The sequence below is a fragment of the Talpa occidentalis genome, unplaced genomic scaffold (assembly GCF_014898055.3).
Source record: "Talpa occidentalis isolate TD23 unplaced genomic scaffold, MPIMG_talOcc4v2.1 talOcc4.13, whole genome shotgun sequence".
Taxonomy (NCBI): domain Eukaryota; kingdom Metazoa; phylum Chordata; class Mammalia; order Eulipotyphla; family Talpidae; genus Talpa; species Talpa occidentalis.
Genome location: NW_023601322.1, coordinates 7,395,116 through 7,467,204, shown reverse-complemented (window position 1 = coordinate 7,467,204; position 72,089 = coordinate 7,395,116). Strand labels below are relative to the sequence as shown.

General features: G+C 36.7%; 1 long non-coding RNA gene across 1 annotated transcript; it reads right to left on the bottom strand.

Moving 5' to 3' along the window:
• Positions 1–16,007: 16,007 nt before the first annotated feature.
• On the bottom strand, positions 16,008–62,355 carry LOC129145579 (uncharacterized). Its single transcript, XR_008551335.1, has 3 exons — positions 62,220–62,355; positions 20,529–20,680; positions 16,008–16,357 (listed from the first exon to the last, which is right to left on the bottom strand). It is a non-coding gene; the product is annotated as an uncharacterized LOC129145579 (long non-coding RNA).
• Positions 62,356–72,089: the final 9,734 nt, after the last annotated feature.

Here is a 72,089-nt window from a genome sequence, read left to right as displayed (position 1 = left end):
TGCAGGCAGAGGACTTCTGTCCTTTGGGTACTCACCTTCTTATCTTCCAGCCGACGTGCGTCTAACCCTCATACTCTATCAGAAATGAGGAAGAATAAGGAGAAAAACGTACTACAGAAGAGTGCCAATTAAAATATTGATTGCTGTATAATTTATGTGTGAACACAGAGTCATCGTTTTTATTTTATTACCAGTCCACAGACTCAAATTGACTCTATTCTTCGCTTACACTTCATGCTGTATTTCTCTTAAATGCAAGAATTAAGTGCTCGGTGCACCCCATCAACCTCCTGGAAGGACACTCCTGAGAATAAACACACAGTTGCTTTACTTTGTTTATTAATTCTCCCCTTCTTAAGGGAACTGAACCACATGCTATCCATATTGCATAAGCACTACTTTATTTGCAAACCTTTATGAGATTTTCACTTAATAAACCTTGACACATTTAGCAGGCAGTGATATTAATAGCCACCCGGGAGCCGCTTCAAGGGCCACGTTTGATAGATCAGTGACTCCCAGTTCAGGGTTTGGTGACACCTCTGAGCATCCGTGATTATCACATGGGCTCTTGTGAACATCCAAAATGACTCTCACAAGAAAATTGATTTTAATTAGCCTTAGTTTTGAAAAATGCATCCTGTACAACATTTCTAGAGCAAAACGTCCACCATCAAACATAGAATGTCATGTCGCTCAAAACCACATCTCTGAATGAAATTCACTTCCCTGAACACGTCTGAGTACCTACTCGGTGCAAGGTCCAGAGTCAGAACCAGTGACACTCCTAGGTACCTCAGAAACAGTTCCTGGCTCTGAGAACTTATGCACCTTTGGGGAACATATGCATATAAATAACTAAGTAAACCACGAGAAAATTAATTTGCTAAATACAAGTTTCTCCATGGGGGTACTAAGCAAGGAACAATTAATTCCTATGGAACGTATCAAATAAGGCCTTGAGGAGGAAGTTAAACAGCACCAAGGCTTTGAAGAATAAACAGGATGCTGGTGGTTGAGATTGGGGATGTACTTTGGGAAGAATGCCTTGATTTTGCATCATTTAAAAAATGATTTCTGCTTTTAAAATTAATATGAACCAGGCATATAATTATTCACAATGAAATATAGTCCTCCAACTCCATATTATTAACTAATATTCAATTTCAGTAGATATGTTTCAAAATATTAATGAGTTCTTATGGATCATGTTAGTGAGTATTCTATATATGCTATAAAGTTGGTGATCATTCAAATACATTCATTAATTAATCATTACAAAATGTGCCATCATTTGCCATGCATATGGCATCATCTGGAGCTGTTCATTTAAAATAAATATCTAACTCCATGTGGCAACCTTTGATACTCACCCTCCCTTTCTCATCTCTGCGTTCACATGCACTCCTAAAGCCCACCTTGTCAATAAATCAAGCATGCCTGCACTTTCTTTTATTTTAATCAAGTGCATAGTTGGTCAAGGAAGAGGCCAAGAGGTAGGGCAGAGGGGAGGGCTGTTAATAATATATACTAATGTTTATAAGGATGTACCAACTTGGATCACCTGTGCGTATAAGTTAACTATCACAAAGTAGACGGAGCACACTCCTGCCCACAGGAGTCTAAACTCTGCAGGGCTGTGCAGGGACTTTATGCCTATGCTGTAGCACCTTGAAAGTCACAGGCATTGCAACTTCCTTTAAACATTTGAAGGACTATTATGTGGAAAGTATTGATCAGGTAGCACACAAATGGAGACAAGTTTGGCTCAAGAGATAAAATCAATTACCGATAATTAGAGCTATTAATCCGTGGGGAGTGGAATCTTATGAAATAATGTATCTGTTGCTGTTATATTCTCAACATAGGAGAGAGCACAGGGGACTATGGTGATGGACTGGGGGTGCTTTGGTTGTGGGAGAACTGAAGTGACCAAACTTGAGAAGAGAAATATTGCTCAAAATTTAACAATGATGTCAGAAAAAAACTACATTTTTTTTAAATAATTAAAAATCCCTTCTAATTCATTTGTTCAAAAAATAAAATAGTCACCAGCAGAGGTGTTGGAACTACAATTTGTTTTTTCATTGGGCAATTTAATATCTTAATATAAAAATCAATTCAATGGTCTCATAATTTCATGTGCTGTATAGTCACTGTAAGCAATCTCACATTTTTATCTATGACTTGTCCGTATCATTGGACTGACCACCCCATGTGGCTGGTTTTTGCATAGATATTTCTCTCTTAGTTGATTTGTGGAGTTACTACTATAAAACCCAATTTTGAACCTAACCCCTGAATGGGATCTGCCCCAAAACTCTTCACACATTGACGATCTTGCAAGTCCAGACTCGGGCACATCAAGCCATCTTCCTGCTTCAACCATGGCTGGAGCACTGCACCCCCAGGGCCAAATCTACCTCCGCCTGTTTTAAACCATGGTTTATTGTATTAATAACAGCCATTTCCGTTCGTTTCTGTGTTACCTATGAAAGACTTGACCAAAGATAATGAGTTGTTCTTCCTCCTGTGACGGTGTATTGATGCAATAACTTCAATTGAAATTGGTCACTGGAACTCAGCAACCATGTTAATTGGAACTACTGAGGTCTGGGTCCTCAAGTTCCTACGACACAGCCTATAGAAGGTTGGTCATGGAATCCAAGTTTAACGGGTGTCAAAGAATAAAAGCAGAACTAATACATGTCTGAGTCAAAAGTCCTGAGGCTTGAAAGGGTGATTTTAGGATGCCATGTAGGAGTGGCATTAAGGAAAGAATGACATCATACCTAAAGGTTAAAAAACAAGAAGAGATAAGTATAAAAGGGAAGAATTTGTCGAGTAGACTGAATAGAGATATACAAGAATGTGAAAAACAAACACGAATATATATACACACACACACATATATATATATATATGATTTCATTAAAAAAGTAAGCATTAAGAAAACATCTGATTCTACCACGAAGTACTACTATTAACATGATTTTAATATTTTAGTAAAAAAAAAGTCATCTCCGATTTATAACATGAGGCTGGGAAGATAAAGTAGGAGAGCGCTCTTGCTTTCATTAGCTGATTAAAGTTGTTGAGAAAATTGCTATTATCAGAAAATGTTATCAAATTTCATCAAAGTCCCCCATAAAGTTCTTATTTCCATGCACAAGACAGAATGATTATTAATGAAAACTAGTAACATGTTGTGAATTGCTGGGGATATAAAAACTATGTGTATTATTGGAAGCTTCTCAGAATGAAAGAAGGGGAAGAGAAAAATGGAGGGCAAGTCGCTTCCTTTTAAACAAAAGACTCAGGAGATGAGCATCTCACTTTGTCACATCCTTCGGTGTCATTGAGCCACACGGCCACTTGAGTGCAAGGTGCCCTTGACCATGCATTTGTCAGCTGATCAGCCATGTGACCAATTAAATCTAGAAAAGGGAGAAGGGATTTGGGAAGCAGTTTACCACTCTGCCATAATTAGCAACTAAGAATACAGAACATCTAAGACTTTATTGACATTTGTTTGAAAAGTCCTAGCTAGTATTTTGTACTTACTTTTATCAACAGAATCAATCCATTTTTCTACATCATAAGTAACATTTAAAAGGAAAGGATATGTGGGCCTCCCCAGTGGCACAGCGGTTGAGCGCTGGGTTGCGAAGCTGCCCGCGGCCTCTGCAGTGCCGGTTCGATCTCCGGCCACCGGGCGAGGGTCCTACATGGCACGCAGACCTCTCCTGCCACCCGCTGCTCCCCTCAGCAGTGTACTTCGGTCCTGCCTGTTCTGCTCTCCGCTCTGGCTCTGGTGAATTCTCTCATCCTCCCGTGCTTCTGATTGTACCCAGTACATGTATAAATAATAAATAAATCTTTAAACAAAAAAAAAAAAAAAAAGAAAAGGATATGTGTATCAGGCTCTAAAATCCTGCCCTAAGATGTGGTGGGAAAAACTACAGATACATCCTTCTGAAAAGTCTAGTGCTGTATTTCTATACTAACCCAGCCTTTGTCTTCTTTCTTGAAGAAACTACTCATCTTCCACCCCTTACCAAGATGACCCACTGAACCTAATGGGATGCCATGGCGCTGCGTGAACAAGTGAAATGAAAATCCAGAAACGATGCTTTAAGGTAATTCTGTCCTCTTTGTGCACAACATAAACTTAATTGATACTTCGAGCTCTTTCTGGAGTTTTATGCTGACCTTGGATCACTACATGCAATTGGGTCAGTGTATTGAAAATAGCCATCTGTCTTTGGGGCTTTAAAAACAGGCCAGCACTTTGGTGCCAATGCTTCTATTTTTTGTTGCAGTGTGATGAAGTATAATGATCTTGAAGAATCCAATAACCCTTTCCCATGAAACCCAGGTCTCTCCTGTACACGTTCACTGTTCTACTAAAGGGGAGGCCTCTTTGGCATAAGTGAACATGTGGAAGAATTCACAACCTCCAGAGCCAGTCTGCCTGGGCTCTAGGGAGGTTTCACTTTATGCAATCTGCTGCATCTCTCTGTGCCTCAGTTTCCAGTCTGTACCTGGGATGCTAGGACATGCTCCCTATGCTTGTTACAGAGTGAAAATAAACCCACGTAAGTGCTCATTTCTGCACTAAGCAATCAGTTGGAATCATTATCATTATTCTTATCCTTCTCCTGGCACTTAAGGGTTGGGTGTCTTTGGGTCCCCTTAGTTTTGATTGTTTCATTTCTATAATAGGAAAAATACATACACTTTTACTCAATTTTTGAATAATGAAATCTATGTGGTATAAGAACAAAGTACTAGATAGGACTTTTCAGAAAATTTCCTAGTTGGACGATGGAACAAGTAGTCATGTGTAAATAAATAACACCATTATGTTTTGGTTTATCATATTAGAAAGTGGTGGGTGAGACTTAGATACTCCTGGGGAAGGAGCAACAGCCCCCATTGTTTTGATTCCATTATAAGAACCAGAACTTCTTTCAGTGTATAAACAGTTTTTTCTTTTGTGTTTACAATAATTTCAACACTGGCTCAACAACCCAAGACTCAAGCAGGTTTTGTTTTAGTATTTTTCCGTGTGGCTGAGCTGGGAGATGAAGATGTGTCCATCCTGTGCCACTTCAAAATGGGAACTATGTTAATTTGAAATTAATTAACCATTGACTTGAAAATTAAACTGCCACTGGTGTTCCAAAATGAATACAAAGATTTCCATGAAAATGTGCAATTTTTTTAAAAGAATTATTTATTTATTTATACAAGCACTGGGTACAGTCAGAAGCATGGGAGGGTGAGAGAATTCACCAGAGCCAGAGTGGGGAACAGAACAGGCAGACTGATGAAATACACTGCTGAGGGGAGCAGCTGGCACGGCAGGAGAGGTCTGTGCAACATATGGGACCCTCGCCCAGTAGCTGGGCATCGAACCGGTGCTGCAGAGGCTGTGGGCAGCATCGCAGCCCAGCACTCAACTGCTGTGCCACTGGGGAGACCTGCATAATTATTTTTTTTCTAAATAAGTTTGTGTATTTTTATCATTATTGGGAGAAAATGATGGTCCCTTCTCTGGCACTCTATCTCTGGGGTTCGCTCTCATTACAGATGCAACAATTATTTATGAGGTTTTTGCAGAAGTGGTATATTTGAAATGAGAATCTTTAAACTAGATAAATTTCATGATTTCTGCACACATTGTATTTATACAAAATGTATATTTATGCACACTCACATTTTTTCTACCAAGTTTCTTTTTACCCGTCATAATTTATTTTTCTGGCAGCGGGGGGAAAGCAAGGGATGTTCGAGAAAAGCATATCAGCTTTATTTTGCAAAAAGAGATAATAATTACTACAGTGTTATTATCTCACTCCGTTCATTCTTCCTCTTCTAAGCATATTGGTCTTTCCTTGGTTAATGGGTCTCACCAGCCTCCTTCATGCCTCAGAGCTTTTTTGTAAATATTTTCTCTCATCAGCCCACACTTACCAAATCCCATCTGTCTTTCCGCCTATAAGACTTATTCATCCTCCATTAGAGAAGATTTCATGATGCCATTTTAGAAGCGTTTCCCCTGTGACCTAAAACACTGGACACATTTATTCTTAGATCTTTTCACACAAATACTTTCATATTATCGGTGTGACTTTTTTCAATGCAGGGAATGCATATTTGTTAATTAGATATGTTATTCATTAAGGAAATCTTTCTTAATCATCTTGGCTCAGAACCAACAACATCACTTCTATTCGCATTCCATGAGCAGGAGTTATTAATATTACCCATCCAGATGCAAGGGAGTTAAGACTACAAGCTCTAGGTCCCAGTTAAGCAGCCACTTCTCATCCACTGTCCTCTTATGGAAACAATGATTTATTGAAGGATAGGACTATTGGAAAACAGTTTGCTAATGAGTGAGATTAATAAAACCTAAAAGCACATGCATGTGATAGTTACTGCTAAGTAATATAAGATAAGAGAATAATAACAGGGCCTCCCCGGTGGCGCAGCGGTTGAGCGCTGGGTTGCGAAGCTGCCCGCCGCCTCTGCAGCGCCGGTTCGATCCCCGGCTGCTCCCGACCACTGGAGGAGAGTCCCACATGGCACGCAGACCTCTCCTGCCGCCCGCTGCTCCCCTCAGCAGTGTATTTCGGTCCTTCTGCCTGTTCTGCTCCCCGCTCTGGCTCTGGTGAATTCTCTCACCCTCCCGCGCTTCTGACTGTACCCAGTGCATGTATAAACAAAAACAAACAAAACAAACAAACAAATAAATAAATAAATAAACATGCCTCTAAAAAAAAAAAAAAAAAAAAGAGAATAATAACAACTAAGATTAGATCCCAAATTTGTTTTTGGCTTTTGCTTTTCAAGTAGAGTTTGCATTCATCACCACATTTCATCTTTAAAACAAGGAAGATGGTTTCCAGAAAGATTAACAACTAATCCAAAATCATTCGACTTCTTAGGTAGCAATGATTTGCTTGAACTATAAGATTCCAGACGCAATTGTTACTACTTTTAAGCTGCCTCTTTCTAAGGAATTCAGCAAGACTTTTTTTCTAAAAGTATTTATCTTGCATCTACATATTAAGCATTGCAGAGCAGGAGCTCTTCTGAATAATACAAGAACAGAATTACACAAGAAAGATGAGTATTTTACATTTTACTCCACTGAGGTTAATATTAAGGCAAATCCTACCTGCAAAGTAGGAAATATAGATCAGCATATCTATTTTTTGAAACATAAAATTTTAGTAGTCATTTTGTGCGTAGGGAAACTGAGGGTCAGAAAGATGCAGAAATTCTAGTTCAAGATTACACAGTTAAATAAAGAAATTAAAATTCAAACCCAGGATTTTCTGATTATGAATTCTACACACTTCCATTATGCCAAAAAGTCGAGGATGTATTTTCTGTATCCATAAGACAGATGTTCTTTTTTAAATGTTTATAACTTTTCATTTCACTTAAGATGGCAATTGAACATGGAAATCCCTTAGATTACCTATTCAGCTCAGATTGAAAGATCTGGAAAGGCAAAAACAACTAGACTCAGTAGAATTTTACGTTTCTTCATCACTCTGTTCTTGATAAGTATTGCAAAAATGGAATTGCTGCAGTTCCCTGAAATATTTTAGAGGAGTAGGGAAACATAGAGCTTCTCATTTTTTTAAGGGTCGCAATGGTTAGCTATTTATGCTAGCTGTTCATAGGCCAGTATGCAGAGTCGAGTAGTTTAATAAAACTAGGGATCAATAAAATTAAATTAGCCACAAATCAAATAAAGATATTTGGAATGTATAACCAGTCAGTATGAGCCGTGATGCTATCAATATCATGAAAGTAATCTTGCCACCTCTTTTAAGCACTATCAACAAAGGTTAATTATGTGGACATTGGGTTTGCAGATTTCCAAAACAAAGATATCTACAGAAGTTTCCAAAGTGAATTTGTACCAACTCCTTAACCAGGACCTCTGGGCTTCTGTCAGTGACTGTCCTACTGTTTTGTTTTGAAAAATCCTCAGTGATTGAAGAGATCTTGACTCTGGAACATTTATTCATAGATGACACACACTCATCAAAGTTAGAAAGACTTTACTTCCTTTATTTCATAGCAGAGGACAGAAATATATCAATATGCACTGAGAATGACTGGACTACAGCTAGATCAAAGAGTTCCTAGGACTCAGTAAGATCCAGGGAAGAAGAGGACGTTTTACACATTTTATTTGTAGTTCATTAAAATTTCTTCTTAAATCGTGTTAACCTTTGCCTAGAAATCAGAAGAGAGTTCCAACCTCCTTAGTCTCAGTTTCCTCATCTTTAATGAAAATGTTCACCCTGAGTTAACTCAGTAACTGAAAATGATGGAAATTAGGCAGAAGACACAAAATCTAAGTAGACAATCTAAGAGAACTGGATTCCACTCACCGCAGCCACTGACACCCAGGGCCATAGGAGTGGGCTGGGCAGTACATCTCATATCCCACACTTTAAAGTGAAATTTTCTTTTTTAAAAAAGACATTTTTTAGGGGAGTTTTAGGTTAACAGCAAGGTTGAGAACAAGATACAGGAATTCCCAGGTAGTCCATCCCAGAATTCGTAGTCTCGTCAGCCTATCGTGTAATCTTGGGGGCTTTCCTCATTCTCTCTGTTCTTTTTCTTCTAAGCAAAGGCAGTAATGTAATATATAAAATGTATTAATGTCCTTATTCTGTTCTCAAATGTTGGCACATTTTTAAAAACTAGGATGTGAGTACATTTTATGATATTCTCAGCATCAACCAAAGCTTTAAATATGCTGCTGATGGTAGTTATTCTCTGCTCCCAAAACATGGACAACCCCCCCCCAAAAAAAATACAATGTCAAAATAAAAATAATCTCAGAGCTGAATAATTCCCATTAAGCCTGAGATAGTCCCCTTATTTCATATTCAAGAAAACATCTTTCTTAAAAAACCCCTTGTCATGAAAGAGACAAAAAAATACTTGTCATTTTTTTATTCCTTTTCATTTTCACCATTACTGCTCTTCGTTCTTACAAACAATTCCAATGGGTGACAAGGTAAAATCATCTGTAACTGGAAAGCTCACAATAGTAGGGACACAAAGAAGCATCGGTTATGAAAGGCAAAACAAAATTGCAGAGAATTCATATCATACAGCAATGCCATCATGTGTATTTCTCACAACCAGCTCTCTGTGCTCCGGGTAAATATGTTTTGGAACAAGGCGGTTGGCTTAATAAGAGCTCTGGCACTAAATAAAAGATTTTCAACCTTCAGGGTTTAGCATCTGAACATACTCTTCGGATGCCAGATTGGGTTGCCCTGGAGTTGATGGGGATTTGATGAACTTGGATGTATATACAGCAGGGGCCAGGAGGAAGCAGGCCCTAGCTAGCAGGCAAAGTTGGGGTGGGAGAGCAGGGGTGTGAACTGATGGGAAATAACATCAGAATGTGCTGTAATATGACAGCAATTAGTGGACTTGGGAGCCAGCCCATCAAGGACTCAGGTTTGGACTGTTAAGCTGGGACATCTGGACATTTTACTTGGGCCTCTGATGGTGAAATAAAGACAGGTCATCCTGGATTCAGCAAAATTGAGGAAGACTTTTCAATGCTCCCTGCCATTTTTATTTCGAGACTCTATCAGAGTACATCTATATTTGATGTCTAATTTTCATTTTAATTGATTTTAGTAGTAAGGGTAAATACTATTTTGGAAGAAAATGTAAGTTTATTTTTAGATAATCCCCTGTATGAAAAAAACTATTTATTTTTAAGTATCCTTATTGATGGTTTCACATTATAGGATTTCTTCCCTCAGGTGTGGTCACCAAGTTAAATATTTTAATACACTTCTTCCTAAACAGACAGGTCATCTCTCAAAGAGAAAACAGTATTCCTCTCCCTGAAGTAACATTTGGAAGTGTGGCTAAGATGACCTTGTCTAAGCCACAACTTCAGCCTTACCAGAAGAATAGTGTCTAGTAAAACAACTGGAACTTCTTCCACCTATAGACTGTTTTCATTCAAATAGACAATGCATGGATGAGTCCTGTGCTTGTGCTCTCGTGAATAATCCAACTCTGGTTAGTGTGTGTCCCCAAGGACCGACTGGCGCCCAGCAGAGATGGTATTGACAATTGGTGACGAGAATCCTGACATGTTACCTTCTGACTGAGGATACATGGATGGTAGACAAGACATAGCTCGTGTTTAAGATTTCTTACAAGTGCAAATTCCTTGACCTAGTTTGGGAGGGGCAAGATACAAATAATTTGGAATGTTTGCATTTTGTGTATACTATTTTTGGCATATGAATAGAGACAACTTCTCTTTTTTTTTTTTTTTTTTGGCATGTTTATTTATTTATTTGTTTGTTTGTTTATACATGCACTGGGTACAGTCAGAAGCGTGGGAGGGTGAGAGAATTCACCAGAGCCAGAGCAGGGAGCAGAGCAGACAGAAGGACTGAAGTACACTGCTGAGGGGAGCAGTGGGCAGCAGGAGAGTTCTGCGCGCCATGCGGGACCCTCCTCCGGTGGCTGGGGAGCAACCGGGGATCGAAACGGCGCTGCAGAGGCTGTGGGCAGCTTCGCAACCCAGCGCTCAACCACTGCGCCACCGGGGAGGCCCGAGACAACTTCTCAATGGTCAAGGAGTAAAGCAACAAGCTCTTCATTCCTAAATTGGGTTAAATTTTGGATTTGTAATCAACATAAATCACCTGAGGAATAATGGTAAAGCACACTGCTTCTGTAAGTAGCTCCATAAAAAGAAATAAGCAAAGGAAATAACATCTTTAGTATTGGATGTAAAACAGCTTTGGAGGTGAATGAGCTCATTTGAAGGAAGCCTCATTCTGATGGAAAGAGTTGGGGGCAGACATTCTGCAAAGGCAGTCCTGCTGGGGGCTCCTGCCTTGTGTGGTGTGTTCTCCACTTTGTCTACTAGAACTGAAATCTTTCTGTGTCCTCCATCTCATTCGATAGCAAATGGATTCCTTGGTTGAAGGGGAAAAAAATAATACCTTTTTCAAGTTATCAGCAATTTTGCCAAGAGATTTTTGCATTTATTATTGAATCCTAAAAACCATATTACGGTGCAAATATCACTGCTCTCAGTTTTAGACAAAGAGGCTTAGAATAGGTCAGAATTTGCTTTGAGTCATTGGCTCCTCTGAGTGTCAGTTGAAGAAGTCTGCTCAGTCATCATCTGGACTCCCAAGGAGTTCCAATTTCCCAGTTTGTGACAGGCTCTCCAGCTGTAAGTCTTTACAGATTCTAATAATACTGATATAATTTATGGGATGATGACCTCAGTTCAGACACCTGCACATAGGTATCTCTGGATATGAGAATACAAATAATACTTACCACCTTATTAATATTACTTTTTCATATTAGATGATTTCAATAATTTTGTCTCCCTTTGATTTTTGTATTAGCCAGAACATGGTTGTGAATAATTAAATTCCAATCCAAAACAGCATAAGTAAAATAATTTAAAAATACCAATAATAAAAATAAATGGAAATCTATTTATCTGACCAATCTAAGGTCTAGTTGGAGAAAGCTAAGACTAGTCATTTTTACAGTGGTAGGGCTTAGTTTCAAGAGCTACATTGGAAATTGTATTGTTTATTTTTCAGTGTGTTGTGTGCAAGGCTGATCTTAGCATATTCAGCTGTACATCCTTGAGTTAGTCTCACAACTTGTTTGTCTTTCCTCTCCTGACACTTGAGGATCTTCTTGTCATTACATATTTTCTGGAAAATTATATATTCTTTTGTATATAAATAGACAACCTTTTTCTGATTGTGTATAAAATGAGTTTGAGTTATAGGCCAGTAGAGCAGATACTGAATAAAAGTGCTATGGGGGGGAGGGGATGATGAGAACCCAGAGCAAAGGAGACAGAGCCCAAGGTATTCCACCCCTGTGTGCAGAAAATAACCTGTTTAATTTTCAAACCAATCTTCATCTTTCTCTTCTACAATCTTAATGTTTCAAGTGCCTCCTGCTATGCTTATGTATTAAAAAATTGAGCTAATAATGCCATCATTAGAGTGGAAGGAGAATATGAATTTCTTAAGGTTTTTCATAATGTTAAACATTATTATGCAAATTGTGCATCCAATGTAGTAGAATGCCAAAGAAAAGAATGTAAAATGTCTTTAAATATCACAAAATTTTTCTTGACATCGTTGAAAATTTTCAAAGCATGATACTATTTATCCTTTCTCATAGAATCAATTTCTGCCAGTAAGAATTCACTAAAATTGCAAAATAGCATCAAATTTAAAAGGCTTTAAGAGTCACATGAGTTAGTAAAATAAATGCCAAGTTTAACTGGAACTCTACCTGAGCCAGCTCTGCAATGAACAAAGGGACAGAAAGGAGTTTGAGAGGGAGGCTGCAGCTTATAGAAGCTCTTGACATCACAGCAAAATCTTCTCCCTCCTCCCTGACTCCTCTTCTCTGTCTTCTACTAGAAAGAGAATCCATTTCCATCTTCCAATGTAACATCTCACCAACAAAATATCTAAATATCTTAATAATTAGATAATCAAAGGAGGAGGCTTCTAAAACTCCTACTCCACACAAAACGATCCCTCCTATTTTTCATTGCCAGTCAAGTGCTACAAGTAGAGCTGATACAGAACATCAATTTTGGTGTCAAATCTTCAAGTATCAAGAAAAAGTTCTCTGCTAGGCCTGCTGCTTTTTCCTTGAGAAAGACCGAGGCAGGACATCTTAGAGCTAAAGAGTTATTCAATCTCTATCAGCAGATATAACTCACAAAGACGCTTAGCCAAGTCAGTTCCTATCACTGGTTTTCAGCTTATCAATAAATGACAGCTTAAATTCAGTGATGTCTAAAGCCCCTTCAACTACTTTTTCTCTTCTTGTTATGTTACAAATTTTTCCTTTTTTTTATGTTTATCTCTAAATGTGTGTTTAGTAAAATTTCCATATACTACCATGGTGGCACTGAAATGCAATATAGTAAAAGTGTATCATTTTATACCAACAAAATAACAGTCACCAGGTATTTACTAAGAATTATGTGAGTACAGACTGTCATGCACAATTTCATGGCCATTGAGCACTGTGCTGTGGTAGATGAGGAGAAAAGTAGGAGTAGATAATACATTACGGTAGGTAGTAGAATTCCAGATTTGTGGTTCCTCTTTCTCTTTGTTCCTCCAGAAAAAAAATAAATAACTGGTTTTTATATCATTTGTAAATCATGCCTCACCTCTCAGTGACATCTGAAACCCAAGGAAGTTTGTTTCTATTCAACAGTAGCATGGGAATAATTTCAAATCAACTTTGGCACAGGAATAGAAAAATGTTTTCAAGCCATTGAGCATGGAGAATCATGTCTTACGCCATCTGTGGACGGAATGGAACTCTGCAACTTGGAAAGCTACTGAACAAGCCTGAGGAGTGTATCCGTGCTGGAAACCAATTTAGTGAGGAGAAAAACAACAGCCACAACACAGCATCAACAAAAAGCCATGGGGTGTCCTCATAAAAAAGCAAACAAAAGAAAGATCAAGAAGTGCAAACCCAGAGCTGAGATGCCTCTTTATTTGCACACATCTGCTTACTGAACACATTCCAATTTAATTATATAGCCAAATTACCATCCCTTACAGAACTATTGTCATAGCTTTCAGATTCTTCCAAGTGTCAATTTCAGTGTAACTCCCTGTATATTTCAAAACAATGACTGGAAATTTTCCTCTCTCTACAATTATGTAACCCTAGGAGGATCTGAGCATTTTTATTTTTTTCTATCTAATCAAAATTTCGTGTTAACTCCCTAAAACCTGCATGCTTTTGTAAACATACCCACCTGAGTCATTTGTCTCCAATGTTACTTAGACATTTTTAAGAAATAAGCGCTTAATTTCCACAGGGATATTTGAAATACAGAATATGTATTTTCTTTATTCACATTTGGAGCTCAAATTTCAGTTTATATAACAAATGGCAAATGAAACAAATTCACTAAATGATTGTCATCAATGTTTAGAAGTATTATGAAAAGATTTTTTTTTTACAATAGTAACAGCATTTTTTTCCATACTAAATATCAGTGTTCACTAAGACCCTGTGCAGCAGAAAAGGAATTCATTTACCTGAAAGGTTATCTCAACTAGAGCTTTTCAGTGAAAGGTGCTTGTTATCTAGTGTGAATGGACTTATATATAACAATTATTGAATTCTTAAATAAATCCATATAAATGTTACTGACTTCAAGAAAGGTAAAAGTTTTATTTCTAACAAAGGTCATTTTATATTCTTTGATAGACTGGTGAGACAGAAGATACAAAAACTGAGAAGTAGTCAAATCCTATATAGTCTACTGATAAAATTAATTTAGTAAATTAGTAACATTCACCAAACATTAATCAAATATATAGTTCATGCCAAGGAATGTGTAAGAAAATTTTTACATCCATTGTTATAAATTTTTTAATTAATCTTTTAAGGCAAAACTTTCTTCCCCATGTTGATAATTTATCCAATATCCCAATTTTTGTAAATTCTTAAATATTTGGTTTTATTATAAGTGTATTATCCTAACTTATAGTTTAGAGCCTCTCAAGTAGAATGTAAAAGCAAAATCAAAACACCAAGTTTCTGTAGTAATTGATTATAAATCTTTTACATTCTGCTGAGATGGTAAGAATTCGAATTTGTATTGTTGGAGCTAGATAAAGATAGCGTGTGTCCTGACATTGACAGAATTTTGTATATTTCTAGGCTCTGTCAAGGTCAGATAAATCCATTCCTTTGCATTACTCTTTTACTTACTTGCAAACATGCTATTTCCAAATATTACAAACTGGAAGAATAACATGATTTTTAGGTCTTGTAAAAAGTAAAATGAGTCTGATCCAGATCTGAACAAGCATTATGTTATTGCAAAGACCGCATAGTACCCTGAGGTGTTGGGGAAAACAGCCAATGAATCCAGGCAGAAACCCATCCATTTGGCAAATAATGGGTTTCTCCAGTGAAGACAGCTGGTCTCCTGCCCTTTTGGCTGAAATGTACTGGAAAAAATGTCCTTTCAGATGAAAAGGAGGACAAGAATATTGGTGATCCAGGGGAAATGCAGCAAAATAAGGAGGTAAAGCCAAGAGTTAAGCAGTCTATAAAAACCTGTTTAGGTAATTAGGCCCAATTCTGTCTAGGGAAATGCCAGTTGTCTTACCTTTCTTCAAATATATTTTCTGCTCTTTCAAAGCTAGCTTTCTAAAAGTATTTAACCGTGAGCTATCTTTCAATAATGCAAGGTATCGATCCAATGCTTTCATGTATTGATTCAATCGTGGATAATTGTTCAGAAAGTAGAAAGTCTTTGGAAAAGTAAGAGCACCCCTCATTGATCAGCATGGCAGTTCACTTTGTCAGCATTTACATAAAAGTCACCATCCATAAAAATTTCACTAGAGTTTGTTCTAGAACCAACCAATTAGTAACTTGACTGAATGTGTGAATGAATGCCTAAACTCCATATTTTTCATGTTATGGACTTGTGTTTATAACAAGGTGATTCTGAAAATGAAAGAATATATATATATATATATATATATATATATATATATATATATATATTTAGACCTAAGATATTGTGCAAGAAAAATAAAATTAAGAGTCTGATTTAAAAAAAAAATGGTTCCAGATATTTTATGGAATGGAGGTCTTCTTTTCTAAGGATGTTAGAATAATGTTCCTTGACATGGGCTTTCTGGATAAAAAACAAAAACATAAACAATAAAAAAATATGTTTTTTTAGTTTGAATCTCAGGATTCAGTTTAGTTTAACCAAGGATTCAGATACATCTAAAAGTGTCTGGATGGCATATGTTGCAAATAGACCAAAGATCTATTGGTGTGCAAGGTCTAGGAAATTTCTATGAACAATTTTCCTAAGAGAAGAGATAATTGTAATAAAGATGCTAGTAATTAGCAATCACCCAATTTGCTATTTGGTCACAGGAAAGGATAACAAATATGTGACTTGCTTTACCAGTGAAATGTAGGGAATTAATATCACTACCAATTCCTGATAGCAGTTTTAAAAGCCAGCATGCTCTGGCTACATTCCCCATTCTAGCTCCACCATAGTGGAAACGTTGAGAGCAAGGCTCTCTCACTCCCTGGGTGACCATGTGAGTAAATCCTCACTGATGAATAGTGGATGAGTCTTCTGAGTGAACGTAACCTTGGGATGTACTTGGTCAGGAAGAGGCATCGGTAAATCCAAATGGGAAGAGTTCTTTGCTGACCACTCCAGTGGTGTCCAAAACTACAGAATCATCATCAGTGCTGGTCACTGGGGAGAGCAGGAATAGAACAGGAATCTCAGTGAATGAATGAACAAGGGAGATATCCCTATTGGGTTTCTAAAAATATTAGGATGGACTCTCAAGAAGCTAGACATGCCTTAATTTCAGCAAGAAAGAGTTTCAGAGAAACATAGTTTACTAATAATGGAACCCTATTTTTACTTTCTCTCTCCAGAGGACTGTGTTGCTAGGGAAAGACTAGTTAATAGGCCTTAGTTTCAATTACTGCCTCAAATATTTCTCTTCTAAAGTGCATGCGTAGCCCTTCTTTTGGAAGCTGTGATCATGCCAGAAACCACATTATATACATATTTTTCTGCTAAAGATGGGATGTATTTGATATATTTTGATCATTTTGATGTTAATATAATAATATAAATTTAAATGCCTAATTATGCACATGAAATAATAGTTAAAATTAAAACTAGCACCCCCCCAAATAATGATTGTGCTATATCAACCAGAATTTCAGAAGTTGCCCTCTGCCTTTGAAAACCTCAATATGCAACATATTTCAGATGAAATGAGAGTGAAAATGAAATAATCATGAATTAATGCAATTTAACAGAGCCTTCCAGAAACCATTAGAAATATGCAATCAAAACATTTTAGATCATCTTATAATTCTGCTTAAGAAAATCTATTTGATCCACCTTTGTAGTAGTGCTAAAGGGATCTTGTTGAAAGAAAACATCTATTGTCTCTGCCTAAATGAGTTGTTTTCTTATTAGTTATTTTTCCCCCTAAATGATTTATTTATCTATATTAACGCAAAGTTTCCCTAATAATTTGAAATGACTGCAGCAAGATAAATTATACATACTTCTTTGAAAATATAGTGCACACTGAAGATAACTAAGTATCTTGAAGCATTTTTTAATTTGTTTTTATGTGAGCCCAAGTTTAGCAGCACCACTCATTCATCCATCAGCAGTTTGTCCTGCAAAAGATGGTATCAGAGGAGGTAACTTGTTTTGCTCTGGAGAAAACATCTGAAAGTTAATCCATATTGGTGTTGCACTCAGTGGGTTCTGTGGCTTGGGCAAAATGGGAACACCTCTTGGACATCAGAAACTAGCAAGAAAGCACCAGAAGGGACACTAAAGAAATTCATGCTTCATTAAGTAAGAGGTGAGTGGAGAGAAACACCAGGAAGTTGTGGCTCCTGGTGGGAGGCTGCCTTGTAGACCACAGCTTTCCCAGATGGCCAGCCACCTCTGGAAGGAGAGCAAGCAGAGGTGTGGCAATATATACCATTCACTGAGCAGAGATGGTATGGAGGAGCCAGGGTGCTCCCAGCAGAATGGGCCTTCACATAGTGAAAGACACTATCATTAACAAAGACACACTCTACTAAGTGGGAGAAAATATTCATACACCATACAACTAACAGGGGCTAAGATTCAAGATCTATAAGGAACCCATACAACTCAATTAAAAAACAAAACTAAATAGTCGCTTCTCCAAGGAAGACAAGATGGCCAACATGCACATGGACAAAATACTCACCATCACTTAGCATCAGGAAAATGCAGATCAAAACCGCTAGATACCATCTCACAGCTCTGAAAATGGCCCATATCAAAAAGTCTAGAAACTACAGGTGCTGTGAGGATGTGGAAATAAATCCTTGTACACTGTGTCTAGGAATGCAGACTGATACAGCCCTGGGAAAAGTGTATGGAAAAGTGTATATATAAAAAATGTGTGTGTGAGTGTGTGTGGAATACTACTAAGAAATAAAAAAGATGAACTCTTACCTTTTGTGACAGGCTGCATGGAACTGGAGGAACTAATGCCAAGCAAAATAAGTCAGAAGGAGAAAGATAAATATTGAATAGTTTCACTTGTATGTGGAAAATTAAAAAACAAAATGAAGGGCCGAGAGCAGAGTCTGGGTGGAGAGGGCTTTGTGTGCTGGCCTTGGATTTGAGACTTATCCTAAGGGCACTGCCGAGCTTTAGGGGAAATCAGTCAGAGCAGGGCACATGGTCACCTCTGAATTTTCTGTCCACCTCACTCTAGCTACTAGGTGAATGAACTGAAGGCTATAGGTTTGTCATTGGGCAAAACTTGCAGAGAGGAAAAAAAAAAATCCCATTTAAAGATGATTTTAAAATCAATTCGACATTTCACAACCATCATTTGTTGAGCACATACTTCATGTCAGACAGCGGGATATCATTGACAGTAACAACTGAAGACCTTCTGTGTCAAAATGTGCATTGATTGAAATTGATCCCTTATTTCAACTGTTCCAGTAAGTCTTAAGGCAAAAGATGAGGGAAGTGCAGTTATAGTTGGACAGGTTTTCGCAGTAAATATGCATGATATTGATTTCGACCAAAAATTTGCATCACTCTCTAAGGTAGGTTAAGAGCGAGGTGACTGAAAATCTGGGCATTGAAAGGCATGCAGAGACTTTGAACCGTCAGCGTAGGTGTGCAGTGTTAACCACAGTAGTTAACTTGGAAGCTTAAAAGCTGATTATGATGCTTCCAAGTCAGTACAGCTTTGCATGATATTAAAATTTCCCCTTTGGGATATATGACATGTTCCAGAAGTTCAAATTCGGATCATTAATTTCCCAAAGTTTTACACAAGTTATGTGTTCAGGAAATGGTCAGGAGCAGAATATATTTCCCAGATATATAAGTCTATTCTATTCTAGAACATTGTGTTGGAGAATCTTTCTGAAACTCGTGCTTAACCCAATAGCTGAGTTCTGAACCTTGCCGGATAAGCACTTTCAAATATAAAATATTGAATGATAGTGAGAGCTGACTACTACACTTATTTCAAAGTTTGCTGAGCCTAAATATATTTTTTTAAAAAAACTGGTTATTCTAATAGGACCAGACCTTGAAAAAGAAATGAAAGACAGAACACCATTTACCAAAAAATTGGAGAAAGAGAGAAAGGGAGGTAGCTTGGGAGGGAGGAGAGGTGAGAGGAGACGGATGGATGGATCGATACATAGAAGATAGATAGGCAAGATAGATGATCAAAGCATGCATAGATGCATGATAGGTGGAGGAGAGGATAAATCTTGGTGGATGATAATGGATAAGTAGATGACAGAAAAAGTGAATTTTCCCAATAGGAAACATGCTCCCGCTTTTGCTTTGCTTTGTTTCTGTTTTAAAAACCTTTTCTCTACTCTCATGCCCTGGTTGTATTCTCTTAAGAGCTTTTCCTCTTACTGAGATGCTGCTTGTACACTTCACTCGTAATTATTTATTGACCACCTTAGCACAGTTCTAGGTGCTGATAGAGAACTGTAAAGAGAACCATGCAAGGTCTCTGACGGGCACTGCTATGGCATGAACAGACAAACAGAAAACAGCTAGGGAAACACAGAAGTAAATTTGGTCAGTGGTGATGTTTTTTTGAAAAATAAAACAGGGCAATTAGCCAGAGTGGCGTTGTGATAAGAGAGAGAACAAGTGGTTTTATAATGAAGGGAAAATATGACAATCTTTTTCTTCTGTTTCATTTCACTGTGCTTGGCATAGTACTTTTTAAATCTTAGGTATTCATGAAAGAGCTCTCAGAGAATACGAGCAATCAGTTCACTAAATGCTAGCTTTTGTTTTCCCTTGATCTTATTTTTGTAACCCTTTGGAGCAGACCTGGAAATCAACAGCATAAGCTTTACAATATACATTATGTTCACTGGCTGAAAGAAAATACTATTAAGTGTTATTTTTTTCCTACATTGCCCAAATAAAGAAGTAAATGATGAAAAAGCAATTTAAGACAAAAGGAGGTAATACAAACTGTACTAAGACAGCGGAAATGTTTCTTAAATGAGCTTAGCATTTGGGAACAGTATCGAGTTGATGCTTTTACTATCTAAAGCTGTACATCAATATCTGCTGCAGGGTTTAGATGTTCTTCTTGAGCAGAAATTAGCACAGACACCCCAAACGTGTGACCAGAGCACAGAAATGTAGACACATAAAAGAACATTTAAGTTACCACAAAAACGATTCCTGCATTTTAAACAGGCATGACGTCTCCCATTCACTGAAATGCAAGTCCGTGTGGCATGTCCGTCCACTGCGTGTCATAGACAGTAGCACACGTGTGGGGCATCCAGATGGATGTCTGTTGGGCCATGACAAATCCCACAGTCTGAAATAACATTCCACTCACCAAACCACTTCAAAACATGGGCTTTCTCCTTTCCTCGGAACAGTAGTGCCCGCAGCACCTTCCATAAGTCAGAAGTCTGGCCCATGACACACGTGAGAAAAGGTTGTCCTCCGATGGCAGACAGCCTGTCTCCAGTAACCCTGATGCTGACTCTGTGTGAATTTCAGTAAATAACATAACATTAACAGCTCTCAGTTTTCTTTTTTATTATTACTATTTTTTGATTAAGGTAACTATGGATTACAACACTGTATATGATTTAGAAATGTAGGTTCACACCTCTTCAGATGTGTGACCACACCCATCACCAGGGTACCCATAATCCTCCACCACAGTCCTCGGTGTCTCCTTGGCCCTTTCCTCCACACCCCTCACCCCCTTGTAGCCTGTTTTTTTTTTTTAATATTTGTTTATTCATATAAGAGCCGGGGTGCAGGCCAGAGGCGTGGGAGGGTGAGAGGATTCACCAGAGACAGAGCAGGGAGCAGAACAGGCAGACTGACTGAAACACACTGCTGAGGGGAACAGTGGGCAAGGCAGGAGAGGTCTGCCGCGCCATGTGGGTATCTCCCTGGCCGGCCGGGAATGGAACACGTGCTGCAGAGGCTGCAGAAAGCTTCATAGCGCTGCAATCAACCATCTGTGCCACCGGGGAGGTATCCTGGTAGCCTCAGTTTTATGACTACTGTGTTTCTTATTCATATCAGTTTTCTTATTCATATGACCTAAATAATAACAGCACCTAATATCTGGATATTATGAGAATTAAACTAGTTAATGCATACAAAGGGCTTAGAACAATGCTTGACACATACAAAATATCCTATAAAAAGTCATTATTATCATCATTTGTTCTGCTTCCATCAGCCTTACTCTATTCTATGTCTCAGTTTAGTCAGAATTCAGGTGGGAGAAAGCAGATCATTACTAACACCTATATTTGGAATATAAGTGAGGATGTTTTGGGGAAAAAAAGTCCACGAGTAAAAATTAGGGTAAAATACACAAAGAGAGGCTTTTAGCAGGACCAGAGAGCACAGGTATATGTGGTCAGAGATTCTTATCCGACCCTAGCCGTGCGGGGAAGTACTCGGGTGTAGAGTGCAGTTATACATAATTTGGGTGGGAAATATCTTAACTATTCAATTTCTTGGCTTAGTGGATAGAACTATAGGTTAGGACAAGATAAACTAGGACAAGAAAAAAAGAGGAGAGAACTTTCCATTTCTGCTGCTTCCTCACAGTTAGGTTTCTCCCCCTGAGAAATAATCCCCTAATCTCTCCCCAGTTGACATTCCAAAGAGGAATCCAAATAAGGTTGACATCATCCAGTGCAGGAGTAAGCGTGATGCAGAAGAAGCATGGAAGGAGACATCTGACTTTTGTATTAACAGTTAAAATACTCTGTTCCTGCAAATTTCACCAAATATATGACTCTATTGCTATAGCCTACATCTCCTTTCTGGTAAACATGAGGCATATAAATTGGGTGTACTTGTCCTAGTTCTGATTCTCTTCTTAAGAACGAGTTGAACTGTTTAGAAAGAGAGATCTCTCATATGAGCACACTAACATTCTCTCTCCTCTTAACAACACAAACATAGAAAATGTGCTTCGTACATAGGTAAGCACACCCAGCCCATCCTGTCCAAGACTTTGTGCGTAATCTGCTTAACTCTGGAGTTGAGATTCTATATTTACATGGGTTTCACATTCACCTATACATAGGCATTGACATTTGTTAAGAGGTAGGTTGATATCTAGACCTCCAACTTGCCTTTCTTCTTGTTTAATATCACACTATACATATAAATTGAGAAAGAGAATATAGATCTTGGAAACTTCTTGATCTGTCCTAATTTCCATGTTAGTTAATGTAGAGCAGAATTTCTTGAACATACTAAGTCAGCTACTACTTGCACTGGAAAATTTTCAAATTTCTTATTAAAGTCTTCATTTATTACAGTTGCTTACTCTTTTATTGAAAAGGCATCCCTGATGGGTTCAAAACGATATTCTGGGAAAAAATCAGGTATAGACCAAAAATACAACCTTTTCCTTATATGGACATCGTTAGTCCTTTACCCAGTCAGAACACAAATTATTGCTAAGAGAACCATGACTCTATACAAAGAGGAACAAAATTTTGGCTTTTCAAATTTGTTTCAATGCCAGCCCTCTCACAGACACCTGGCTGAGTCTGGTGAAGACAGGTTGAAATAAGTAAAAATGGAAGTGATTTTTACTAAGATCACTAGAAACTTTTCAAGACAAAAAGCACATATGCTTTAGAAACTTTTTACCAAGATACCAAGGGAAGATTAGAGACTTTTTTCACTTTTAGATGAAAACAACAAGATTTTAGACAGAGGGGAACACAAACAAGAAACAATGGCTTTGAATGGAGACCATGCCAGCACTCAGGAGATCAGTGGACAATAATTTCTTACATACACAAGACACTCATCGTGTCTTTCAGAAACATAGGGTGTGAGACTTCACAGTAGGAGACCAGCGTGAGCCAAAATAAAGTCCATTACATTGTATTGTGCAATAGCCAGTTACAGATGTTGCTGATTTGGGATAACTGTCCTTCCTACTGCAAGGGAAATGCCTTCAAAATATCTTTTCTGCCTAAAGTCAAAGCTTGACTTTGACTATTACATGTTCTTTCTCCTGAAAAATAATCTCTCAGTCTGGATATTACATCTATTAGAGTCCTCAAGAAAATCAAGAGGAAAATTGCAGGATAATGATGAGTTACTTGAGCAGAACTAAGACCCATTTGTACCAAAGTCAAGGCCTTACTTTCTACTTTTTCAATGAACTCCAAGCTCTCTGCTTTCCCCTTTGCCAAATATGGAGCCAAAGCTCAGTGGTGGTTAAGATGTAATTGTTGATTGGAAAGTAAATGTAGGTCACAAAGTTATTTCTAAATTTACCCTTCGGTTTCCCTCATATGCATAGTGTATATATAGAATACTTAAGTTAAACTGTGGATGAAATCAGAATATAATTATGTCATTTTAGTTAACGAAGAGACCCTATTGGATGGCTTACATAAGAATGAGGTGTTTAAAATTAGATTGTTCTAACTATTTTTAAAAATATTTTATTCATTTATTTTTGCATAGAAGCATTGGGGTGCAGGGCAGAGGCATGGGGGAGGTGGTGAGAGGGTTCACCAAGCACAGAGTGGGAACAGAACAGGCAGATCTATTGAAATACACTGCTGAGGGGAGCAGCGGATGATACAGGAGAGGTCTGCTGTGCTTTGTGGGTCAGGTCCATGGCCAGGGATGGAACTCAGGCCCTTGAGGTAGGCCTTCAAAGTAGTAGTGCTGAGACTTAACCCCTAAGCTACTAGGGAGGCCCCCAATCATTCTAACTTTGGATAAAATGTGAACTAGCTATGTTTTTCTGTGTTTGCCTCCCACCCCTTAAATAGCAATGGCTATTAATTTTTCTGTCATCAAGGAAATATTTTCCATATGATATTCTTGATGCTGGTCCTTTCAGACATGCCTTTGATCCCAATAAAATTATTAAAAAGGTATCTCAGTAGTCAATATCAATTTACCTATGCAGAGTATTTCCAACTTATTAAGAAAAAGCATAAAAAGAAGGAAAAGCCTTAAGTGATAAAATAATTGAAGTCCTAAGTGTTCTAGCACTGCAGTAAACGCATCGCCCCACCTCCCCTCAACAGGTGATGATGCCTTCCACTCGCTCATTACTGGCTTCTGGAAATAACATTTGAATATCTTGCAGGTCTAATAGGGTACTGTGGCGCTTAATGGAATTCCACACCCATAGTTCACAAAAATTGTGCTAAATGCTTTAACAATAGCAGATAATCTTAAGGACTCTCTGGGGTTATGTATGGTATCTTTATAAAATAGTCATAGAATATTAGCAAATTCTCTTAGATGAGAAGGAATTTCTTTAAAGGTTTTACATCTACCTTAATAAAAATGTGTTGCTGTGTTTTCATATTTTGAAGCACGTTACATAGAAGCAAACATTTCTAGTATCTGTGATCAGAATATAACTAAACAAACACCAACTTTTTGCTTTCCTTCCCAGTTTTAATGAGTCACAAGAGAACCCTGGAATAGTTATTTTTCTTAAGAGTCTACAAATCTTAAATTTCTTAAAAAGAAAAATTGTAGCAATTCAAGAATTAATAAAAAGATGCTTATTGCTTCCCTTGAAACATGACCTACCAAGGATGGGAGTAAACAAATGATTAATAAACTGAAGCTTTCACAAGACCATTAGATCCAGCTTTAAACATATACAGTTAGTTGTATTTTGAAATAAAAAATATTATATGGGGATATAAAATATAACTCAAGTTCAATAATACCTTCCCATAATTGCTCAAGTATAAAGATGGTGATTTAAACAATAGTTTCATAAAATGTATCCTTTCTGTCAAGAGTTTCACAGTGTTGTATTGGACAATATGTTGATAACGATGTTGAGCTATAGTCTGTGTCTACATTGGCAAGAATTTGAAATGACAGTTGTGCAGCAAAGACCAGACACATACTGTCCAGGGAGAACAGGGATATGACTGCATTCCTCAGTATATTTGCATTTTCATCATTTTCTCTAATCAAATGACTCCACCAAGAATGATATGTGATAAATATAGTAGCTTTGAAAAACCCTGTCCAAGGAATACCTATAGGAATAGTTGTTTCCCTGGAGAGGCACCGCACATGTACAAAAAGATCCTGGTTACTCTTTATTTGTGTTGGTCTTATGCTTTTTCTTATAATATTTGAATTTCAAATCATATTTATATTCAGTTGAAAATATTTTCATATCATGCATCTTATCCCCATCAGCATCAGAGTTATTTCAAAAATGTAGATAGAACCCCAAAATACTTTTTCTAGCTGATTTTAATGTTTAGACTCCTTTATCAAAACTACCTACTGCAACCTTAGTCATAAGAGCTAAAATACATGTACTTCTACAGCTATTGTCTCGACTAAATGTTGCATAAATAGTAAAATGATTGAGTTCATATATATCATATTTAAAGACAATTATTAAAAACAGTCATTTGATTCCTGAAGTAGGAAAAAAGGAGAGAAATTCACAAAGAGGTAAAATGTGTAGGCTCTGCTAAAAAAAAGTATAACAGATATTTTTTTTTGCTTGAGAAAAAAAGGTGACCTTTATCCACTGCCTGATTTTGGCCAGATCTTGCCGTGCCTGTTCATACATTTAAACTATTTTTTCAAAGGATATTTCTTATCATAAACACTTCCTAAAATTTCCAGGGAAAGAATCAGTAGTTGCATGAACTGGATATCTCTGACCATCTGTGTTATCTATTGTGTGTGTGACTTCCTATACCCAGCTTATATTTTCATAATTGGCCCTCTAATCTAAATACCAAATGATCAACTATGAACGCCAGCTTGACTGGGACGAGAATTACAAGCATATGTACAGTACCTCGGGTTATTATTGTCAGAACACTACAAAATATGTTTGTGACTCTTGTATATAATTACACCCTGGACTCATTATAACTAGTAATAACACAGTCTTTTATTCAAGTCAGGATTACCCTGGACTCAGTGTAAAGGCTGCTCAGCTATATTAAGTCATTCAGAGCATAGATGACACTGCTGAAGGTTGTTTGGGAAAATCACAACTAAGTTGGCAGATTCAATATCACAGGAGAGAGCTGAATCTAAATGTTGGACTGAAAAGGCATTCAGGGGCTTTATCTGGTTAGTAACAAGATTCATCAAAATGTATTCTTATTTTTCTTCCTCCATATACAGATAGTTCCTTTGTAGCTGATGTCTAATGTGTTGATATTATTCATCCCAGTGATATGATGGAGTAAATATTTGGTTTTAAAAATAATCACAAACAACAATAAACAGAAACTCATTCCATCTAGATTTTGCATCAATTTGCTAATAGCTGTGCCTGGTCGGGTTGGAACGTAATACTGAAGAGAGTGACTTTTTTCTGTTATCTTAATCATGTGCAGCTGCTAAGGACAATAAGGTAGAGAAGTTGGTACAGACTCTGGATAATATGGCCCAGTCTCTCTTCCTAACTATGTCTACTCTACCATTTGTTTCTTTATTTTAACTCAACTCATCCTATGGATATGTCATCCTTATCTTTACCTTCTTTGTTTAAATCCTCTCTCTTCAAGGAGACCTTCCTTGGCACCCCTTTTAGAGCACCCTTCTGTAAATCATCAGCTCCCAATTCCAAGTACACTGTATTGTTTTTCCCCTTTAAGTCATTTATCATCACCTATTTACTTAAATGATTATTTATTTAGGCTTTCCACTAATACAATGTTTTTATATAAAGGCACAACTATGTCTTATCACAACTATGTTGCCTCATCTAGCTATTGTCTTGACTAAATATTGCATAAATAGTAAAATGATCGAGTTCATATACATCATATTTAACATCAATGATTAAAAACAGTCATTTGATTCCTGAAGTAGGCAAAAGGAGAGAAATCCACAAAGAGGTAAAATGTGTAGGCTCTGTTAAAGAAAAAATAACAGATTTTTTTTTTTTTCTTGAAAAAAAAAATGTGACCTTTATCCACTATCATCAAATAAAATGCACAAATCCTTAAAAAAAGGACAAACATTTTGTTTAAGCCAAAACAACTAGATTAACTTTGTGACTAATTATGTATTAATTCCTCTTAATTTAACTCTAAGTAAACTATGTATCACTATTTCTACATAATTAAAATTATTTGGGAATTTTTGCAAAACTGAATATTGTTGCCATGCTGAAGATTATTTTATTGCCTTGAACCAGAGAGGGACATTTTAATAAAGCTTGTCCTGACTTATCTCTTAACTCTATCCTTATTGTCATTCAGGGTAACCTGCTCATTTTTTTCTTACCTAAACAAAAGGGAGGGTAGGGGGATAATGCTAGTTCTGCTTCCTGAGCAAAGTTCTTCATGGTATTTCATTTTATCCTCAAGTCTATAGTATTTTGGCTCTTGTTAATCATTTCCAGCACCCCAGGAGATAATCTATTTGTGTAATCTATTTGGATCACATTTGATTGCTCTTGGATCTGATCATTAGATAAATAATGATTTTATTAATGTTTTAAATATTTTTCTCTCCAATGCCAGATATCGCTTCCTATTCTTACAGGTGAACTCTCACTAGTATAATACAGACAACTTTAATTATTTTTGGAAAACCTACCTTATAAAATACGTGCTGAAATGATACAATCATGAAATATTGGAATTAAAAGAGATCCTAGCCATCTGAAATTAGTTTTTCAGATGAGGGTATGAAGATCCAGCGAAATTTAATAAAGGGCTCAAACTCATAGAAAGAACAGCTGGAAAATTCAAGGCTAAAATTCAGGGCCCTTGCTGTTTCCATTAAAATATTACTCTGGTTGTAAATTTTTATTTCAAGTAATGCATTTACTGTGGAGTGCTATTTATTCTTCTAAGAGAGTACACAAACATGGCTCAATCTCATAGCATTTCTGCAAATGTACTTTTCCTCTTTGTGCTTTATGATTTTGTACGTGGTTAACCTGCTCTATCATGTACATTCAGAAGCCATTTATTAATCCTACAAAGGCCTGTCCCCATATGACCACTTGAGTGGGAGTGTCCTTGATCTGTCCTCTGTCCAATTTCAGTTAATACCATTTCAGAGGAGGTATTTATGTATACAACTTCTACGTACTGTGGCTGCAGCAGTGATGATTTATTATACACAACCATTTAAACATCTTTAACTATATTAATTTATATTTATATAAATTAATATAATATTACATCTCCCATTAGTGAATAGTAAACTGACAGAAAATTCCAGTAATTTCCAAAAAAAGTTGCACAATATTTGGGAAAGATTGTCCATCATTTCTAATCCTGTCTCCCTGTAGACTTTAAACTTACTAAGGACGCTTTGTTGTTCCTCTGTGCTTGAATAAAACTTAGAGATTCCATGGCCCCACTGGTCAATCTTTTCTAATAAAATATCCTACAGACATTTGAAGTCACAGAACACAGTCTCAGTTCAAATGTTCAGTAATAACTCAAAGTCCAAGGCCATTTTAAACTGGAAGCTTCACCCATTTCCCCAAGTTGGACACAGCTTTTAGAAAAGTGATGCAAGGTCTCTTCTTCTCCAGGTCTCCATAGCCCCTCTCCTGTCTTTACAGCTAAAATCCCCAGGGATTGAAACAAGCATGGGGGTCAAGAGGAAGGTCTTTCCTTGACAAACCCTGGCATGGGAACTTGGCATCAATTGGCTGTTAAACAATATTGTGATTGTTTAGGAAATGTTATATTTCACAGACATGTCGTGTTTTATCCATAGTTCCAGATTCACAGCTCCCAGAATCGTTGGAATTTTCTAAGCTTTGAGAATGATAAGGGTGTCTATTGTTATGTGAATAAGATGACCTTTGGGAAGCTCCTAAGAATGGGAATGATTACTGGGAGAATCAATCATGTGATTCAGGGTTGGCGATGTCAGTCACACCCCCAACTCTCTAGAGAGGGGACAGAAGCTGAGGTTTCATCCATCCCCAATCTTTAATTGGTCCTGCCTAAGTAATGAGATTCCCACAAAGAGGACAGGATTCACAGGGCTCCTGGTTGGTGAATGTGTGGAGATTTGAGAAGAATGGTGTGCTGGGAGCAGCGTGGATGCTCCATGTCTTTCCCCTGTCTCTTTCCCGATGCATCTTTCCCAGCGGGGTGTTTCTGGGTGATACTGTAATGAGTTGGTGATCTAATGATTAAATAGGTTTCCTGAGTTCTGTAAACCCCTCTAGCAAATTAATTGAAATTGAAGAGTGAGTCAGGCAACCTCTGATTCATGGCCAGTGGGATCAGAAGCATAGGGGGCTGACAACGTGAGCTTGTGACTAACATCGAAGTACAAGGCGCTCTTGCCTGGCCTTGGGAGACTGAGACCCTTACCTGAGGAGTCTGATGCTATTTCCAGGTATCACATGTCAGAATTGAGCTGCTAGACAACCTAACTGGTGTCAGTGACTTGCTTTGTGCCATGGGGAAGCCTACACTCATGTCCACATTGGGATTGGTTCCAAGATCCCTAAATCAGCTGTGTAATTAGGAGACATTTAGAGCTGGTTCTTTCTCTAGGGGCTAAGAGTCTGGACTGCTTTGAGTTCACCAGTTGCTAAGATTCTCTCCTCTTTCTTACTAGATTGACAAACCTCTCTTTTCTGATTGATGTGACACTCTAACAAGACATGGGTGGCTTTTGGTCCACTACAATCATCCCTCCTTCTCCACATGCCATATTTGGACTGTGCCTCAAATATGCAAACTAGCTTTTTTTTCTGCATGAGCTACCTGATCTCTGGGAAACACAAGTTCTGTGTTCCAACAAATTTTGGAAATGCACAAACTCCAGTTCTCCTCTATTTGCTCATGGGCCCCTGCACTTAGCCTTTTATACTATTGGTTTCTCAGTGCAGAGTAAACAGTACAATCTCCTGTCTTGCTGTAGGTGACTCAGGTGAAACTCCTTAATGATTTCATTGCATCTGGGGAACAGCTCAAAGAAAATGGGTATCAACTATCTCTCTTCAATTCTTGTTCAACTCTCTCCAACAATATCCCCTCCCTTGTCCTATTAAATTCATCTTCTTGAAGCATTTTCTGTACACATGGGGCTAGGAGGTGGCACTCCATGAATCAAGCTTAGGAGTGTTGGGACTCTCTAAAATATCCCTATGTGATAGCGCGGAAAAGCAGCGCAGTTGAAAAGCAAACGCGGATTGGGATCGCGGCTGCTCAGGTCCCCGCGCCTGCGACCTAGGCTTGCAGGAAGACGCGCGCGAAGACCCTCACTGAGGTGAAAGTCCCTCATTGAGTATCCAGGAACCAGGCACCCAGGCACGGGAGCGGGGTGCAAAAGACGCCATTCTGTGGACACTGAACTGGGCTACAACCCGCGTCCTGGACCTGAGGGCTTTGGAACTGAGATCCGGAGCACAAAATTTGGGGCGTGGGTTCTCTACGACGGTGGGGCACAAGGCAGACACAGCACCCCAAAGCCGTTGAGGTTTACCCTACCATTCCTGCTCTGTTTCCTGTCCCACGGGGTGAAAAAAAAAAAAAAAACAGCTCCCCAAGGGCTCTAGGAGAGATCTCTGGCGCCACCTAGCGACTTGAAACCAGCAGAGGCTCCTGGAGGAGCCAGTGGTCAGCTGGGAAGTTAGCCCACGCAGGGCCCCTGCCCACCAGTAGTCTGAGCCCACAGGGGGAGCGAGTACCCAAAGCTGGGGCAGACCAGGCACGCAGAAGAGTGTGCCTGAGACTGGACATGCAGGGAGTGTGTCCCACATCGCCATTTTAGAACAGTGACATTTCTTCAGTAAAGACTGCCTGCAGAAGGCTCCCTCAGGAGCCAGAGGTGAGCCGGGGAAGTTCGCCCACACCAGAACACCTCTGGCCTGCAATCCAAGCCCAGAGGGGGAGAGGGAACCCACCGCCAGGGCAGACCAGGAGCACAGGGGAGTGTGTCCCCACATCGGCATTTTAGAACAGGGACCTTTCTTCAGTAAAGACTGCTTGAAACTGACAGATGTCTCCCGGAGGAGCCAGAGGGGAGCAGAGAAGCTCACCCAAGATGCCGGCCAGTCACAACTACACAGTGTACCAACGCATACGGCAAATTAGAAAACAGACAGTAGGGAATAGAAGAACCACACGCAACATAGCAACTCCTCAGGGAAGAAGCACACCACAAAAAGAAAACCAGCCCCCAGATTGTAACGACAGTAACTTGGAAGAACTTCTGAGCCTTCCAGAAAGAGAATTTAAAATTTCCATGATTAAAAAAATGACAGAACTCATAAAGGAAAACAATGATAAGGGAAAAATAATCAACGATCAGAAGAATGAAATGAGTCCCTAAAGAGGGTAGTGAAAGAAATGCAGATCAAAGAATTAATGGAAGAACTAAAGAATTCTGGGAAAAGCAATGAAAGCAGAATAGATGAAATGGAAGAACGAATAAGTTCTCTTGAAGACACAGAAATAAAAAGAACCAAACAGAAAAGGAAAGAGAAGTACGAAGGAAAAAGAATGAAGAAAGACTTCGGGAACTATCGGACACCATGAGGAAAGGAAATATAAGAGTTACAGGAATACCAGAAGGAGAGGAGAGAGATGTAGGAGAGATAGGAACAGAGAGAAAGGAGAAGGAGAGATAGGAACAGAGAAAATATTCCAGGAGATAATTGAAGAGAACTTCCCAAATGTGAAGAAGGAGCTGAAAATTGATATACAAGAAGCAAGAAGAACACCTAACTTCCATGACGAAAGGAAAAATACAGCAAGACACATAATAGTGAAGCTCCCAAGAATCCAGGACAAGGAAAAAATAATGAAGCTGACAAGAGGGAAGAAACAGATAACATTCAAAGGAAAACCAATCAGGCTGACATCAGACTTCTCTGAAGAAACACTACGGGCAAGGAGAGAGTGGAAGGACATAGTCAACAGACTCCAAGAAAACAGATGTCAACCAAGAATACTCTATCCCACAAAGCTTTCCTTCCTCTATGAAGAAAGAATAAGGACCTTCCCAGACAAACAGAAACTATGGAACTTCATTACCAATAAACCCCCACTCCAAAAAATACTACAAGGAGTCCTAAAGCCAGAACCTCAGAGGGACGAATAACAACGAAAGAAGGCAAGGAAAAAAAAGATATTAAAAGAATAAATAAAATCAAAGGAAAGACAAACACAATGGCAAATACAGATACTAACATATCAATATTAACTCTAAATGTAAATGGACTAAACTCTTCAATAAAAAGACACAGAGTTGCAGCCTGGATTAAGAAACAAAACCCCACCTTTTGCTGACTCCAGGAAACACATTTAGCTACAAAAGATAAAAATAGACTCAAAGTTAAAGGATGGAAAACAATCCTACAAGCAAATGGACCAAAAAAGAAAGCAGGAACAGCTATACTTATATCAGATAAAATAGATTTCAAACTCAAAAAAATAAAAAGGGATCCCAACGGTCACTACATTATGATCAAAGGGACAATACTTCAAGAAGAAATAACACTAATTAACATATACTCACCAAACGAAGGAGCAACAAAATATATCAGACAACTGTTGTCATCTCTGAAAACAGACATCAGAGAAAACACATATGTAGTGGGAGACTTCAACACACCACTATCAACAATGGATAGATCAACAAGACAAAAAATAAGTAAAGAAACTAAAGCTCTAAATAAGGACCTAGAGCATTTGGGCTTAACAGACATCCATAGAACACTAAACCCCCAAAAAACAGAGTACACATTTTTCTCAAGAGCACACGGATCATTCTCCAGGATCGATCACATACTGGAGCACAAGACAAACATCAACAGATACACCAAGATTGAAATCATATCAACCATCTTTTCTGACCATGAAGGCATCAAGTTAGAAATAAACAATAAAAAGAAGGCAAGGAACTTTCCTACCTCATGGAGACTAAAAACCACACTACTGGAAGACCACTGGACTAATGAGGAGATCAAAGAGGAAATTAAAAAATTCTTTGAATTGAATGACAAGGAGGACACCAATATCCTAAATGTATGGGACGCAGCAAAAGCAGTAATAAGAGGAAAATATATAGCAATAGAAGCTCACATCAAGAAACAAGAAAGAACTCAAAGAAACAACCTAATCTCGAAGCTCAAAGATCTAGAAAAAGAACAACAAAAAAAACCCAAAACCAGTAAAAGGAAAGAAATAATAAAAACCAAAGCAGAAATAAATGAAATTGAAACTAAAAAAACAATCCAAAAGATTAATGAAACCAAGAGCTGGTTCTTCGAAAAAATCAATAAAATAGACAAACCCCTAGCCAGGCTCACAAAGGAAAAAAGGGAGAAAGCACAAATAAACAGGATCACAAATGAAAGAGGAGAAATCACAACAGACACAGCAGAAATCAAAAGAATAATCAGTAACTACTATGAAGAGTTGTATGGAAACAAGTTCAACAATCTAGAGGAGATGGACAAATTCCTACAACTCTACAATCACCCAAAGCTAGATAAAGAAGAAATAGAACACCTAAACAGACCAATTACAAGCAGCGAAATTGAAATGGTAATCAAAAACCTCCCCAAAAACAAAAGCCCAGGACCTGATGGATTTACAAACGAATTCTACCAAACATTCAGAGATGAATTGGTGCCTATCCTTCACAAACTCTTCCAAAAAAAATTGAGAAGGAAGAGACAATACCAAACACGTTCTATGAAGCCAACATTACACTAATACCAAAACCAAATAAGGACAACACAAAAAAAGGAAAACAGGCCAATCTCCCTAATGAACACTGATGCAAAAATCCTCAACAAAATTTTAGCTATCAGAATCCAACAATGTATCCATAAGATAATTCACCACGACCAAGTAGGATTCATTCCAGGGACACAAGGATGGTTTAACATCTGAAAATCAATCAACGTTATCCAACACATCAACAAAAAGAAATATAAAAGCCATATGATAATATCAATAGATGCTGAGAAAGCTTTCGACAAAGTGCAACACCCATTCATGATAAAAGCCCTTGAAATTCTTGGGATACAAGGAACATAACTCAACATCATAAAGGCCATCTATGAGAAGCCAACAGCCACTATCATCCTCAATGGTGAAAAGCTGAAAGCAATTCCATTAAGATCTGGAACAAGACAAGGATGTCCACTCTCACCACTGCTTTTCAATATAATACTGGAAGTCCTAGCCAGAGCAATAAGACAAGAGAAAGACATCCAAGGAATCCAAATAGGAAAAGAAGGAGTCAAACTATCACTATTTGCAGATGATATGATAATATACATAGAGAACCCCAAAAACTCCACAGAAAAACTAATTCAACTCATCAATCAGTTCAGTAAAGTGGCAGGATACAAAATCAATACACAAAAGTCAGTAGCCTTCCTATATACAAACAATAAATCTGAAGAAGAAATAAAAAAAAAAACATCCCTTTTATTATTGAAACAAAAAAAATCAAATATTTGGGAATAAATCTAACAAAAGAGGTAAAGGACCTATACAAAGAAAACTATAAAACACTGTTAAAAGAAATAGAAGAAGACACAAAGAAATGGAAACACATCCCCTGCTCATGGATTGGAAGAATAAACATTATTAAAAGGCCATCCTACCAAAAGCAATATACAGATTTAATGCTATTCCAATCAAAATTTCAACGTCATTCTTCAAAGAAATAGAACAATTATTGATGAAATTCATATGGAATCACAAAAAACCCCAAATTGCCAAAGCTCTCCTGAAAAAGAAAGAAGGGAATGGAGGCATCACACTCCCAGACTTCATACTATACTACAAAGCCATAATCATCAAAACTGCATGGTATTGGAACAAGAACAGACATACAGACCAATGGAATCGAATAGAAAATCCAGAAATAAACCCACAGATTTATGGTCAACTAATCTTTGACAAAGGAGCAAAGACTATGCATTGGAGCAAAGAAAGTTTGTTCAATAAATGGTGCTGGGAAAACTGGGTTGCTACATGCAAAAGAATGAAGTTTGACCACTACCTCACACCATACACAAAAATCAACTCAAAATGGATTAAAGAACTAGACATAAGACCTGAAACCATAAAATATATAGAAGTAAATATAGGCGAAACACTACGTGATTTGCACATCAAAGACATCTCTACAGACACATCACCCAAAGCAGTGATAGTGAAGGCAAAGATAAACAGCTGGGACTACATCAAATTAAAGAGCTTCTGCACAGCACAAGAGACAATAACAAAAACAAAGAGAAACCCCACCAACTGGGAGAACATTTTTGCACCCTACACTAATGACAAAGGACTGATCACAAAAATCTGCAAAGAGCTGATGAGACTCAACAACAACAAAGAAAATAACCCAGTCAAAAAATGAGCAGAAGAGCAAAAAAGAAACTTCTCTGAAGAGGAAATGCAAATGGCCAACAGACATATGAAAAAATGTTCAACATCACTTGTCATCAGGGAAATGCAAATCAAAACTACCATGAGATACCATCTTACACCAGTGAGAATGGCACATATTAAAAAAACGAGCAACAACAAATGTTGGCGAGGGTGTGGAGAAAAAGGAACTCTTCTGCACTGTTGGTGGGAGTGCAAACTGGTCCAACCACTATGGAGAGCTGTGTGGAGATTTCTGGACCTACTAAACATAGAGCTTCCATAGGATCCAGCAATTCCACTCCTAGGTATTTACCCAAAGGACACAGAAACATCAATTCCAAAGAACACCTGCACACCTATGTTTATAGCAGCACTGTTTACAATAGCTAAGCTTTGGAAACAGCCCAAATGCCCAAAAATAGATGACTGGGTCAAGAAGATGTAGTACATATATACCATGGAATATTACTCAGCATTCAAAAAAGATAAACACTTGCAATTTGCAGCAACATGGATGGCGCTGGAAGGGATCATGCTCAGCGAAATAAGCCAAAAAGAAAAAGAAAAATACCGGATGGTCTCACTCATAGCAGGAATCTAGAAAACTTAAATAAGGGTCCAGGAAAATGAATAACTATAAGAAAGTGAAAATCAAAATCAACAAAAAACTATGAACCAGAGACACTTTTTGGGGGGTGGGGGGCGGGAGGGGAGGGATTGGGGTCAGAATTGGGGGGTTGCAATTGTATGGGGAATATAAAAATAAAATTTACTATAAAAAAAAATCCCTATGTGAATTTTTATCAAAATAGCAAGCCCTGACAGTTTAATGCCATCTGTATAATACCAGTTATGTAGCTATGTACATCTAATACCAACTATAAAACTGATTTTTTTTAAAGATTTATTTATTTATTTATATAAGTACTGGGTACAGTCAGAAGCACAGGAGGGTGAGAATTCACAAGAGCCAGAGAGGGGAATAAAACAGGCAGATTGACAAAATACACTGCTGAGGGGAGCAGCAGGCAAGACAGGAGAGGTCTGCCACTCCATGGCCCGGTGGCCAGGGATCGAACTGGCACTGCAGAGGCTGTGGGCAGCTTCACAACCCAGCGCTCAACCTCTGCACCACCAGGGGAGGCCCCTAAAACTATTTTCTAAAACATTTTGTTAAAAGTATTTTATAATAGCTATCATTTTATATTTTTTTCCCTTATTCTTTGGACCTCATTCCAGATTTCTATTTTAGCAGTCTATTACATTAGCATAATCTAGGCATAAATTTGCAATGAAGTACATATTTATTCAATAAATAAATTATCACCTGAGTAAGTTGAATAAAGTGATATTTAGAATACTGGTAATTCTCAGAAAAAAAGATAAAAGATTGAGATAGTTTTATGTCTGAGGAAAATAGATTTAGAAGGTACTCTGATTTAAGAAATTCTGGACCATTTAATTTTGGAAATATCTGTACTAAAAAGTGAAGTCTTTTGTGGATTATTTATTTGTACATAAAATTTAAATATTATATTTTATTAATGAAGTTGAAATTAAATTCTCAAGTGGTATATTCTCAAATTATCTACCAAATAACAAGCTTATAAAATGCTATTAAAAGCCTTCATTTCAATGATTATTAAGATATGTCAGAGGCAGTTGATACTGAACTTAAAAAGGAGAGATTTACTGACAAAATAACAGTCAAGTTACTTTTCTGCCATTACACAATCAATAGTTTGTGTGTGTATTTTTTGAAGCTGTATCAGTTTCATAGCTTATAAAGAAACAGAATTTTGCTTAGAGGTTCTAGAGTTACTTTTTAATGTCATTTCTTTTATTACTAAAGAAGGAGGGAGAAGAAGAAGATAAGGAGAAGCAGCAGCAGCAGGGGCAGCAGGAAGAGAAGGCTGTTTTACTTTTGCCAACCCTCAAGTTCCTTTCTTTACATAGTAGCTGCCTAAGAAATAAAAATCTATTATTTGCCATACTTTAGAAAAGAATAAATTTAAATAGACTAATAAAGACATTCATGTAGCAAGTAGAGGTGAGGCAACAGTTTGGGAAGAGCAGCTCCTGTTTTACACTGTGATAAGATGTCTTTCCCTTAAACTTCTATTTTCACTTGGCTTGGTTGCCCAGAAGCACTTTAGACACTCCAGGAAAAGGTCTTTTCCAACTCTATTTCCAGTAGCAATGGATGTCAGTACATCTTTCTGCTTAAGAAGATCAAAATATAGGACAATGGAACATAATTAATGTTAGATACACAAAGGTATGTAAGCAGGAGGTAGATTGTTCCAAGATCAAAGAAAGGCAAACAATAGCCATAGGAATGATATAACTGTAGAAGGGCTGTTTCCTATTTTAAGGGATATTGGTAATGGGACAGTTATTAAAAACATGGCTATGTAGTTCTAGAACAATGGTCACATCAGTCCTTTAACTTTTAAAGGCCAACTGATAAAGAACAAGTTGAAAAATAGAAATCACCTGAAAAAAAAGAATTATAATAAGCTGCCTTTTTTCAATAAAAACTGTTTTGTTCCTTAGATGAAGATAAGACCAAAAAGTAGACTTGCACATTCTTATTTATATCTAGTTAATGGGACATCTCACTAGATAAACTGTTTTTGACAGTCAATGCAATGCTCTGTTTATAAATCAATACCTTTCCTTAATTTTGTAATTTCCCACTCTATTCTCCACAGGCAAATAAATATTTGACTTTGTAGCATCAAATATTTTCTCTTTTGAATGTGCTTTGCTATCAAAGTTCATTATGTAGTTACCAAATTTATTTTGTCACCTGAGCATTCTACTTTGAGTATTTTCAAGTGGGAAAATATTGCATTGATTCCAGCACTTACTCCATATAGAAATTGCAAATCTTAGCATAATGCATTGGGCCTGAAAGAGTCTCTAAGGAAATAAAGGAAAATCGCAATTGTTCCAAAATAATCCCCAAGACTTGATCAGATGCCATTTAAAAGGTTGAAGAGGTTGATTGCAACTATTTGACACATTATCCTTTGTATATATTTACTTAAGTAAGGCTGATACTTGTGCTTAAATGAAAACAGTGAGGCTCCACATTAGAACCATCTTGAAAGATGCTGAATTCATCCCACATTTGGGTACTTTTATATGCAATTGAAGAATAAAAGTAAAAGTCTTCCACTTGCTAATTTTTAATTTTTTAATGTAGGAAAAATCCAACTTTATTCATAAGCATTATGCCATAAATATTCTGAATTCCTCCACACAGATGGGTGACTATTTTGTCATCTTGTAGCTTTTTGACAGACTTTTGTTTATTTATACCTTGTAATTACATTATTATTATTATGTGTTACCCACTTATCTCATGCTTTCATGTTTCTAAGACAAGTCTGTGAGCTTCCATGTCAATCTAATAAATCCAGTACCTTAGATAAAGCCAGTGAGTGACTAGTAGCTGCCTCACTTAAAGACCCTCAGTCTGACCAACTCCACTGAGTTTTCTCTGGACATTCAGATGCATTTTGGAATCATTAGTACATTAAGGAAGTGTATCATCAGACATATAGGTCTTTTAAAGATGACGGTAACGTGTCCTATAAAATTTGTCATTAAACACACACAAACTCAGTAACTCAAAGCAACTGGAAGCGGTATACATCACATTCTTCCTGATATTGTCATCTCCAGCACTAAGTTATAGGCCCACTTACTGCAAAAAATATATATTGTGTACCATTTCAGGACATTAGGAAAATAAATTTTACATAGACGATTTTAGACCCAAACTCTTCAGATTCAAGGTTTTAAAACAGCTTTTCCCTCTTTCTGCTTTTTTATTCCTTGTACATTTTTCTCCCTACACCTATTTTACAAATGTAAGGAAGGATTAGCATTTTGCTGTGATACTCTTCTTTTTTCTCCCATGGTAGATAATTAAAAGTTGCCTGTAGCCATGGCAGCTAGTGTTTGAAATCACTTTTGCTGAATAAAAACTTTTTGCACATAGGACCTATAGCTGATATACAGACCTTCAAGCAATATGCTAAAATGGCCATACACATTGTATTACAGGTGATCACAGGTCATAATTCAATAACAACATCAAAATAGCAGTATATATCTACATTTTGCAATATATATAATGACAAATAAATTTCATAATCAAATTCTCAGATTTCCACTTCTTTGAGTGTTGTGTATAAAAAACTTTAGCAAAAAGTCCACGTATTTCAGCATTGAGTGAGGATTGTAAAATTCCCTGCAGTAAGAGTGGATGTCACCAACCCTTAAAATCATTAACAGTCATGATACACTCTAGACCAAATGTTCAGGGGTTAACTTCATGAAGCATATGAAGCTGTCATGACAAAGTCACTGTTGACCTTGGAAATGTGTTATTCCTTAACTTGAATCAAAATGAGTATCTCATGGTGACCCACTTCACCACTTAGCTCATTTTTAAATCAAGACCTCATGAAAATGTGCCATATCCTTTTTAACCTAATATCATTGAATCTCAGAGACATAATTTCTGCACATTTAACCTTGAAAAGGTTAAGTATCCAATATGGTAAATTTTCAAAATGTAGAAAATGTAGTCAAAGTTTTTGGGTAAACCCAACAACAAATCACCACTATTGGCTTATTTTCTTCCCCACTCTCTCTCTTACTTTTTCATGCTCTCTTGGTTATATTTTAAAGATATTATTACTTTTACTTTATATATTTTTGAAACTATGAAATTTGCCAGGTGTTCATATTACTTATATGAAATGATTTTCCTATGTAATATTTTTATTTGCTTATGCTTTGGTAATAATCTTGCCATCTCTCTTTTCATTCATTTGTTCTGTCTAATACAATTTTAACCTTCATTTTATGTTTATGCTTGATGGGTCAATTTTTAAAAATATCTCATAAACATGAAGTCATTTAACGTTTATTTTTTAATCCAATCTGGGAGTCATTTTAGAAAGTAATGTTCCTAAATGAAGCTTTTGCTCATGCTACATCATTAATTTAAATTTCTTCAAAGTTTAATCTGCTAGTTGCTACATCCATCAAGAGTTTAATGCAGAAATCTTATTTTTCCTCCCCACTGAATCCTTTCCAAAATCAGATTGCCTTTCTTCATGACACACCACTTTGATTTCATAGGAGCAGCCAGCATCCTCTTGAAAGTTGTTGAAAACAGAGTCATTTTTCAAAAATTGTGTTTCCCTTCTTGCAGTAAGTCTATTACAGAAAAGTCATTATGTCAAATTTTGAAGGAATTGGATAGTCACCTTATTTTGCACTGCAGAACTCCTTCAAATTTCTCCATTTTCTGCCCTTATTATTTTATTAGCTGAGATAATGGGAATTTAATGCACTAAACTGGTTAGATATATGGAAGAGGTGAGAACATTACCTGTGTACAGGAAAAAGAAATTCAGATAGAAGCAAGAGTAGGAGGCAGGTCACTCTGAGCTTAGGGGAGTGAGGTGGTGTTGCTAGTCCTGGGGTGCAGCAGATGCCACTGAAGAAAAATGGCACTGCTTAGATGCCACTTGAGAGGGGAAAAATGCTCTAATTCTCTCCCACAGACTTCTCATCTCCTTTCAAGGCTTCTTGTTGGCCTGAGCTAGTAAGATGAAGTGACCCAGGAGTCTGGGGAATGCAACCTCAAAGGCTTATCTCTCTTTGTAGAAGAAGCAGGGGAGAAAAGAGAAGAAAAGCAAGAGCGCAAATGGAACCAAATAGGCTCCATCCCCCTATTTTGTGACTGAGCATCATGTTCATTCAGCTATCAATTTTAAATAATCACACTACATTGTATGAGCCTTCCTAACCTAAGGCAATGTTCTGTATTTATAATGAATGAACTTTCATTTTCTTTACCACAAGATGAAACTCAAAGTCACAACCTTCATGATTTTGTATTTCTGGTAATAACAAAATACTTTCAGAGTTCTAAACATTCTACCAGGAGCGTTTATGAAAACTAAGCAAAATATTGGCTAGAAGGCACTAGAGACTTAATAGGGCAGTGCACACTGGAGGGGCCGAGATGACAGATAAAAGAAAAGTACAGGGAAATGAACCTGAAAATTGGCAGTGCTTTCCCCTTCAAGGCAGCAAAATTCTCCAAAGAATTGAGAAGCTGAATACTTAAGAAGAACTTCCGGGCACTTTATGAATCTAGAGTGTCAATACCTCCACCTTGGAGTAAAGACCCTAGAAAATTCCTGAAGTTTTCAATTGTTTTTGTAGCATTATAACCTCAATATGGTAGGGAACAATAAAAATAACAGCTGAAGTCCTGCACCATAATGAAACACTCTCGATTTGCATTAAGTGTCTGATTCCTACCTTACCTGCCTGCCAGAATCACAAACAAAAAGTCTCTGGAGAAAAACAGTGAAATGTGTGGCAATAAACTATCTCTAAAATATTTCATCCACCATGTCCAGAAAATTATCAGTATGCCAGAAGAGAAGATTAAGTGATGAGCGAGAGAAACATATCAATAGGAAATTTAGATACTGGTGTTAGTGCACAATTTCTAATATAAATGTCTAAATACACTTGAAAATTTAGAGAAAAATGAAAAATATCTAATGGAAACTATAATAAATTTTGTGGAACATTTACAAATGAAGAAAGTTTTAATGTAATTTAGGTCAAAGCAGATAAGCTCAACAATATTTTAGATACAGCAGAAGAAAGGAATTTTGAACTGGAAGGTAAGGAAAAAGTAGCAGATCTATACATTGAAAAAAAGAAAAGAAATAAAAACATACAAGACAGATTGAAAAGTTTGAATACATGTGTAATTAGAGTTCTGGATTATAACACAGAGGGCAGTGAAAAAGTTCGAAAAGACAATGGAGAGATAAACATCTGTTAACATCAATTTAAAAATATATAATAACATTTATTATAAGGTATATAATATATATAGTGTACACAGTAACAAAACAAGCAAGGTGTCAAGGCAGAGATAGAGTATTACAAAATTTTGTATTATCTAGATAGTGATGAAAGTGTGAATTATTAAGTGTTTGTAAGTAAAAGGTTTATGCTATCATTCCTAAGGGAATTTTACTAATTACAAAAAGAACAATAAAGCAGTGTTTACAAATAAGTTAATAGAGGATACGAAATGGAATACTTTTTAAAATAATGCAAAGAAAAGGCAGTAAAATATATAAGTAAAAATAGGGAACAGGTAAATAAAGATAACATTTAAATATAAATAAATCAATAACTGTAGAAACCATAAATTCCAGTTTAAAAAAATAATAGATGCTAGATTGGGGGCAAACTACATATAGACTTTTTGAAAGCAGGCATACATCCTTGCATGTAAGGAAACAATTATAGAGCTAAAGACAGACAATATTGATAAAAAGTCAGACCAAGAAGAACATTTGCAAATTTTGAAACCAAATTTACAAACTTGCTTAATGACCTGGAAAGACAGCTGCACCCAATATTTGCAAAATGCATGTTTTCTTTATCTATACATAGAGTATTTATCAATGGAGATAAAAACCAGGCCATAAACATAAATCACAAAATTGTAAAGAATTACATCACACATAAAATATATCTGTACCCCCTCCTTGGACTTAAGCTGAAATTTAATAAGAAAAAGATATATGAGTTTAGGGCAAAGTAACAATGAAATTAGAAAACAAATTAAATTGTGTGATGAAAATAAACTGTCAACTCTATTTCCTTCCATGTCTTGGTACACTGTTCTTACTTACGTTTGTCCTTTATGTGTGGAACTTCACAACATAGCTATGTCCTGCGTCTCCATTTACAGCTGGCTCTTTGTACAGCCGAGCCCTGACATGGTGTCTTCTTTCTGTAGGTCCCACTAGAAACTAGGAGCTTTTCCAGATGATTTGTGAGAGTTCAGGGGTCACACACGATTTACAGTGTATCTTGCCTCCCACAAACCCAGGTGTCCCTCAGATATTATATATTTGGTCAGCAAGATGAGACAACATGGCGGCCCCTGAATTTCATGCTTTTATTTTCCCACTGGGCAAAATGTTATCTTACCAATAAAGATGAGGTGCTTCTCCCTTCCTGCTGACCAAGGGTAATCAAGAGGTGGAGCTGATTATGTTCTGTGGTACCTTGAAAGGACTGAAGTTCTGGAGACTTGACTTTGATAAAGATAGAAAAGTTGACACATCTCCAAGGGGTGACAGAAAATTGTAATGCTCTCCCCCAGCCTCATGCAAACTGCTCAAGATACGCTTTTCCCCATACCTCCTGGACAGGTAGGGAGGAAAGGTGTTTTGCAGGTGAGTAAGGATGCATCAAGCAAAGCTTATGTTAATTTGCTGTAACTAAGATACCACAGTACAGCAGCTACCACCTGAGAGGCTCTCCAACTAAGTTTATAATATCTGCACTCATTTTCAGGATGCGTCTCCATCTTTGTTGCAGCCACACTGGAGAATTAAAAATAGGTGTGAAAGGAATAGCACTTGACTGGATGTCCTTTATGGCAGCAGGGACTGCTCTCCCTCTCTGAAGCCTGCGTTTCCCCTAGCCTCCCCTACTTTCCAGATGGGAGAGGCAGTGTCTCAGAAATTCTGTTTCGGATTATGCACAGTGTAAGTGGGCCCACCTGGAAATGGATTTGAAGCAAACCTGTATTTATGACACGAGTTCCATAATCCCTCATTTTGACATGAGCCTAGGTGGCATGTCAGTTCCTTAGGAATCACATCAACTCAGAACCCACATGGAATCCTTAACATTCTGAGTCTTTCTTGGTATACGGGTGTGCGCTTTCCATACTATATAGCCGCTGGTCCTTTTAGAGAAAGTTTGGAGACAGAGTCAACAATATTCTCATTGCAAGATCCTTTCTTAAGGGACTCAGCCTGTTTTTAATCAAGGGGCTTCAGATCAGTGATCGAGTGACTCTGTTTTCTCAGGACTGGAGGTTTCCTGGGATGTGGGATTTTCAATGCCAACACCAGGATCTGGAATGGTCATTTACTTTGGCCATTAACTTTGGTTTGGGAACTAGGAGAAAGATTTTAACTTCATCTTGTGATGATCAAAACTGGGTGTCTGTTCACCAAACCTAGCCTAAATCATCCTATTATAGACCCTCCATTTCAGTGAACTATCACAATACCATGTGTGTCAAAACGTCCTGTTACCGCTGCAGCACATCTGCTTGTTATGGTCATTGGATTCACATGGTCTCAGACACTAAACCTCACTCTCCAGGATCCCACTGTTATCACTGAAATCAAGGACCTCAATTCTATTGCAACCCAATTCCATCTTTATTCTCTAAAATGGGATGTTCAAAGCAAACTAATTGACTCCTTCTTTTACCCTAAATTCCATCTTACTGAACTTTTAATTTTTAATTGACTGCTAAGAATCAGTTTTCAGCTAGACACAGCCATCTTCAAAAATTAATCAAACATTTACTTTTCTCTTTTTCTCCTCTTCATCATGACCAAGTCAATGAACTCTAAGGAATACAATTTATAACTAATACTAACTTTCAGTAAACAGCTTTTATATTCCTAAAATATACTGTTTTTTTTTCTGTCATTAAAAAAAAAATGCCCTAAATGAAGTCCCTAGGGAGACACAATTTGGAATATTATCTGAGCTTGTCCTTGAAAATCTAAGCTCTACAAATAAATTGTTTTAACATCAGCTTTTTTCCCCCCTTGCCTAAGGATGGGATGAGTCAACACAGAGCATTTCAGAAATACTGCTTTTCTCTTCATGAGTGTATTTATCAATTCCTTCGTAAAGGGAATGTTCTGGGCACTCTTAGGATAAATTGCTAAGGGAGAGAACTGCACTTATAAAATCCACTCCATCATGACTCTCTACCTAAGGCTTGGACCCCTGCCTCTCTTCTGTGCCAGAGAATGTCCAGCATTTTTACCCCATTAACAAAAGCTATTCAATCTAGACTTCAATTGCCAACTGAGCCAACAGATCAAATTCCATCTTCTCTAACAAATTCAGGATGAAATTTCATGCAGCATTGTGTTAATTGAAAATAAAGCCTCCAAGTTAGACAAAGAGTTTATTAGATAAGCAAAGTGAGGATTCAAACCCAGGAAGCAGTCTGACAGATTTTACTCTGTGAGCTGTTCCAACAAACACAAGTTTGAATTGACTTTATATAAGTAGGAGCAGTGAGTCACTGGCATTAAGAATATAATTATTCTCCATAGGAGGGGCTCTGCATTTTAAATTGATGGTGCTAGAAGAACACAATGCAGGATTTAATTTTTTAACTTGCTAATGAATGCACTGCAGAGATGCAAAGACTAGGACCCTTTGTTAAAGCTCTGTTTTATTTGAAAAGACTGACTTCACATGTACACAGCAGAGACCTGCATATCAGAAGCAGCCTCTGAAGATGTCTTTGCTTTCTTACCTGCTGGACCTGGGGCAGGGGGCCTAGAGATTTTTACAATATCTTTACAATTATAGTAAATTTGGCATCATCCAAAAGTAAATTTTGTTCTATTTGAGAGACTGTGATCATGATCTCCTTAGTCTATACAAATAAAAATAGCAGTGTTTCAGAATTACTTTCTTGTATATGTCACATCCTCCTGAAGGAAACCTATATTGATTCTCTTCCTGGGGACTCATGGGAAATAATTTATTATCATTGATCTGGAGGGATTTAAAAATTGTGGAGGCGGTTTGAAGAAACTGTGTCAGGGGACATACATGTTATCTATTGGAAACAAGAGTACTTTTCTGACTGTGCAATTAGAGCTGATGCTCCTGAAAAGAAGGATGAGGGAAATTTAAAGTTTCTTAGCTTTGTTAAGAGCACACAAATGTCCCCATTCCAGATCTCAGGAGCCTACTATTTCATCGCAAATACGTTATACTTAAGCTATAATGTCTTGACCTTATCATAACATACTGATAAAGTTGTGCTGTCAACTTGTCTTTTATGTTTCTCTATGTTTAAACTTATATTCTCATCTGCATCTATGTCTTCCCTGCAGCTATGGAAGATAAGTTCATTTAAGTTTATCATAAAAGTTCTTTAAGATGCTGAATCTATTTTTAACTGAGTGTTCATTAACATGAGTGCACTTATCATGGAGGTACCATCTTCCTGCTCCCTTATTTGCAGCCATTTGGACTACCTATCCCAGCATGCCAGGAACAGGATTTGCTGATCCAGGGAGCTCTGGGAACTAGGGGTGGAGCTGACCAGCCAGGTGAAGCGATATAACATGGAAGGCAGGTGTGCTCAGGGTCTCTTGTTTCTTTGACTTTGACTTGCACCCAGGGACTTCAGGGAACTTAAATGGAGATGTGTGCAGGAGAGACATATAGAAACACTTGGAAAAGACACATGAATGAGAGACATGTGGGGCCACTGAAAATGGCAGCCATTCTCTTGATGTGGTAGCTCCTCCTGTCCCAGCTCCTTGGGATCTGCTTCAGAACCCCTTTCCTGTGGTTCCCTGCCAGAAGGTACTTTAGACCATGGCAAGCCTTTGGGCTTCAGTGGTCTCACTTTGGGCCAACCCTATGTTTGCCCATGAGGGGACAGGTAATTTTGGAAGTTTTATTGAGAAACTATTATTAGGAATATCCTCTCTTCTCTCTCTATGCATACTATCAATGATCTTTCACACTAAGGTCCTACTTCCTTTGTCTTTGTGTGCATGGATGCCCAACTCACTTAAGAGTTTACATCCCTTAACTATTTGGTTATAAGTGGGCAGCACACTCCTTTGTACTTGTTATTATTCTTGTTACCGTAAGAGTAGACTAAAACAGTAACTTGACTTTGCCCAGCCCTTTATCTCCAGGATCTATAGATGATGATTAAAGTAAAAATGATGTCACTGCATGCCACAAATTACCATTATCCCATTTGCCATCTGTAAGAGCACCATGGCTGTGTTCATAATCAAATAAATGATAAGCTCAGTCTTGGAAACCCATCATAAGAGGTATTTTTCTAAGACCACTGCTGATAAAGGATTATAACAATAAGTGTCAAACCAGGAAACGCAGACATCTCTGAATATTTTAGATCAGAGGGATTTAATACAGGACATTTGTAGCAGAGGTGATGAAAGAGCCTGACAAGATGATTTGGGGATAGCAAGACAGCCCATACATTAGCAATAGAGGTTATCAGAACTACACTCTGCCATGGAGGGGGTAAGGAGGGAGTGGAGGAGAGAACAAATCAAGGAGGTGAATGGCACCAGAACCAAGGAGCCTCGCTGAGGGATCAGCAGGCAGAAGCTGAGAATATGGCAGGCTATTCTCACTGTGTTTGAGCCATGGAGAGTATTAAACCATTGTTGGAAATACCACCCAAGAAAAGACTTCTCCCTTCCATCTAATGTCTACTCATTCTTCAGCACCTATTATTAACCAAACACTGCAAAAAACTAACTATAAAGAGTTGGGTATCAATCTTTCTGTCAATGAGAACCTCAAAATTGCCCTTGTGGTTCCTCTGTCCCAATTATGAATAACAACCTCAGAAAAGCAACATCCCTGTTGAATTTCACCAGTGTACCTCTGTTGTAAAAAGGTAAAGGGCACATGTCAGGACCTACCAATAGCCAAATTCTGTTCGATATGGCACACACCTCAGAACACTGAGACCACCCAAATGATACCCGAGCCATTTTGCCTCCAGCACTCAGGATTATCAATGTGGACATCTCAGGATGAACTCCTAGATGCCCATACTATTCTTCCAGGGGACACTGGCATATCTGCTGGAATTACAAAAAACAGTTCCCTGTGTTCCTCCCTAGGACAGAGAGAGCAAATTCACATATACTGCTTATAATATCACTGATACTTGGAAGAGTAGAGGTTGATGTCATTTCTCATGCCACCGCTTTGTAAAAACTTAGAACTTAATTTTTGAACTAAATTTAGGTTCTTATTTTTAATGTGAATAATTCTTTTGTGACATATCCTAAATTGTTTATATATAGTTTGTGCCGTATACTCAAAATAACATATGGGATGTCATCTGCTAGTACTGAGAAGCTTGACACTAATGATTGCAAAATGGCAAGATAAAGTTATATATCTTATGATCAAAACTATGAAAAACTAAACATGTGCTTGTGAAAAAAAGAAAAAGTCTGGGCAGAAATACACCAAAGGGGCGGGGGTAGGATTGATACTGGAAATCATTGCATAGTTAGACTCTAAGTAATCATTTTCTCTTTTGATATTCTTTTTACTTTTCTCTTATTCCATAATGAGGATGTGATATAATATTATGTATAGATCATATTCTTAATAAAAATAAATATTTGAAGCACCAATTTTCCATTTTTACTTTATTTTCCTGACAACATATTGTTTCACTGTCACTACTTAGTAATTTTGCAAAAATTTATATTACAGCTACTTATTTCATCAATATTAGCTGAAAGAAGTTGTCAAGATATATTATTATAATTCTGTAGAATGTGGCCACTGTCTTAAACTTGATATGATTTGTAAATGAACTCCAGGGAAACATCCGCTGGAAGAGAATAATCAAGTCTGCATGACTTCAATGACTGCTTATATTTTTCATGTTGCTGATCAGATCAGATTAACCTAATTTGCCAGAAGAACTTACATAAAAAATGGCAAGACATGTATAAATAAAGTTTTTGTCTTTGAGTAAATTGCAATATCTTTGGTGCATTAATGCCATGCTCCATTAAGTTTCTGTGTTAAGTATCTATGTAAATTATGGTCAATTTTTATGTAAGAATCTCCCACATTTATGATATCAACTGTGATATTAAAATCAAAGAAACTGTCCTTATTTTATTATTTATTATGTATTAGTTGGTCACCCTTCTGCCCCAATAAATGAAAAACATCACTAAAATGAATTATGTAAGTGGCGTTCCCAAGGTCACACAGAAATTAAGTAGGAAATGAGAAGGTAAGGCTGATAAATGCCCGATTGCTATCTCTCCTCTCTTCTCCAATCCTCCCAGGGGACTAGATCACCCTGAGAATTGTCATTAATTTCAAAGTCACTTACCTACATCTCACATAAACTGCGATGATGAAGTTTTCACTGTGTAATAAATGTGCGGAGCCTTGTGAAATGAAGGGTGGGCTTGATTGAGTTCTGAAAGCTGGGATGTCTTTTTCACCAAAGTCACAAGTTTCAAGAAGTTGCAGACTGTCGAGAATAAATAACCCTACACACTCAGAGGTGATGTCTCTTGATTAGGCTTAGTCATAGCAACAGGTCAATGCACAAATATGTTCACTTTCACAACCTGCATGTTTATCCATCCAGGAACCTGGGTGTTGATTTCAGATAATGAGAGTCTAGACATTTTTCTGAAAATAAAATGCACTTAGAGATGCAGCTTCTTGCCAGAAAAGGACCACATCAGCATTCCTCTTTCAGAAATCTGAAATATAAATGAAACCATGTGACACCTGAACTACCCACTGCACTGATCCTTCATCCCAACCAACAGGCTGTTTGGAGTGGCTCAATGTCTCAGCAACAGATCAAAGACATAGCCTCTGGAGGTTAATACACCTGTGTTAAGGTTTGCTGAGTCAATCAATTAACCTTTCTGCGCCAGTTTCACTAATGTGGAATAGAAGTCAAGCCAACGTTCTGACTCCAGCCATGACATTTTGATAGGAATCACACAGGTGTCTGAACACAAAACAAACAAAAATGTCATTTTAATAGTTTTAAGTACAAACATTGCTTTGAAGTATAATCATTTTTTTCCAAGACATCTAAAGGATAATGCTATAAATGAAAACCTCAAGAACTCATGCTCTTCCTCCACATGGCATTGGTAGAGGGAAAACACGATGGCACTTCCTAGAAGAGACAATTGTTTTTGTCAGTTCCTTCAAATTCCATACAGAATTGCATTGATCAAGGGAGGTGCTAGAAATCCTATTCTGAAGGGAAACCAAGCCCCATTCTCCTAGAATCTGTCAGTTCCCATTGCAGTCAGGTGCAGGGTGTTTACTGAAAGTGGGCGACCCTTTCTGGCTTCACTGAATGACCGTGCTGAGGTAGGCTGGTCCTGGGTCTTGTCCATATTAGCTTCAAAGTGTCATAGACAAGCCCACTTGATAGCAAAGCGTGAAGGCGTCTGCCTTTGAAGATGCCTCTGTTCGTCTTCTTATATCCTATACATAATGCATTTGTTTTCTTCTGTCAGCTTCCAGAGCATGTCACGGTCCCCGCTCTCTGCTTTGGGGCCGCCATGACTGGCGAGTGACAGCTCTTGGCAGCTTCCATTAGCATCATTAGGAGCCTGATGATGAGCGTTGTCGCTGGGGCACTGTCAAGGTTTCATCCTAACTTTGTAGCTTCAACTTCTGTGATTTGTGTAGATCTGCCATCAGCAGAGAAGCTGATGCTTGAAAGACAAACAAAGAAAAGCCTTGGTATTGAAATAAGGTTACATCACACATCCCCTTTGATGTGTCAAGTACCAGATTCCATAGGATTGCCTGGTGATTTCTCAACATAAAAATTGTTAACAAAGTTATCACTTTGACATATTCTTCCTAAGATTTAGATATAACATGGATTTTTTTTATCTCTTTTCTAAGGAATGAAAAATGTGACAGTATTTTAACAAGGGCTCATTATATATAATGAGTGCAAAAATGAATGCTGTTTAAAAAACTAACAAAACTAGATTAAGTGTATTTTCTAAAAATATCTTTTTGGTTGAAACAGTATTATTAGTTATGAGGTCTTGTGCTGAAGAATATTTAAAGACAATTAAAATATTCATATTTAACAGTTTTTGTAGTGCTTCTCTCCCCCATAAACTTTTGTTTAATTTGCAAAATCCTGATACATGATAATGAACCCATAATTAGCATATTCTAATAGATAAATTATTGCTCTAACTTGGCTTTGAACACTTTTATTGTAACGTTTTTTTTTTTTCCTAACCACTGCAAAACCCTACACAGCGATGAATAATCAAAAGAGTGAGTCTTAAAAAATTATTTCACAATGTTAGAGAATAGAATGATTTTATGTCTGGGCAAGTAATGTCACTTATTCATTTCCATGTACAGGTCCTAGAACAAAGAAATGTTTGAAAAGATGGTGTGTAAATTAAAAAAAAAAGCACACCACACATTTACTTGTGTACTAAACAATATATAAAATAAAAGTGTAGACTAGACAATCATCCATCCCCAAATAAAACAAATTTTCCTGGGTGTGTCTCTTTTTCCTGTCTTAGCTGGTGATGTTCGCTTTATACTGAATCTAGAAATTCTGAAATTCTAGAAATTCTGAAAATATGGGATTAATGACTGAACGTAGCTTTCATTCTAAATGAAATCTCCACTTATATAATGCACAGTATAAAATAATTTAATTAGTATATGGTGTTTGCTGTTTCTCAGAAAAACATAAATGGACAAAATTATTGACAATATATATGTTATATACATTACATACAGATGTAATATGTGTATGGATTTTTGTCAGGATTGGTATAGAGATACTTATTTCTTTCTTATTCCACAAGATCAGTGAAAGATTTAAATGAACTCTTTCCTGTGGCAATGTTCTGAAAAGGGAAAGGAAATATTCAAATTCAATTATTATTTTCATGTTTTCAAGGTCCTTGGGGTTGGTTGTGTTTGTCTATTTATGTACATCTGCTCTGTGTGTGTGAAATTGTGTGTTTGTCATGCTTTTATGCCCACCCAGTATTCTGAGCTTCCATGCTCCTGTTTCATTTTTCAGTTGAAAAATAATTCTAGTAGAATTTAATCACTTATGCTACTTTCTAATTATAGACTGTTTAATGTCCATTTTAGGCACAAATATAAACAATATCTGGATTTTAATCTCCTACAGCTTCATCCTCAAATGAGAGTGAACATGAACACAAAACTGTTTGAAATATATCTAACAATTTATTTAATTTTCAGAGAAATGTATCTGCTCTATTAAAGCCAATTTCCTTAAAATCTGATTTCTGACAGAGATTTTTAAGCAGAATGATTTTAATTCTGTCACAGAGAACTAACTATAAAAAGTCACTACACAGTTTTATAGCCACATATTTGTTACAGGAAACATTTGAAGCCCTTTCTTTAAATCTGTGGGATGATTTGTTCTTTTTTCTCTTTGTTCTATTTGTGTGTCCCCGACACTGCTTTTAAGCTCACAATTCTCTCCCTCACATGCGTTTGTCTGCTGTGGAGACTCTTTATTGTATTTTTTAATTCGGTTGTAGTTTTTTTAGACCCAATAGTTCTAGCTGCGCCAGCCTCGTATTTTGTCAATCTTTATTATCTTCCTGCTGGTTTACATCACCCAGCAAGCATGGTGACAGCTCTCCAACTCTTCTGCAGCCCATTCCCCTGCCCTGCTGGCTTGAGTCTCCTGGAGGTTTTTTGCTTGAGTGTTTGTGACAGGTTCTGACTCTTCATCTTAAGTTTTTTGGTTATTTACAGAGTTTCCTTGACTTATCTTAGTAAGTTAACTTTATGTTCCCAAGCAGCCTAAAGCTGGCTATTTGCTAGTTGTTGTTGTTTTTAGACCTATTTATTTATACAAGGGCTGGGGTACAGGCCAGAGGTGCGGGAGGGCGTAGAGAATTCACCAGTGACAGAGCAGGGAGCAGAACAGGCAGATGACAGAAATACACTATTGAGGGGAGCAGCAGGAGAGACAGGAGAGGTCTGCCACACCATGTGGGAATCTCCCTGGCCAGCCGGGAATCGAACCCACGCTGCAGAGGCTGCAGACAGCTTCACAACGCTGCGCTCAACCTGCTGCACCACGGGAGAGGCCCATATTTGCTAGTTGTTTTTTGTTCACCCAGAACCTGCAGGTGTCTGTTATTTCGTAGCCTGCTGCCTTTGCATCTGTTTAGATGGCTGGGATGTTGGAGCCCACAAAGGATCAGAGGTAGGGTGGAACTCAGGGAGTAGGGCTTTGAAAGGTCACCCCAGTGAGTATCAAAGGGTCAAGCTTCTCGCTCTGTTACCAGTAGTGAGTTGCATGGTGGGGTCTCTAGGCCAACTCCCATATTAAATGCTTTATTTTCTCAGGCCCAACCCCTAGGCTGTGGTGGATCACTGGATGCAGCTCTGGGTAAGGACCACAGTTGAGATGGGGCCACAAGTTTGAATGTTCTCTTGGCTCTTGAGTATGGAGACTTCCTGAGTGGTACTTGCTCTTGTTACTTAGATCCAGATTGCTTAAATCTGGTTATCGAGAGCTTGGGTTGTGTCGGTTTTGTCCCTGGGCCAAGGTAGGGCAGGTTTGGAATATCACAGCTTCATGCTGCAGCTAATAGTTCCCCACAGGCGGAGGCTCAGGTGTTCTGAGTTGGCTCTCCCAGCAGCCGGGGCCTAGAGTCTAGTATGGGACCGTCAGCCGGCTCGGTGCACCCCCTTATCCAGTGCCTGTACAGCATCTCCACAATCCCTGATGTGAGCATGGGCCCCAGATCAGCAACAGCAGAGGGGCTCTGACCAACAGTGGCCCTCCTCAGAGGCTGTACTGCCAGGCCTTGCTGCAAACACAGTTCAAATACAGTTTGCCCTACTCTTTCTACCAGGCTGTCACTCCCGACGCAGGCATGCCTCCCTTGTCTTTCAGGGGTTGTTGACTTTGCTTCCAAGTTAGGGAGGAGGCAAGTTGGGCAGTTTCACTTTGCTGCCATCTTGTCAGACTTCCACCAATGGAATGGTTTAACTATATTGTAACGCAGTATTAAGAAGTCTTTGCTTTTTAAAGCAAACTAATTTTTTTTTTCACTAATATAATCGCAGCCATGGTTGTTAACCTAAGGGATCTAATATACCTTTTCTAACAAGTTTTGTGGTGCCCATACACTGAAGTTAATGCCATAGGAAAAAATAACAAAGCTACACATTAGTATTTAAAAAAAGGAACTATTACTATGTAACTGAGAAATGGGGAAGAAAAATTAGGATAAAATACTTATCTTTTACTAACTAAATTCTGACACGTGCCTAGACTGGGAAAAAAAAGATATGCTGGGTTATTGCACCAAATGTATAGAAACAAGTACAAAAGGTTGGACAGGGGTGTTACAACGGGGATCATGCTGTATCATGCAGACACTGACAGTGGCATTGTCACTGTACACATACTGCCCAGACAACGGACAAACAGTATTTCTGGAAAATCGAATGTGTATGAAAACGCTGTATAAAGTACTTGTTTATCTGTGGAACAGAGTTAAGATATAGATTCACTAAATAAGCAAGCTTGTCGTGTACACAAAGGGTTAAGAGGCCTTTTGAAATTCACATGGGATGCTGAAAAATATGTTGTTATATACAACTGTTCTAACTTCCATCCATCAAAGAGAAGCTGCCCCCTAGTATAGTCACAGCCAAAACCTCTCCACAAGTTTTCAAGAAAAACAAACAAACAGGAACCTGTAAATTAATGGATTAATTCTCAATTGGTACTCTGGATTTATAAATATTACACAAATTGATGGTTAGACATTTGGGTTGGATGAAGTGTCAGGTCATTCAAATGCAACCAAAGGGTATAAGATTGCTCAAACTACTGAAAATAATGACTATAAATACTGCCAGCTTTTGTAAATTATTTTTTTAATCCCTTCCTATCTTTCCCTCTCAAGTTCTGTCAATCTCTCTCTTCCACACATAACTAAAAACACATCTATGTGCTAGATTTTAAATATTCAATCTGGAATACATGTCAAAAAACTGTAAAATTTCAAGTAAGGATCTTGGTTTTGATTCAAAGAATGACTGTTGCACTTTTAGTCCTGGGTATATTCTATTTCCTTGATTCTTAAGCATTTCAGAAGAATAAGGTAACTATAAAGTGATTAGCAAATCTCATGACCACTGATTTTTTTTTTTTTTTAACCTGGGTATTGCTGAACTCAAATTTATCTGTGAAGCCTGGTGGGGAAAAGTTATACATGGAATCACATGCATGTGTTTGTCTCATGATATATTGACAACCACACCATAAAACACAGACTTAATTCATAGCTGCCTGATTTATATGCAGTGTGTAATTAGACCAAAATATCAAAAAAAGTCATTGGGATGATTTTTCCTATACAACCTCACTTCTGGTGCTTAATCTTTAGTCTACATAGATGTTCATGTTCTCTGATCCAAGTCATTTTTTCATTACTTAAATGATTATATTATGTATGTTATTCATGTAGGTAATTATTTATAATTATCTTCTGAAAACTGTAATTTATAACACAGAATGTCTGTATTTACACCATTATTTTATAAAATCTTCTTCAGTTTTTTTAAATTAATTTATTTATTTATACAAGTAAGTATACAATTTATTTATTTATACAAGTATATATTTATACAAGTATACAAGGTATAGTCAGAAGCGCGGGAGGCTGAGAGAATTCACCAGAGCCAGAGTGGGGAACAGAACAGGCAGACTGATGAAATACACTGCTGAGGGGAGCAGCAGGCGTGGCAGGAGAGGTCTGTGCACCATGTGGGACCCTCGCCAGCAGCCAGGGATTGAACTGGCACTGCAGAGGCTGCGGGCAGCTTCGCAGCCCAGCGCTCAACTGCTGCGCCACCAGGGGAGGCCCAAAATTTTCTTCAGTTTTAAATAATTTTTAATTCCATATTCAAATTCCCATCTAATAAAGAAATTAATACTTTTTAAATTTAAATGTATATCAAGTTTTGCCTGGTAAAGGCTTTTAAATGCTGTATGATCACCATCATAAAAGAAAAATGATATTCTATAACTTATTATCTGAACTTTCTGCATGTGCTCCTATGTTTGTATTTTTTAAATAAATGGTAGACAAGATGCACTTTTTGAAAAAAAAACTTTAAAATAGTATCATCTTCAAAAATAGATTGCAGAAGTGAATTTTAAAATATATTTGTATCATGCTATTCTAAATATTAGTAGTAACCATAAACCCCAGAAATTTTTTTCAGTTAATTATCAGGTCATTCTCCTGAAGGATATATATGAAAATAAACTAATAGCACTACCGAACTAAGGAATGATGATAATAGTGTGCAAGGTGAAATTGCTCTGTGTGTGTGTGTGTGCACACATGCGTCTTAAATAATAACTTCTTTGCCATGTCTCTTGTAGAACACTTTGGCAAAGGCAGTAACTGCTGATTATCACATAAACAATTTGCTTTCAAATTTATTATTTGAAGGGAAAAAAACACCACTGGCTAGAACACTTGCTTTAAAATCATCTAACATCTAATCATTTAACAATGGTTATGTTAGATGCTCTCACTTAAAAAATATAATCATTGATTTTGTCATCTCATTTATGAATTAATCAAGAACTTTCCAGGTGTCTGAAACAGGGTATGCCACTGAAGGAATCAAATGAATCAATGAATTGACTTATTTATGTAAATAAATAAAATTAAACTAACAGTAGATATTTACTGCAAGTGCCTTGTCGATACATCCTTTCTAGCTCTTATTGCATTGTGTGACCATCACTTGTTCATACATTTGTCTTAATTACTCTTGGATAATTTACTGCATTTTACACCACCAGAAAGATGGTAGCCTGAATGGACTCAACCCAGTGTTGCTGGCTGTGAAGATGATGCAGTGGCCAGGAAACCAAGCAAGATGGGCAACCTTAAGAAGCTAGAAAAAGGTAAGCACATAAATTCTCCTCTAGAGTCTCCAAAACAAACACAGCCTAGTGGACACCTCCATTTTAGCTCAAGGAGACCACTTTAGATTTCTTTTACATATATATATATATATATATATATATATATATATATATATACGCACATATATTATATATATATATATTTGTTAAACTACCATTATTTTGCATCCTTGTTTACTTTTTTTCACACTATAAGCTTTCTTATCTCAGGTGTGGTCACCACAGTTCTCCCACCACCACAGCACCCATAATCTGGTAGGTGTTGGGTTGGTTCAGTTCTGTGTGATGGAAGGAGAATTATGCAACACAGTGACATTCAACTAAATATAGATGGACTATTTAATGGAGGGGGTGACTTATCCTATGACCTTTCAACTGACTGGCTTTACAAATATTTAAAATGAGACTTTTTTTTACAATCAAAAGTATGTCGTAACAATGTTACAGGTAATTGTCACATCCGCTAAATGAAAGTTTGTTGAATATTTTGTCGCTTGATGACTATACACTCTCTCTAGTTATCAGGTAGTTTTAGCAAAGGAATCATTTTCAATTGTGTCCTCACTTCTGTGGATCCCTTTTGCTCCAGGACTGTCTGGGTGACTTTTGTATGCATCTAAAATTTCTACCATTTTGATGGAGGACAAACATTCTGATATCAAATTGATTTAGTTAATTTAAGAAAGTTAAATAGAAAGTGCTTTAACATATTTGTAGCTAGAATAGAGCTGTTATGCAAAACATACTTGATTCTGAGCCAAGAAAATTATAGTACATAATGTTTTCTGACTTGTTATGACTTGGACCTTCAATCAAAAGTCAGTATCTTGGCATCTGAAAATAAGAATAATGTCCTCAACATGTCTACACATAGATTGAAAATGACTTCATATAGAGGCAGTGGTCAGAAGCAAATGGAATAGAAATTGATAAGAAAGGGGAAAAAGATCTCAGTTATAAGATGGAAAGCTACAGCTTAAAGGAAAACTATCAGAAAAAGATAGAACAGTCAAAAGCTGCCTTTATTGAAGACTTAAGAATTAGATGATTTATTAATAGTTCTTCAAAAGCAATACCTTCTGATTACGATAAAACTTAAGCTTTTGACACACACTGATGATACTGAATTCTACTTGTCAGTCAGCTAAATTGAAACAGTACATAATCAATCAGCTATCTCAAGTTATAAACTATTACTTATTGGGAAAACATGGAATGATGGTAGAAATTAAAAGGACGATGGCTTCACATTTGTTTAAACAACAGCAATTTTTTTACACTAAAAATGTCACCTGGATAGTAAATTTGGATAAAACTTTTCTCAATTTCCTTATAAAATATGTACGCAGATGTAACTAAGAAGGAACGCACAACCCCAAAGAAAATGAAATTAAGGTTCATATAAAAAACTGCATCTGGAAAGAGTAACTTTTTAAAAATAGTTCAATTGAGCAAATCTATATAAATACAGTTTCATGGCAAAAATAGACTTCATTTTATGAAAATGTGTTCATCTGAAAAAGGGGTTTTGACACCCTACTCAGAGTCTACAACTCAGAGAGTTGGATGGTGTTGCCAACCAGACAGTCCTAAATAATTTTTCTTATAATTTCTTATATTTCATAATTATATAACTAAAAATTTAATGAAAATACCAAATGCTAAAATATGGGAAAACCAACAAAATAATATTTAGTGGGAATTTATAGTTTTATGTATAAAAGCAATAACAAAAATTCAGAAGAACTGATGGGTAAGTACAAGCAGTATTTTTTAAGGTTGTCATAATAGAAAAACCCCTGCAAATTATAATTCAATAAAAAAGAAAATAAAGAACTTCACATTATAAAAAAATTAAAACGTTATGTACTCAAATTAGAAAAGTGGAAAAGTTAAAAGCTGTTACTATGTTGATAATTATACTAAAAAATTTCAAATATGACAAAAACAAGGGAACTAAATGGCTAAAACTTACCTACTATAAATCCAAATGTAACAATATTCTTATATATTACACTCTTTTATGTATAATTCTCATTAATTTTATGGTAGAATGCTTTTTTTAAATCCTAAAGAAATAGATAATTGTCCTGCTTTTTAGTCTTATCTGAAGCATAGAAATTATGTTTCAAATTTATTTATATATTCCATGTTTTTGCGTGGCATTCCAACTTATAAAATGTAAAGGGGGAAAATTATACAAGTAAATATTTTTTTTCTTTTTTTATTAAATTATTTTATTTTATATAAGTCTTACATCATTTTTCATTTTTGCACAATGTATGCATTTTCATTTTGGTTATATTCCCCATACAATTCCCACCCCCCTAATTCTGACCCTAATCCCTCTTCACCTCCCCCGCTCTCCACTGTAGTGTGTCTCTACAAACAAATCTTAATACTAAGTATTGGCCAAGGGTATGTGGAAAATGGATATGTTGATAAAAAGCTGTTGAAAATAAGCCCAGATAAGATTTCTAAGGACAAATTGGAAATTTCAAGGGAAATGTAGCAAATAAATGGTCCTTGATATATTAAAAGAGCTAGCTATGCAATATTGAGCAAACACTATTCAGAAAAACAAAACAAAACAAAACTCAAGAAAAACATGACAAATTTTGATATTTTTAAATATTTTTTTCATCAACTTAATAGGTAAGGATGTACAGCTAGTAAATTTTTAAGTTGAAAGAATATTTGAAGGTATGAAAGTATGAAGAAAAAGTTGAACATGTTTTATTAAATTAAAAACGGAATTTATAATTATAGATATAGAAATATCTCATTTTTTTAAATGCATAGTCATTGACTCAAGTAGAAAACTACAAACCAAGATGTCAATAATTTGAGTTGTAGCTGAATTTTATTTCTTATCTGTCTTATTAAAAATATTCAAACTTCCATAACATACACATACTTTATAATAATAAAATAATTAATAAAAGTAAATAATGCAGAAACATCTCAATTTTTTTTTTTAACATCTCAATTCTTAAATGGAGCTTCTTAGGTAATTTAAGAGTATTTCAAAAGAAAACCTACATTTGGTGATTGTTTTCCTTTAGATATTTGGCCTTATTCCATCCTAATTTTTGTTTTTTTTACAATTTCATTGTGTTCAATACCTTCAAATAGATTTTCCTATGCTATTATTAGAGATTACTTTATTGACCAAAAAGATTTCTTACTGAGAAGTTTATAAACATGTTAAGTCATTAGATAAACTTGGAGTGTTTGGTTGTTTTTTGTTGTTGTTGTTGTTGTTTTTTTTAATTCAGATGATTAGGCTCTTATTCTGAAAATTGATTCTTTCAGCTATGGTTAGAGACCTGAGAGAGTCTATTTATAATCAGCCCTGCAGGATCCTCTAATGACCAAGCATGCAAGGGAAACCATAACCTGGAGAAAAGAAATCTGAGAATTATTTTATAGATGTCTTCAAATACACGGGGCCTTGTTTTATAGAAGTAACTTGTGCTTTAATTCTTCAGTGGGAATTAAAAAGTAGGCACACTGTCAAGGAGTAGGTGAGATATAACTATGAATTTCTTGATAGCAAAGGTAGCTAAATCTCCGGATACATTTCTTCTGGAATGTTTAGAAACAATATTGCTTGCTTTCTGCCTGTTAAAGTTAGGTATCACCTCCTTAGTGTCAGAGGGCATCCTAAGCCAAATTTCGATCTATGTTTTCAATTCTAACGGTGTTTGTATTTATATGTTTTTTAAAGTATTAATATAATGTGTGAATACATTTTAAATTTTGGGATAAATTTGTGAAAATTTTATGGTGCCAAGGGTCATTAAATCCCTATATATCCTTTTCGCTAATTCAGACAGAAATGTGATTTGTTTTTTTGTTTGTTTGTTTGTTTTTCTTTTTTTCAGACACACACAGTGTTAATTTAGGGGGCATTGCTGAGTCAGGGACTGTGTTAATATCAGTAGCATGACTACATGTTATAGATGCCTTGTGTTCACATCACATGGCTTATCTGGGGACTTTTGCTAATTTTCCATCCCAGATTACAAAGATTCTTTTCATCACAGTGAGTTTAAAATTAAAATACTATCCCTGTTATAAGGGTAATAAGAAAGCAAAAATAATTCCCTTTAGTAGAGACAATGTCTGATGATCTTATACCTTGAGAGGGAAGGTAGAGCTTTTAACCTAACAGGGATGGGTAGTCTAATACATCACTGCAGATGAAAGGTTTTGCTTTTCTTCAAATGAACTTAATGATAAATTTTAAAAAGAAGGAAACTGATGCAAGAGTGATGAATGAGTAGGATTTAGTGATTTTCCGTTTGTGAAAAGTTGAAGAGATCAATGCATTTGCTTTTACATTAATATTATCACTTCCCCCAGACTTCTTGTTTCATTAATAACCTTGGCCTGACATTCTGTAGCGAGAAAAGCAATTTACTTAAGTCAACTAATGTATTTTATTTGGATACATGGAGACAATTAAATTCTTGCTTGAGATAATATTGTCACAAACATGGAATGTCATACAATTAAAATATGTTTTTATTCAATAGAATTGTCTTTTAGATAGATGAATTAAATACTTACTTCCAATCAAACATGGTTTATTTTCACAAAACCTACTTTTAACGACAGATTTCTTTACTGCAAGGGATACCTAGTTTTCCTTTCATCAAAATTCTGACCCTCTGACTCCTGCTTTGGAATTGACTGAAAAAAGATAATTAAATTTCAAAATTTCATGTAAAATGCCATGCCTTTTCCATTTCTAGCCTGCTTATTGAAACATGCTCAGTTTTCTGAGAAGGGAAGTAAAAGTTCTGATTTTCTGTATTGGTAAGAGAGAGACCGGTATGTATATATTTACCTGAGATGAATGGGTAGTTTGCTCTGAGGAGAGAGAACAAATTGTGGTGGGTGGTTTGGGGGAAGCAAGAAATAAACCAGGATGGGACAGGTTCAGACTCCTTAGAACTACCTGGGGACGCCAGCCGCCAAAGCTGAAGGAAGGTGAACAATCAGGAGACTGGTAAGGAGAGTTGGTCCTCAGGATCTCCCGGGGAGTGGAAGTCTCCACTGCTTTCCCAGGTTTGCTTGGGTGCCACTGATGTCTCTCCTGGCAACAAAAAGGCACAATTTATAGGCTACATATTTTTAAAAACAAAAAGTGAAAAATACAGGTTAGATGAGAAATAAAAATAATAATAAAAATAAATAGCACCAGCCGGTTCTTCCATATTATGTAACACAAAATTCAGCAAGGGCACATGGGTCAATTCTTGGAAAATCTAATTAAATCATTATAATATTTACTGCCATACATTTAGTATAGTATTTTGTATTAGGAATTATGCAGAGTTCTGCATTAATAAGATTGCCTAAATCTTCCCCAGAGCCGTGAGGCAGGTATTATTATATCTCTCATTTTAAAAATAAAGAAAATGCAACTCAGAATATTTTGACAGTAGACAAGACTTGTGTATGGCTCACAGTGATTGAGTCTGTGGCCTTCGGGCTCAGAACCAGGTAAATCTTGATATCATGCGTTAATCTCTCTACATTGAAACAATTAATATTGTTAATCCAACCAAGTTTATGAAGCACCTGTAAGATATAAGGCATGATTCTGAATTTTTTTAAGATTTATTTATTTATTTGTTTGTTTGTTTATTTATTTATTTATACAAGCACTGGGTACAGTCAGAAGTGCAGGAGGGTGAGAGAATTCACCAGAGCCAGAGCAGGGAGCAGAGCAGGCAGAAGGACCGAAGTACACTGCTGAGGGGAGCAGCAGGTGGCAGGAGAGGTCTGCGCGCCATGTGGGACCTTCCTCCGGTAGCCGGGGAGCAGCCGGGGATCGAACTGGCGCTGCAGAGGCTGCGGGCAATTTCGCAACCCAGCGCTCAACCGCTGCGCCACCGGGGAGGCCCATGATTCTGAATTTATAGAGATAATATTACTATGCTTCTATTCTCTATTTCTGTTTTCTCCTCTGTATTCTATATGACCGTTTAATTCACACAATGAGGTACACATTGTATTATATTATTTCAATTTTGCATTTGTAAAAATATCAACAGAGATTGCAAATACTCTCAAGATCCCACAGCTAAAAATGATACAGCCTCACTCTCCAGGGAGTATCTGAATGGAACCCTATACATACACATAAGCACGTTAGTATACCAAAGCCAAATCCTCCAAATAGCTATGTCATCTCTTGCTTGGATTGTTCCGTATACACCATTATACATCTCATGTTGAATTTTGTTTTATTTTAAAGATTTATTTATTCATATTTGCAGAGAAGAACCAGGGTGCAGGTCAGATTTGCAGGGGGTGGGGTAAGAGGACCCAATCTTCCCACAGATTGGGAAGTAGAACAGGCAGATTCACTGAAGTGTACTGGTATGGGAAGCTGCAGGTGAGACAGGAGAGGTCTGCTGCTCCGTATGTGGGTCAGCTCCCTGGCCAGGGATCAAACTCAGACCTTAGCAATGACAGTCCTGAGACTTAACCTGTAGGCCACCAGGGAGCCCCCCCGCCATGTTGAATTTTTTGAGTATTCTTTTCTAGGAAAAAGGATTAATGTCCTATTTGCCTGTACATTCTCCAAGGAGTACCAAAACATAGTAAGTGATAAATAATAATGAAAATAAGAAACAAACATACAGAGGCACCCATAGGAGATCACATAAAGAATCAGCATTTGTGATATGTGATTTCAAAAGTTTAACAACTGTGAGAATTTATTTTCAAATAAATACCTTCAAGCCTATTTTTAAACTTTTGTTTTCAAAATTAAGGGGTGAATGATGATATCCATCCCCAAAACATTTTTTTTGGCTTTGTTTTATTTATAAATTGGGACACAGACGCTAAAAAGGGACAGGGAACTTCAGAGAGGTCTTAGGAAGTGTAAATACATCTGAAGGAATTATCAATGATTACAATCTCCAGCCATTACAGTTTCCCACAGCAGTCAGCCTTTATGCTTTCTCTTAACTATATAAGTGTTTCACAATTTTTGACAGTTGTAAATATTTATATTTAGATGAGTAACAACATACTGTAATTGCAAGAAATTGCTCATTTGTATGTATGGCGAATGACAAGAAAATTTAATATAGGGAATCTGCCTTTTAGGATGGTACGTGGACAAATTTTTAGGCTCACTTGAGAGTTTCTTTTAATAAAGTAGGGAAAGAAGGAGGAAGAAAGAGAGGAGGTATAAAAGCAAGGGTTTTAGGACCCTGGTCAAACATTGAATATCCTCCAGCTTCTCATTCCAGCAAAGACAAGGTGATTGACATGGCCCAGCCTCTGAAAGATCCCAACCTGGGGGTCCGTGGCCCCACTTTAATTTGCTTTCATTTAAATTAATTTCTTCCCTAAAATGGGATTCCTATATCTGATGTCATGTTTTTGCTTTGTTCAGGTTGGGGCAGATTCCAATTCCTTCAACCTTGAAGGCAGGCTTGAATTTCTGCAAGTAGAAAATAGGATAAAGGATTTCTGGCAGATCCAGACGATAGATAGAGGCAAATGTGTGTGACCAATTGTTTTAGTAAACCATTATTTCATATCTACTTAATAGCATATGAAAGTCAATTACATGGCAAGAGAATGGTGAATAACCCAGTGGAGAATGGATGAATATGGACATGGAATTGTTAGAATCGTAATACTGAGCCCCTGGAGAATAATAACATTTGCAATTAAAAGTGATTTAAGAGATAATCTAGAAAGTGGAAACAACCCAAGGTCACATATATACTGGAAGAGCTTGGACCATAATCCAGACAATTCTTCTAATAGTCAAGTGAATCTTTAAAATTAACTGTTCTTTTTTTCTTTAGGAATATATATTACTATATGTCTATTCTTTTCTTAATACCTAAGAAATAAGACATATTTCAGCAATCCTTATTTCGAAATTACAAATCTTCTTCAACTTTATGTGAAAAAATATTGCATTATTTATGCATCAATACAGTAATAAAAAAGATCTGATGAGAACAGCCTATACTATTGATAATATACTGATATTTTCATTTTTCTTTCACTCTATCTGGACTGAAAAGGGTATAGTGGAGGCTTTGGAAAGCTAAGTAGATAGAAGGTACAACTTTATCTTCAGAGAAAAAGTCAAGCAGAATAATTTAATAAGATAAATATAAATGCTTTATGTACTTAATCAGTTTAGAACAATATTTTCCAAAGTGTTTTTTGATTAAGAAATTTTGAGTTTGTTGGTATTATTGGATTAATAGCTATTCTAGAACATATTTCTTCTAAATGTGAGTCTATTTTTTGGTAGGAGAGAAAAAAATTATGAAAAGTTACAACATCATGTTTATTTGCTGTTTAGATGGCAAATAAAAAGTCACTGTGGTAACAGACTAAAAATAATTGTACTGCATTAGAAAAGTTCAAGTGTTAATTACTTCAGAGATTTCTCATCTTTTGTGTCTCCAGAGGGGTCACCACCGCATACTTATTGAAAGCTTTTGGGTGAGAAATAGAAGAAATCATGGTCAGAATAGCTGCTGGGCATTGTTGAATAATAATCACAATCTGTATTTGGTGAATAATAAGCATCTCATTTGTTCACAAACCTATGAGTCAATAGAGCAGATGTACTAGCCTGGTTTTCTGCCCACTGGTAGGTGATCCTTGATTGGTACACATCATGTCTTGTTCTCTAACAGGTTCATTTGTCTTGGTCCCATGATGGAGATAGTCTATCGAGTGAGTGAGTGGAAGCATTCCATTTCTTGAGGTCTGGCTGGGAAACGGATAGTTACTTCCTTAACACTGGCCAAAATAAATGAAGACTAACCAAGATTCAAATTATTAGGAAAAAAAAAAAAAACACTCTACTTCCCAGTGGTAGAATCCATAGTTACATGGTAAGGGATGGAAGCAGGAAGCCAGTTTTATAATAGAAGAAAGTAACAAGTTCTGATTACCAAGATGGCATTCAATAATAAACTACATGTGCTAGATCAAAGCATCACAGATACACAGAGAAGGTACTCAAAAATTCAATCAGCCCAAATCACATGCTTAGTATTATCTAAGAGATAAGAATGAAAGAGGTAATTGTGACTTCTCTCATTTTCACCAAATTATATTGATTGAATATAATCACTTTTGACCTAACTGTCAAAGAATATGAAATTTCTTCTATGAAGAAAAAAATAATTTTATGCTATGACTCAACTTGGAGTCTGACTTACAAAACATGCATGATCCCTTTTATTGGAATTTGTCTCTTAGTTTTTATTTTCACAAATTTCTTTTTGTTTTAATGTTATAATGCTTCATTTTATATGTCTAAATTATATATATATATACATAATTTACTCCATTATATTGCAAGCTACCTGAAATTGAGTGTTTTTATTTCCACCATTGCTTCCTTCATTTGTCTAATACTGAGTGATGCATACCATAGCCACAAATTACTTCAATTGTGGCCAATTCTAATTGAGACATGCTCTCAGATTAAAAACCCTAATTCAAAATCTTAGTTTGAAAATACATAAAACTTTTGATTACTATTTATTATAATGATTACAGGCTGGAATCATATTATCTGGGATAATTTACATATATGACTTGCATTATATTTCCATCGGACAGTACATACAGATTAGTATTTAAAACTAAGTAACTATTAGAGTATTAATCTATGTTGTGTGGTAAGTTTTTTTACATTTAACTTTATTTATAGATTGTTTTTATCATAACCTTTTGAAAGTTTAATAACTACCTGTTGGTATGTGAACATAAATACTTATGTGTCTGTATTTTAAATGAATATGCACACTGTGAATCCTAACAATTGGGTGATTTATGATCATATTATAACCCTGCAATAACTTCTTGTAATGACCTTCTGCCACATTCACTATTTTATTTACCAAATAAATAATAATGTTCTTATTTTGTGCTTTAATTTCATAACAATATAATACTAATATCAGGTTAGACTATATATGAAAATTGTTTTAAAAAAAGAGATGACTTAATTTACTAGAATTATACTTCTGCCTCTCCCAAATTTCTATTCAATCTACAGGTTAATGCTACAATTGTTATAATGGGCTCTTCTGTTAGGTCTTCAGTTCCCATTAAAATATAATATCCTCAGGAAACATTTTCATTCTCATCAGCAATTTAGAGTACATGGATTTCAGATCAGAGAACAAAGTGCGCTTGTTTGCGAATAGAGAGGAGTAAGTTGGTCAAGAGAAGTTTGGACAGAAGGTTTAAAAATGACTATAAAACTAGTGATACTGGAACAAAGGGTCAATTACTGAAAAACATGTGCTTGTGCATGTTGACCTCTTTGTCATTACAGACACAGTCTTACCACCACATTGCACATCAGGATGTAGAATTTTTTCATCTCAGAGAGCTTGATGGGATTATGCTTTCTAGAGCATTCTATATGATGTCAAATGTAGTAGTCACAATTAGTCAAAATGATCTCACAAAGATGTCAACATCTTGGACCCTAAGACCATTAAATATGTTAAATTTCAGGGCAAAGTGGGATTAAGGTTGTATATATTGGATGACATTAAAATGGGGAAATTATCCCGAATTATCTGAGTGGGCCAAATGTAATCACAGGCTCTTCACTAGAGGAAGGGAAAAGCAGTAGGTCAGTGTGAGGGAATACAATAAGGAAATGTACTTCACATTGTGGGCTTTGAAGATGGAAGGCGGCCATGATGCAGGCTGCAGGCAACCAGTGTACAAGGGAAGAAAACAGATTCTCCTCTAGTGTCCAGAAAGGAATGAAACCCTGTTGACACCTTGGTTTTAGCCCAATGACATCTTTTTGGTCAATTTGTGTTATTTTAAGCCACCACTCTGTAGCAATGTTTAGTCAGCAAAAGAAAAATAATACAAATAGTTGTTAATAATTTCATTCATTGTTCATCCACATGCGTAGAATATATTTTAAATTGGGGGATGGAAAGAAAGAAGTAGGGACAGTGTAGTTTTTCCTGGATAATTTATCTGCTCATCTTTAGGATAAAACATGTGGAAATTATCTCACCCTTTTGTCGCTAATGCATTTTATGGATTCAAATTCTGAAGCATGGTAAAATTTTGATTAATAGAACACAATTAATGGGATATCCAGATAATTGAAGATTTATATATGCATTTTCTTTATTCAGCTTAAAAAGGAAAATGATAAATGTAAGAAAACTTGTATGAGGAATTCATGCCAAAAAACAACCAATGTTCTGGGGAAAGAATCTATACAATTCAATTTGTTTAGATTTTTAGAAAGGAAACCATTAGTAAAAAATTTAAATTATTCCGGGGTTCTGAGTAGCATTGTTAATTTGGGTGGGGGAAGGCCAACGAACATTAATGTAAAAAGCTTAAAAGTGAAAAATACTGCATGTATCAAAGCTTATAATATTCTGTCCATTTAAAAAATTACAAATACTGGCTTCTCAAATTCCTTCAAAAGCAAAAAGATGTTTACAGTCAATAAACCTCTGAAAAAATAATAAAATTTTGCATCTTAATTTGTGATTTCATCCACTCATCTTTAAAACCTCTTAAGTCAAATATCTATTTCTTGCTTTTGACAATCGAAATTATTTTCTCAGACTCTTTGGAGATTCATGAATCTCTGTGATTCTTTGTGTTATTTAAACTTTCCATGCCTTGATACCCCTTTGGAAAATTCAAAGGGCTCTTTTACAATTCCATATAAATTGATTACTGTTTGCTTTATTCCTTTGAAGAAGTCCATTGAAACTTTGATGGGAGTTGCTTTGAATTTATATATTGTTTGGGGTAAGATGGATATTTAACAATGCTAATTTGGAAAGAACCAATTTAATGAAAGTTCACTTAGTAGGATATTGGAGGCAAAGCTCAAATAAGTTTCCCTGAGGGTGCATCTTTGGGCAGTATTTATGGGGCTGAGGAAGAAAAATATAAAAAAGACAAGTTGGTGATGTCTCACTGTATTCTGTTGAATCATGTTGTACCTTAAATAACAAAACTGAACACCTCTTGCTTCTGAATGTTGTCCAGCTAACTGAGCTGGGTGTCTTACTTCATCTTTATGTACCATACAAATATATGGTGCTTGAGACTGAGTCCAGCCAGCAAGTACAGAGCTCAAATATATGGAGGGAAATAATAGCCAGCTCCGGGGGTGCCTACCTGTCCCTTCCTTTTTCAGTATTTCAGTCAACATACACTCTTAACTTAAGTCAATTTGGGTTGAGTTTTTAGTTATTTGTAACTGAAAAAGCCCTCACCAATGAAATAGAATATAGGTTTTCTGAGGGGGTGATGGTTTTGTTTATTTGTTCATTCATGTCTCCCATGCACCAAGAACAGTTTCTGATAGATAACAGGCACTTAATTACTATTTTTGAATTGAGTACATTTTTTAGAAAATGGATTTTTATGCAAGGGAATTTGGAGTTTGTGGACTTTAAAATCACGATTAGTTAAACACTGTAATCAAGGTTTATTAATTTGAAGGCATGTCTAAGTGGCCTTTTTTAAAGGAAAAGAAAAAACTCCTTGCGAGGTTTAATAGATTTTTATCTTTCTCTTCTTAGCCTTTACTGAGCCCAAGTTTCAATATGAACAGCACAATTTGAATAACAATTTGAATGAAAATACTTTACTTTGACAACTGATTAAAATTATTTATACCATGACATTGTTCAGTACATTGTGGACTAATTAATTACATTTTACCTCATTATGGTAAAGAACTTTTAATATCTTCTCAAATATCTGTGGGGTACCATTAGAATTCACATCTTTGTATTATTAATAGCTCTACTTAGTATACTTAGTAGCACCGTCTTTCATCCACTGACAGTCCAACAACCGCTTTCCCACTTAATTTCATTATGCCATTGTTATCAGTGACACAGAAATGGCTTCATCAAGCATACAAGAAGCAAAATATGTATTTTCATCCTACTCTCTCCCTCTTTACTTTCAAGCATTAGGATCTCTTAAAGCAATGAGGGAAGTATCATTTTCTTACATTGTTAATTGCATTTTAATTAGTACAGTTCTTACATGGTCTTTGATTACATTCTGTATTTCCATTTACTTTTAATCGTAAGAACTCCTTTTATTAGTATTTTATCCACCCTTTAATTATAGTATAAAACAGTGAAAATAGGGAGAAATTCTCCAAAAATTACAAATTCTTAGGTTTCAAAATGTGAAGTGCTTTCATTTTCATGCCTTAAATGTCCTTTCTCCTTGATGCTCACTGTCAGTTGGTAAATTCTAATAAAAGTATGGAAAATCTAGTGGGGCCCAGTGCTCTCTCTTGTCTTTCTCTCTTCCTCTCCCCAACCCCCTCCTTTTAGATCCTTGGAGTATCAGGATTCTAACTAGGTCAGATTGAGAATGCTATAGGTTCAACTTATTTCTAGATCTGAAGCACTTCTGAGCAGGTCCTTAGGCTGCTGGGTTTGCAGATGTCTGGCTACAAAGAATATCTTCCCTGACCCCCCGTGGGACCTTCTAGGCTTTGATTTTGACTAAATCGTCAAATTTGATGAAATCATCAAATGAGCATCAGGCATATTGGGAAGAGGAAAAAACAAAAAGAAATTAAATAGTAATAGCACACACATCTCCCATGTGTGCAGGAGAGACCCAGCACAGTTAAGTAACTGCCTTTATGGCTTCATACACCATCTTAATAAACCTTTTGCCAAAAAGACATATTTGGGAATTGTAGATTTTTGTTCCCCTAAACAGGATTCTTAATCTTCATGCAAGGGAAGCAATGCCTATTGAAACTTCCTAAACATCTTCATACATTCATCTGTCTTTTCATCAATGAAAACAATTTCTTACTTCTTTACACCAATGGAAACTTCTGGAATAAGATTTAACTAGAGCTATTGGAAGTTGTGCTACCTCTGGAGGGTCTTTCAAATGCTAAATAGCCACACCTAGAGTATGGATTCCCGATTAAAGTGTTTGGAATTTTAGCTAACCTCCTCTGGAGTGTAGAATGAATACACATACATCAGGTTACACTGTATTGAGGAGTTTGGAAATATAGGTAATACGGCCATCTCAAATTGGATGCTAGCTTCATAGATGCCCCCATGGCCCTACCTACATCAGTTTCTACCTGCTTTCACTGCTGTCAAAAGTCTGTCATGTTACCTTTCCAGAAAACCATGCACCACAGTTGTATAGACATTCAGTTTACTTTCAATGAAATTATTATGAAAAAGTTGAATGTCTGAAACAAAGGCTGTGGTTGGTCTATATTAATCAATGCCAGTGTGCTGACACAGGCTAAAACACTACTTTCATTGGAAATTTTTCATCCTTCACTTTCGATTAATCTGTTGTCATTCTTGACAACTCCTGTGCCTCTGTGCTTATCTTCATCCTACTTCTCATTGGTAACAAAAACTGTCAATTCCTCCCCAGTGATGTCATTTAAATCTGTTTTCTTTCCAGCCCTGTGGCTATTCTCTCCCTTTGCATCTCAGTCCACCTACTCTATCCTCACTGGCCTGCAGCCATCTCTCCCTCCTGGCCACTTCCTCTGAGGAGCCAGTCTATTCTCTAGCATTTTGCTTCATCAAGTGGCCCCATCTCTCCTCAGCAATTTCTACAGCCTATTTCCCTTCTCAGGAAAGTTCCTTTCACTCCGCCCATAAACATGTTACTGTCTCTGTCCTTTTGGAAATAATTCCTTTTACCACATATTTTCTCCCTCAGACCATTCTTTTTTTTTTTTTTTTTTGTCCTTTGCAGTCATTGTCCCTGACACCAAGTATTTTCAACTATTTTCTTT